The sequence below is a fragment of the Capsicum annuum genome, chromosome 6 (assembly GCF_002878395.1).
Source record: "Capsicum annuum cultivar UCD-10X-F1 chromosome 6, UCD10Xv1.1, whole genome shotgun sequence".
Classification (NCBI taxonomy): domain Eukaryota; kingdom Viridiplantae; phylum Streptophyta; class Magnoliopsida; order Solanales; family Solanaceae; genus Capsicum; species Capsicum annuum.
Window position 1 is genome coordinate 117,923,414 of NC_061116.1, and position 72,089 is coordinate 117,995,502.

At 35.5% G+C, this 72,089-nt stretch overlaps 1 protein-coding gene across 1 annotated transcript; it reads left to right on the forward strand.

Moving 5' to 3' along the window:
- Positions 1-25,741: 25,741 nt before the first annotated feature.
- LOC107874306 (high mobility group nucleosome-binding domain-containing protein 5-like) lies at positions 25,742-26,863 on the forward strand. Its single transcript, XM_047414413.1, has 3 exons — positions 25,742-25,940; positions 26,154-26,599; positions 26,831-26,863. Exons 1-3 carry the CDS (start codon positions 25,742-25,744, stop codon positions 26,861-26,863), a joined length of 678 nt encoding a protein of 225 aa, XP_047270369.1.
- The last annotated feature ends 45,226 nt before the right edge of the window (positions 26,864-72,089 follow it).

A 72,089-nucleotide genomic window follows, 5' to 3' on the forward strand; every position in this document is an offset into this window, starting at 1 on the left:
TCATTTAACCAATATGCCCCTAATAAGCTATTATAGCTGAGTTGGAGTCCAATCTGTAACCCCAATTAGAAGGGTGTCAATACCGTGCCACTGATAAGGACAAGCTGTGAGTGACCCTCATCTAATAGGTACTTTAATGAGAACGGCGGGACCCTCATCTAACAGGTTAAGCCACCTTATCTACCCTCATCTAGCAAATTTGATGTCTCAACCTACGCTGGCTACATAGTTTTGGAGCACAAGGATTGCTTCTAAGAATCACATCCTCTAATAACAGGTGAGTTCCCATCCTTGGGCTCACTCGGTGCTGAATCCTACTCCCATCTGAATAGACACTGAATATGATTAACTGAATTGAACTGGACTACGTTCATTGAGTTTCGTTAACTGATGGAATATTACTGAGATCTAACAACTGATTGAGATTACTGAAATTACTGAGTTTTCCTGAGTTGTGTGACTGACTGAATTCTACTGATCATGGCATGATTAAGATTATCATGAAACTGACACAGCTCGAAGCACACAACTAAATTATCGGGTACAAGTATCCTCAAGACTCGATATCATGAAACTGACAAGACATGATATTTCTTGACGCATGACCATAATCAACAATTCATAGTACAATCATTGGGGATTTTCATGAAGTATTCGCATGCTATAAGCTTACACATGAATAGGAATGCATGTAAACATATCGTAATTTCATAAGCCTAATCTCATGAGCATTATGTTAATCCATTACAAAGCATAACATTAACGTGGGAGTCATATCGAACATAAGGGAGAAACATGAATTCATCAATTTTGGTCACAAATGAGTCATAAGGCATAATTCCTATTCTCTTAGGCATTTTATCAAACACCTTGCATATCTTTAGGCTTAGGCATGAATATTAAAATAATACATCATGACAACATTTTACACTTTCAATGCAAGAACTTCAATCACATGCTAACATATTTTCATGATAGTCCTTAAAGACTTCAACTTGGAAATCAAACAGCAACATAAGCATGGATATAATTCAATTCATACCATGGAATACAAAGTTTATATTTCAAATAGGATTTCTTGAGCTTCATGGGTGAAAGGAACACATGAACCAATACTTGACCTACCTGGGTAGATGATTTCTTGAAGATTGGTGGAGAAAAGCTTGAATTCTTGACTTGGGATTAGACACCTAGGGTTTTTTGTTCTTAGGGATTGATATTTGAGAGAAACCCTGATTTGGTGTTATAGATGAATAAAGAAGTTATGAGCTCTGGTATGGTATAATTAGGGATCAAAGCAGGTGAAAAAAGACCCAAATACCCTTTCAAAAATGGCTTAAAATCGCTGATCGAAAGTGGCGACGGTTTGGACGACGGTCCGTCGCTGGCTCGATGGTCCGTCGGTCCATCCCGTCATACTTGGCCAGAACCTGAACTTTCTGCCTTGTCTGCAACGGTTTGGGTGACGGTCCGTCGCTAGCTCGATGATCTATCGATCCTGACTGTCGCACTTGGCTAGAAGATGGGTTCACTGCCTTAGTCACAACGGCTTGGGCGACGGTCCGTCGCTAGCTCGATGGCCCGTCACTTCTGGGCAGTTCCGACAATTCTTTGTAAAACGCCCATAACTTTTTACTCCAATATCGGATTTGGACAAAATTGGTATCGTTGGAAAGCTAATTCAATTTCCCACATGATAAAAAGTCAAAATTGGAGAAATTCTATCTAATTTAAACATTAATAATTTAGAAAATCATCACTAACTCTTCTGGAGACTAGATATAACTTAAAGAAAGTTCGGGTAATTACATTAAATTCTTTTTTTTTTTTGGTTAATCAACCAAGTTTCTTTTTAGTTATGCTAATTGAATATTTTTATTATAATATCGATAATGCTCGTATTATTATAATAATTTACTACTCAAAGATTCATATTTATGAAAAAAAATTACTGTCGTCATGATTTTGGCTTTGCCAATTTTTCTTATAACTAATTTTTTTTGGATGATTGAAGAGAAAAAATGATAAAAGTTAAGAAATTCAGAAAAGGGAGAAATAGTAAATTTTTTAAAATGATAGGGTGTATCTATTACTTCCTCCGTTTTAAAAAGAATGACCTAGTTTGATTTGGCATGAAGTTTAAGGAAATAAGATGACTTTTGAATCTTGTGCTCTTAAATTAAAGATATGTGAAATGTACCAAAATGTCCTTCAATCTTGTGGTCTTAAACATGTCACATGAAAAGTTAAAATTTAAAAGTTGCTAAAAAGGAAAAGGGGTCATTCTTTTTAAAACGGACTAAAAAGGAAAGTAGGTCATTCTTTTTTAAATGGAGGGAGTAATTTTTTTAACCATAGAGTATTTTTTTCTAGTTACATCATGGTTAGGGAAAAAAGTAAGAAGAGAGAGAATTTTTTAAAATATATATTTATGGATAAAATAATTTTGTAGTTATAATTATGAGATTGTTAGAATTATTTATTTAATCTGGACTTAACTTTAACTTTTTATTACATTAAAGTAAAACGGGCTGATGTTATTAGTTGGTGGACAAGACACAGGCTGTGTATTCATGCGGATTCCATATGGGCCTGTATCCATTTCAGTTTATTGGTGTGGGCTGGCAATAGTATAAGTATGTAGTAGACCTATAAGCCCATAATGGGGGTGCACTAGGTTAAGACTTTTAAGCCTATAAATATAAGGTTAGGTCCCCTCTCCTGACTTTAATATAAGACATATTCCCATAAGCTATCAGCCATCATAAGCAGAGGAGAGGAAGACTCAACCTTGTTCATCTTCGGTTACGTGATACAAAGGCGAACAAAGGTATGCACTTTTCCTCTCGCATATTCCGCTACTTTATAGGTGTTCTTGATTTATGTGAACCTGTGGTATATTTCTCTATTGATTTAACACTTGGTATCAGAGCTTTTCACATAGATCTTGAACCCTATTACTCAGTTCATGAGAAAAATAATTAAAAATAATTATCATGATGCACTCCATCTTAAACCTAAATTTGAAATGATTTTCCTTTTTTCTTTTCGCTGCTGACTTCGTTCTGATTTTTGCACACTACTTTATTCCATATTAAAAAGGTGGTACATATGATTAAGAGTCATCTGATGGCCAAATCAATTGGATTTAGGAAAGCGGATGAAACCAAATCAATTGAATTTGTTATTTACAAATTGTGACGTGTTTTTGGGTCCTAGGGGTTATTGTTGTAGGTAATGGAACAGTTGTTTTCGTTCAATGTGAAAATTAATCAACGAAGTGCTGTTAGTTTAAAATAAAATTATCTAGAGCTGTAATTACAAAAAATTGATGGTCTTCATTGACAAAGTTTTTCGCTGCTTTATACCTTGTCAAAAGTAAATAAATATGTTTTAAAGTATATTGGTAGTATTTGTAAATTAAATTATTTCAGAATCTTTTCACTATCTTAAAAGGAAAAACCGTACTTTAAAAGACATGATGAGAAGTATTAAAAGACATGATGAGAAGTATAATGAGTTGATCTAATTTACCTGAGATCCTCTGGGGTGAAGCTATTAAAATATCCATGTGCATTCTTAATTATTTCCCTTTCAAATCAGTCCATAAAACCCATTTTGAGTTGTGGGCCAATAAAAAATTCAGTTTCAATTATTTTCGAGTTTGGGAATATCCTGCGGAGGTGAAGATATATAATTAAACCTAGAACCTCGCGTTATGTTTTCATTGGTTATCCAACTCATTCTAAAGGATGCAGGTTCTACTATCCTACAGGGAGAACCCGAATAGTTAAATCTTAAAATACAAAATTTCTTGTATGTGTGACTATCCTAAACTCTGTGGACATAAATTTATCGATTAAACATGCATTTAAGGTATTTAATTTCATACGTCAGATAAGTTTTGAAATTGTTGAAGAGCATGCATTGTAAGCCCCGTTTTATGATGAAATCTTATATAAACTATGAGGTTGTTTTTCCTAAACTTGAATTATTTTTATGTGTATATGTGTTATTAGTTTGAAAAGTTATATTAGTGCATTATTTGTGTAATTACCTCTCTTGTTATGAAACCCATTGTCCTAACAATGTTACGGATTGTTATTGTTTTATGAACGAATGAGAGGAGTTTTTCTTGATTTACAAATGCTTATGTTTCCTAATAAAGAATTTGCATGTGATTGATGAAAGAGATGGCCACCCTATGATAAAGTATTGAAAAGGGAGTAGTTTGCATAAGTTTTCATGTGTTTTGAAACAAGAACTCCCTCATGTGATGTTTAAATATTTTGGGTGGTCATTAATATGCTTTTGAATAAAAAGGGCTATGAATATGATGTGGTATGAATTGAATAACTTGCAAGTTTGGGTATGAAATGAATGACTTAAATTTGGGAGTGTTGCATGAAACTAAGCATTTATTAAATAAAGTGTTTGATATGAAAGATCTAGGAGAGGCATTATTTGTTCTGGGCATTTGGGGCTTTCACAAAAGGACTATATTGATCGTATTTTGAAAAGATTTCAGATGAAAAATTGTAAGCCCGGAGATGTCCCTATGGTAAAAGGTGATAAGTTAATCTTAGATTTGTGTCTCAAAAATGAACTTGAAAAAGATTCTATGAAAGATATGCCTTATCCAAGTATTTTTCCACTGCATTTCCTGTTTACAAAGTGTTAGTTGTTTTTTTATATTGGCTGAAGTAAAATCGACTAAACTAAAGCCTTCTTAAGAATGTGTTCTAGCGGCTATGTTATTAAAGATTCATTCATTTATTTAGTTCCATATACTTGATTAAATAATATAAAAAGTTATTTATTTTATGAAATTTAAGCCATTGTTTATAAAAAAAATATCGAATTGTTATTTATTTATTTATTCTATTTGAATTTGATTTCATTTGAATTGTAACTAAATCAGATCTATAATATTTTCAATTAGGTGGTTACTTACCGTGTCACGTGAACAAATTAAGTCATGGCATGTTGAATCTCTAAAATTGAATTTGTTCTGTAAATTAAGGTTAATAGTGTACACCAAAGTGACCTATTTGCATTGTTTTATGAGACTTGTTTAATTCATTTCGAGGGATATCACTAAGTTTGAACATACAATGATCTTCCCAAAGGAGATTTATTGTGTGTTTTAAATTAGTATTGTGATGAGCCCCATTATGTGAAAATATTTTGATTTTAGTAAATTTATCTGCCCAAAGGGGATAGGTTTCTGATATTGAAAATATTTTCTTGCCCTACCCAAGGGGGCTACTTGTTGATGTTGTGGGACTCATCATTGTGATAAGATTATTATTCTTATGCCTTGCTATTTTGATAAATTCATTTATGTTATTTTGTGAAAAGTTATCATTTATTTGAACAATAACAATGTTGAAGCTATGGTTTTGTCGGGCTCTAACTTCAAGCGATGAAAATAAGATCTTGAATTTGCTTTGGGCATGGCTGACATAGATCAAGCCTTGCGTGAGGATGAGCCTCCAGCTCTCACTGATTCTAGTACAGTTGTTGAAAAAGAATTTAATGCTAATTGGGAGAGAGCTAATAGGCTATGCATTCTTGCCTTTAGGAGGTCGATTGGTGAGCACCTCAAAAGTGGTTTACCTGAAATTACCAATGTCAAAAAAGTTTCTTGCCCAAGTGGAAGAAATGTATCTTATATCCAATTAGTTTGAGACTGAAAATCTAATGAATAAATTTACAGAGACGAGGTATGACTTTACTGGGGTGTTATAGATTATATACTTAAGATGGTCCACATTCAATCCAAACTGAAAACTCTTGAAATAACTTTCCCTGATATTTACATTATTCACTCTGCTCTTAACTCTTTGCCTGCTGAGTTTAGCTAAATAAAAACTGTATGTAATACTCAGGATGAATCTTGGTCAATCAATGATCTCATCTCCAAATGTGTTGTTAAAGAGAGAAAAATTAAAAGAGAGAAGGGTGAGGTTGCCATGTTAGCTTCTCATGATTCCAAAGCAAGCTCCTGCAAGGGACCTAGGAAGTTTGAAGGATCTAATAATCATACTTTTAAGAAGGAGTCAAAAGAAGGTAATCATCTAGCTACTATTTATTTTGAGTCACACTTTGTAGATGTCCCCATTAATTCTTGGTGGTTTGATGGTGAGCTATTTCTCATGTTGCCATTTCCTTGCAGGGATTCAAAACAAAGGGAACCCAAAGGAAACGGAGTCAAGAATTAGAGTCGCCGTAGATGTCCAAGTTGAAGTAGAGTTCATAGGAACTGTAGTTTTAGACTTAGAAACTGGTTATAAGCTTATTCTTGAAAACACTCTTTATATACCATCTTTTATACAAAATTTGATTTTATTCCAATTTTAGACAAATTTGATTATGGTTTTAATTCTCTTAAAGTTAATTTGCTTTTGAACTCTCAGGTTGTTGGTCATGAAATCCTATCTGATGGTTTGTTTAAAATTTTCTTAACTTCTGATTTTGAATACAACTCTTTTAATTCTAAAATTATTGGGTCTAAACGACCAATTTTAAACTAAAAATAGACATGTTGTGGCGTAGGCGTTTAGGTCATATCTCTAAAGATAGAGTTGATAAATTGGCTAAGTCTAATATTTTACCTCCTCTTGATTTTGGGGACATAGAAATATGTATTGATCGCATTAGAAGAAAGTTGACAAAAAAAAGGATGCTACTCATAGTTCTAATTTATTGGAGATCATTCACACAGACATAAGTGGTCTGTATTCTACTAAGTTATTTTATCATCTTCGTTGATGACTTTCCTTGTATGGTTATGTTTTTCTTATTAGAGAAAAATCAGATTCTCTTGAAATGTTCAAAGTGCTTAAAACTGAAGTAGAGAAACAACTGAAAAAGGTCATTAAGATAGTGAGGTCTGATCATGGGGGTGAGTACTTTGGTAAATAAGCTGAGACTGGGCAACGAATGAGAGCCTTTGATCTTGCGCTACATCAGATGGATGTAAATACATGCAACAACCCTAAGGTTTTGTTGGTAAAGGCAGTGAGCATCTTATGTGTAAGTTGAAGAAAATCTATCTATGGCTTGAAGCAAACTTCTTAACAATGGTACTTGAAGTTCGAGGAAATTAACACAACTATGAGGTTTGTGGAGAACAACATTGATCATTACATCTATCTCAAGATCAGTGGGAGTAAGTTCATCATTCACTCTTTAATAGTGTTTTATTATATTAAGGCTTTTTGCCTTACGTGTTGGCTATGTCTCATATTGATAAGATCATATTATTGTTTTATTGGATCTTTCTTTTGGAGACATATATGGTATATCATTCTACCTTGTGAATTGGTTGTTGCACCATGTAATATGTTGCACATGTTGAACCATGAAAATCAAGATTTTCTGGTGTAACACATGTTGTTTTAGTGCTCACACATGTTGTAATAGAAAATCGCGGTGACGATTTTTTTTATGGTACGCATGTTGATTTTAAGCGTAATATTGATATGAAAAATCATTTGAAGGATTAACAATGAAATAGTCTCGATTTGAAAAATCATTTGAAGGATTAACAATGAAATAGTCTCGATTTGGAGTTCATGTTGGCTATTTCTTGCTACACTACCATATCATTTGGTTTATGTCTACAAAACTTTAATGTTTGTAATTGTGGGGTAGTCTTGTGTCGTTGGTTGATGCAAGTACTGTTGCAGTTTAACAGTGATGTTTTGCTTGACTGAACTATGTTGGAGATGGCGTTCCACCATTAAAATGTTTATAGCCACTATCTATTCAGCCTAAGAGTCATTTTTATAAAAATAAGTTTTTCAAAACTTTTCTTTAAAAGTTAACGTTGTCCAAGTGGGAGAATGTTAGAATTATTTATTTTATGTGGACTTAACATTAACTTTTTTATTACGTTAAAGTAAAACGGGATGATGTTATTCGTTGGTGGACAAGACACAGAGAGTCTATTCATGTGGATTCCATATGGGCCTGCATCCATTTCATGTTATTGGTGTGGGCTAACAATAGTATAGACCTGTAGTAGACCTGTGAGTCCATAATGGGGGTGCACTAGGTTAAGGCTTTTAAGCCTATAAATATAAGGCTAGGTTCCCTTTCCTGGCTTTAACATAAGACGTATTCCCATAAGTTGCTAGCCGTCATAAGCAAAGGAGAGGAAGACTCAGCCTTGTTCGTCTTCGATTACGTGATACAATGACGGACAAAGGTACGCATCTTTCGTCTCGCGTATTCCGCTATTTATAGGCGTTCTTGGTTTATGTGAATCTGTGGTATGTTTCTCTGTTGATTTAACAGGAATTACTAAAAATTTTGGAAGCAAATATATAAAATATTTATTAGTCAAATCTTAACCAATATTTATTAGTCAAATCTTAACCATTCATTTTAACTCATGTCATGTGTCTCTCATCCAAGTAGGAAATTGGAAAAAATGGAGAGAATGAAAATGGAGTGTAGCTCAATCCTAATTTTCAATGTAATAAATTGAAGTGTATTTGTTTCTGATAAAGAGATTTGTATGGGTTTGTTTGTCTTAAATCAACTCATATATAAGAATGACACGAAAAACACATAGGCGAATAGTGTTTTCTTTGTTGTACAAATAAATCCTTTTTTTAGCAGTCAAAATGTCAAATGTGCAGCTAGATATTGACGGGGATCAAGGAGCTTTGTCTTACTAAACCCATCTTGATCCAAAAAGAGCTTTTTCTTACTGTACAACTTATCTTGATCTGAACAAACTTTGTGTGGATATTGGGTCATAACCATCATTGAATAATTCCATTCAAATCCATTCACATTACCACTAAATTGAAATCTCTATATCTGTCGCACTCTAAGTAACCTTTTTCTTAGTTATCATTATTGCTTTTATGTGGATGCTTGAACAAAATAATATAGCAAAATTATAACATCAAAGTCCAATGTTGAAAACTCTTTGTTGGATCAAATGCGAAACGAAAACAAACTTCCATTAGATTGCGACTTTTTAATTTGATCACGAGGAGGGACATAAATTGCTGTCTAAGTTAAGCATCAGAAGGTGGAATAGTTTAGAATAAAGAGATACCCCTATTAGATAAGTGCTAGCCACGTTTTCATTAGAGTCTCAAATAATTAATTAAATTAAATACAGTATAAAAGTCCACATGGTGGAAAGCTGAACAACATATCACTTTCCTATAATGTTCAATGATGGGTTACAAAATAAATTAAATGCAGTCTAAAAGTCCATATGGTGGAAAGCTGAACAACATATCACTTTCCTATAATGTTCAATGATGGGTTACAAAATATCGTTTCCGATATAATATAATATTTAAATAGATATGTAACTACTGAATCTGGTGGCTCATAACATAATACTGATATGAAATCTCAATATAGTGTTTGATTGTAAATTTATGTTTGATACAACTGATAAATATATTTGTTACACATCTTATTTAATATTATGTTCAAATGTCAATAAAAGCAAATTTCAAATCAAAACTACAAATTTACGGTTCAAAATGCATGATTAAACAAGCCCTTAGCTTAATTTTGACAAGCAAAGTTACCATGTTGTTGTACGGGTAGATACTCAATTAAATATTCAAATGGTATACCAACATAGATTGTGAACTGTTGTAGCGGGATTGTGGACTGTTGTAGTGGTGAAACTGCTTCATTTTTAATCAGAGATCTTAGATTTAAGCTCTGAATATAGAGAAAATTTTATTGAAAACGTCACCCCTTAATGGGCACTAAGCGAGGAACCAGAAAGAAAGAAAAAAATATTCTAGCGGTATGCCAGTTTCCAAGACACCGCCTCTAAGAAGTATTAGGTAGATTTGGAATTAGGAACACAATCATCTCAGTAAAGCTCCTGCATTACCTTACTAAATTTTGTTTGTTTGTATTTGTAACAAGTGCATCAATCGATTTACCAAGGGAAAAGGTATGAATATATTCTGAATTTTGATAAATGGTATAAATATATTTTCTGTCATACTTTAGGTATAAATATATTTTTGTCGTTAAAGAAAAGGTACGTATATATTCCTGAACTTTTATAAATATCATAGATATATCCTCTGTCATACTTTAGGTATAAATATACCTTTGTCGTTAATGAAAAAGTACATATATATCCCTGAACTTTGATAAATGGTATAAGTATACCCTCCATCATACTTTAGATACAAGTATATTCTTGTCGTTAATGAAAAGGCATAAATATACACTTCTTACTAACAGCAGGACACGTGTCACAATCTTATTCATTTGCTCTTTTTAATTTAATTTATCCTTGCCCTACCTGAAAATAGTTCTAATTTAACCCACAAACCGATTCAAGTAATAGCCCAAACCCGACCCCATCTAATAGAACCTCTAAGACGCATCTCTATTCATGCATATTCATTTTCTCTTTCTCTTTCTCTTTCTTTTTTCTCTTTCTCTTTCTATTAGATCGGATTGGGTTTGAGTTATTATTTGAATCGGGTTATGAGTTAAATTAGAATTATTTTGAGGTGGGGTTGTAATAAATTAAATTTAAAAAGGTTAATAAACAGGATTGTGACATGTGTCCTGTCATTAGTCAGAAGGGTATATATGTACCTTTTCATTAATACAAAGGTATATTTATACCTAAAGTATGTCAAAGAGTATATTTATACCATTTATCAAAGTTCAGGGTATATATATACCTTTTCATTAACGACAAGGATATATTTATACGTAAAGTATGAACAACAATGATATATTTATATATAAAGTATGACGGAGGATATATTAATACTATTTATCAAAATTTAGAAGTATATTCATACCTTTTCCGATTTACTATATCTTAAACTCGTGATTTACATCGCTAACATACACGTCTTCAAAAAATTATAGAATAACGGTGTTAGCTTGCGACGAAAAGGTAAATTCCTTGGATGGAATAACAAATTAATTATAGTATTAAGTTGCTGTAAAGGGATGTTCCAATGTATAACACCTACTCCCTAATCTAATAATGGACACAAAAGAAAAATGCAGTTTCATTATAAATCCTCATTTTGATAAACAAACAAGCAGAAAAAGGCATTGGTGCTTGAAAACTACTTCTTCCGTTTTAGAATAAGTGAATTGTCAGGGATATATATTGGTATTTTAAAATAAGTGAATCATTTTTCTTTTTTTTTTTGATAAAAATGAAAAGTTAGATTAAATTTATGTCTTTAATGTTTTTTCCTTAATATGTGTATCAAAGTTCAACAATTCATTTATTATAAAACGGAGAAAATACAATAATACTTTGAAATAAAAAAAAGTACGATTGCTAATAATATATACAGTGAAAGTGGAATCCTGAAGGTTCCTTTTCCACTTATGTAGCCAATATTGAACCTTTCATTAACTTCAGAAGCCAGTCGGTGAAGTTCTTGTCTTTGAAAGGTGCAACAAAGAAACAATGAACATGCCATGAGCCAGAATTACTGCAAAGGGACGGAGACGGGCGGCTCAAACATTTTAGTAACTTAAAGCCTAAAATTATTTGAAGGCCTTAAGGTTTAAAAAATAATTTTTTTTTTCTCAATTTTTTTTAATTTTTTTAACATGCAAAATTAGTAGTAATTGTTATCTTGTTTTCTATTTCTTTTAATAATTTTTTTTTTTGAATGATATTACTATAACAAATTCATTTAATCTTTCTTTAGAATTATTGATCTTAGGTAAAAAAAAAAAAAAATTATACTTTTAAAAATATATTTTTGTTGAGCATGCTATAGGAACGGTTAACATTATTTTATAAGAATAATAAAAGAGAAATGAACTAATTATAGAAATATCTCAATATCTCTCTATTTCTAAAGTTCACTAAATAGAAAGAGCATCAAGTCTTTTTATTAGCCTGAATATGTTAATTAGAGAATTATTTTTTCATTGTACTATTTTTCCTTAATACTTGTAATTTTGAAAATAAATCTAAATAGTCAATATCAGAGATATTATTATATTTTAAGAAAAATTCAAAGTTAATACAATATTATTTCAAATTCTCTTCATCTATCAATCTTTAATAAGTATTGAACATAAAACTGCTACAATGTTTCATGAATTTAAAAAAACTTCAAAAAATAATTTTCACTTTAAATTATTCACAAAATTTAAAAACAAATTCAATTTGTATACATATCCAAACAAACTCTAATTTTCAAATATTATTTTCAACTTGAAAATAAATATTTTTTTTTTTTAAATTTCATATTTTTTTTTTGTTCAAACATATCTCTCTCTGCTATTTCTAAAGGAGGCCTAAAGCAAATGTCTTACTTGCTTCATCATGGAGCCGGTACTGGAAGGAGAATGGTGCAGGGCAGGTGGTGTAATAGGCCACAGAACGCATTATGATATCTTATAAGCGCTCAATACAAAGCGATGTCACCATACAACAAAAGGTGTGACGGGTTGGTAAAAGTTCCTCCACCTTTAATAAGAGATTTGAGTTATAGCTCTAAGAATGAAAAACCTTTTGCCGGAGAAAACGTTGCTCCTTATTAGGTCCCGGAATTCCGATTGATCAATCCAGTAGACTTCAGGCACCCATGCATAAACCATTGCAGTGCATTTTGCAGAAATTCTGATTGAAATGCATTTTGCAGAAATTCCGTTTGTTTTATAAGTTTAACAAAATGTACTGCTTCACACGTGCATCAATCAATAAGATAAATAAATATTGGAATACGAATATAAGCACCGAAAACAAATCCCAGTTGTATCGCAATCTCACCTTCCCCTGTGTAAATCGAATTTGAGGCAGATCCAGGATTTGAAATCTCGGGGTGCATCAGTATTGTCAAAGGCGCGCATAAGTTCTGAATAAAGACTCAAATTTATGTTGATTGCTCGCCTTGTTTAATATGCAATTTAGGTTCTAATTTATAAGATATACTTTCAATAAGGTTTTTCTGAAAATACGAACACTAAACAATTGATATTTCACTTAATTAAAAAAAAAACAATTTCTGTGTTCATATATTTGTCATTCATGCTTATATTATTAGTCTTGAACTAGGCATATGTTTATATTTTTTCTACTTTATGCTTATTTTTGTTAAATCTCACGCTTTATTTGTAATTTGTGCTTAAATATAATGGACCTTGAAACTTTTTTGCCCTTTTTTGCTTTTGCTAAGGCGATAAGAATTGTCATTAATACCAGAACTTGATTGAGTAGAATAATATCTATCCATTTCAAATTTTCAATTCACAAAAATCAATAACAAATTCCTACAAATAAAAAATTCATCGAAAATATAAATAAAATTAATTATTTATTTTTAATTAAAGTCCATAAACTTAAATAGAAGCAAGAAAAAAAATATAAATAAATTTTACACACTAACTTTCAAGCAATAAATAAATATTAAACGTATTTATGATTTAATATCATCCAAAGTTAAATAAAAAAAAAAAAAAAGGAAGAGATGTATACCTTAGGGTCAAATGGAGAATTGAAATTGTAATTCTAGTTTCCACTTTTCAGGGAGTTTGGCCTTTGGGGATAGGGCTTGAAATTTAGGGGAGTCAAATAGAGAATTGAAATTGCTCCTTGTAATTTTAGTTTTCACTTTCGGTGCTGTGGGGGGCAGCTGAGCTGGTGACAATTAAATGTAACTCACTCCATCTCATTTTACTCGTCTCAAATTTCCTAATTTTTTGTCTCATTTTACTTATCCTATTTTACTTATTAAGACAAGAGAACTTTTTTTTTTCATTATACCCCTAATGTAATTGATTACTCCTTATTTTTAGCATTCTTGAAAAATGTTGCAAAGAAGAGTACATTAAAAATACACTATTAAAAATATAAATGGTACTTTGGTATTAGTCATCCATCAATATTAGAACTAACAACAAGACACAATTAAGAGGGACAAAATGATAAAGTTACATCACTAATCATTGTTTTCTTAATAGTTGTGTCATCCCAATTTAGGACAGGTAAAATGAGACGGAGTGAGTACTATATAGGTAAATGAAAAAAAAGGGGCATTCATCAAGAATCGAACCCGCAACGCCGGCGCCCAAAGGATGCTAGCATATGAGTTCAGAATCAGTGTATTCAGACATTTTTTGTTATTGAGGGTGCACAATTATATATATTAACTCTTTAGTAGGATATTTATACATATATATATACGACTTTTTTTAAAAAGTTACCGGGTGCACGTGCACCCTCGGTTAACTACGTGGGTCCGCCTCTGAACCGAATAATATCAAAATTTGTGAAATTATGTGAACATATATCTATGAAAAAATGTAGATGGAATAAGACCATCAAGATAAACCCAGATTTTAGAGCCATAAAATGACGAGTTTCCTATTATGGAATTAATTCGAATACCTAAATTATAAATTATATTATTATAAATTATAATTTTTTTTTTTTAAAAAGGACAATTTACTATACAAAAATTCTCGCTATGCGTCGGATTCGGGGAAGGATCGAACCACAAGGGTCTACACAACATCACCTTACATTTTTATAAAGGGTGGCTTCCACTGCTTGAAGCCGTGACCTCTGGATTACTCCCTTCATTTAATATTAGTTGACCTCTATGAATTTGTTACACCCATTAGAAAAAATTTATTATAGAAATTTATTTTACCAAATTAGCTTTATTAATTATGTTTTGAAAATATAAATGTAAATTTATACCTTTATTTAGCCATTAATGATAGAAATAGTATCGGAAGAACATACTAATATTCTTCTAATTTATAGAAGAGACAACTAAATTGAAATAAATATTTTTAAAAAGAAAATCAACTAATATGAAACGAAGGATTAATCCTTCCACTTAAAATTTGTAGTTGCACTCAATTCAATTTCAAAAGTTTTCCATTACAACTTATTTAGTTCTCCAGATTAAGATTCAGATGCTAATCAATTAAATAAAACTATTATTACTGATTTTCCTTTAGACTTTTGCTTTACTTATTTTATGTATAGGATGTAAAACCACCTGCAAGTTTATACATGAAAAAGGGTGAATCTAAAAAATAGACTTAAATTAAGGTGACTTTCAAATTTTAGCCCCAAATAATTTTTTTTTTTAAAAATAGTCTTTACCTATTAACTAATATTTTTTTGAATAAAATTAACCCTGATCAATGGAGTAATTACATAAATGATCCTTATAATAGATAACAACTTTATATTTATATCTTTCAACTTTTATTTTTTTCTTTTTAATTTATCTTTTTTCTTTTTTCTTTTTATTTTAAATTTTCTCAACCCTTACCTTTTCCCCCTTTTTCTCTCAACTTTTTTTTTATATTTTTTATTTTTTTTATTTTTATTTTTTTATTATTTTTTTTTTAGTTTTTCTCAACCCTTACTTTTTTTCTTTACACCTTTCAACATCTACTTTTATAAAAAAAATAACTTTTTTTATTTTTCTTTGATTTTTATATTTTCTTTTCTTTTTAAATTTTTTTCGACCTTTACTTTTATTTAATCTTTCTTTTTTTAAATCAACCTTTATTTTTTCCTATTCTTTCTCAACTTTACATTTTCTTTGATTTTTATTTTTTTAATATTTTTCTTCATTTTCTTCTTTTTCCTCAATTTTTATTATTTTTGTTCCTTTCTTCGATTTCTTTCATTCAAATTACATCTCATGAGCAAGAGTTGACACTATCACATTATAAAGGCAAGATTTACGACTTTCGAATAATAAGCTACGTTTCATGGGTAAGAGTTGACACCACTACATTGTAGAGGCAAGACTTATGACTTTCAAACAACCAGTTATGTTTCATGGACAAGAGTTGACACTACCACATTGTATTTTGATTTACGAGATATTTTATAACTCCTACCTTAGAGGCAAGACTTAACTTAGGGACTTTCACGGGTAAGAGTTGACCCTACCACATTGTATTTTGATTTATGAGATGTTTTATAACTTTTACCTCAGAGGCAAGACTTATTAGTTCAGGGACTTTCAAGCAACAAATTATATCCCACGGACAAGAGTTGACTCTACCACGTTATATTTTCATTTATGAGATATTCTACAGTTATTGCCTTAGAGGCAAGACTTAGCTCAAGGACTTTCAAACTACAAATTATGCCCCATGGGCAAGAGTTGATACTACCACATTGTATTTTGATTTATGAGATGTTTTATAACTCTTACTTTAGAGGCAAGACTTAACTCAGGAATTTTCAGATAACAAATTATACCCCACAGGCAAGAGTTGACTCTACCACATTATGTTTTCATTTATGAGATGTTCTACAACTATTGCCTTAGAGGCAAGACTTAGACCAAGGACTTTCAAACTACAAATTATTCCCCACGGGCAAGAGTTGACTCTACCACGTTATATTTTCATTTATGAGATGTTCTACAACTATTGCCTTAGAGGCAAGACTTAGCTTAAGGACTTTCAAACAACAAATTATGCCCCACGGGAAGAGTTGACTCTACCATATTATGTTTTCATTTATGAGATGTTCTACAACTATTGTCTTAGAGGCAAGACTTGACTCAAGGACTTTTAGACTACAAATTATGCTCCACGGGCAAGAGTTAACTCTACCACGTTATATTTTTATTTATGAGATGTTCTACAACTATTGCCTTAAAGGCAAGACTTGACTCAAGGACATTCAAAACAAATTATGCCCCACGGGCAAGAGTTGACTTTACCACGTTATGTTTTCATTTATGAGATGTTCTACAACTATTGCCTTAGAGGAAAGACTTAGTTAGCTCAAGGACTTTCAAACAACAAATTATGCCCCACGGACAAGAGTTGACTCTACCACGTCAAGTTTTCATTTATGAGATGTTCTACAATTATTGCCTTAGAGGCAAGACTTAGTTCAAGGACTTCCGAACTATAAATTGTGCCCTACAAGCAAGAGTTGACACTATCACGTTATGTCTTCATTTATGAGATGTTCTACAACTCTTGCCTTAGAGGCAAAATTTAGCTCAAGGAGTCTTTATTATGATATATTCTACAACTCTCGCCTTAGAGACACGATTTATCTCAAGAATTTTCATAGAACTTCGTAACAACAATTCATGCCCTTAAATTTGTTTTGATATAAAAAAAAGAAGATCCCTTTGCGGATTATTCAATTTTTTATTTATTTGCAAAATATAATAGAAGTTGAGAAAAAAAAATGATCAAACAAATTAGAGAAATAAAAAAAATATTGAGAAAAAAAAAAAGGAAAGAAAAAAATCAAGATCAAGAAAAAAGCGAAGAATTAAAAAAATTGAGAGAAATAAAAATGAGAGAAAAATAAAAATAAAGTTTGAGAAAAATGAGGAAAAAAAAGAGAACTGAAAAAAGAAAAAACGAACAAACAAAATAGAGAAATAAAAAAAAGAGAGAGAAAAAAAAGGCAAGAAAAAAATAAAGATTAAAAAAAATTTAAGAATTAAAAAATTGAGAAAATAAAAAATGAGAGGAAAAAATAAAAATAAAGTTTGAGAAAAATGAGGAAAAAAAATAAAATTAAAAAAAACAAAAAAGAGAAAAAAAATAAAGGTTGAGACAAATGAATTAAAATATGAAAAATAAAATTAAATAAAAAATAAAATTTAAAAATAATAAAAAATAGAATAATAAAAGTAAAGGAAACAAAATAAAAAAGTAAAAATAATAAAAAAAAAATACACAGTTATAAATAATAATATCAAGATTAAGTATATAAGTACATTATTGAAGAATTTATTTTATGAAGTCAGTATAAAGTATTTATCTCCACTTGGTTCCTTTAAGACATACAAATTGTACCAGCAGAAGAAGTCGACTTATACAATTTTCTCAAAATTATGATAAATTATTTTTGATCTAGTGCTACAATTATTTGGATGGCTTGTTCAATTTCATATAGATTATGAACTAATTTTTATAATTTCTAAGAATCAATGATTCAATCTTCTTAATACAAGCTAAACTATATACACTCAATCATCTATTATTTAAGTAAATGACACACAAACGAATAAACGATCTAGTTAAGACTATTAAATTGAACAAACAATTTTTTTTTATAATAAATACTATCATGGTTAATAGTATATATCCCAACAATCTTCATTTAACATTTATCATGACAATGGTTAGAATATTCCATATTTAAACACATAGTTGACAGTATATACCCCTAAAATATACACACCATCTTGTATTAGGACTGATAGAACAGTATACTTTTACTTTTTATTTTATTTCATTTTTCCTAAGGTCAAGCAGTGGAGCAGTTGAAGCTTTTTCCAAATTAAGTGCAACATACATGCAAGTCTTATTGAGGTCAAATTTCTTGCTGGCCTCTAAGATTACGATGAGGCATCTGAAACTTGATCTAGGGACAGAGTTGGGTATACTTTATCTACATAGAGACAAAATATCCTCAAGATAAACCAATTTGGAGATCACTTGACGTTACCTAATTAATTGTAGAAGCAACAGCTTTGCTTTGACAATTTCAGTAGTAGTGATATCAAGTAGAGCCACCATTTTTTTCTCCATCCTTGCTCCATGTCCAATCTACCTCCCTGGATTTGTTTCATCCTTTTCTTTTACAATACCATGGTATTATCTAGGAGTAAAACTATAAAAGTGCATGTTTTCTTGTAGACAAGAAATAGTCACTGCAAGCACCAAAATATATTTGAAACTTAAGAATGTTGGCATTTACCATAAACAGACTAAAGAAGGTGCTCTTGATTCCCAACATTTGCCCCCCCCCACACTAAAAGATTTTTCTAGAGAAACCTGCCAGTTGTTTTCTTTTTCGTGTTTCTACAGATCTATTGATGACCACCATAAATCTTCACCAAAGAAATACTCTCCGTCCCATTTTATATGTCGTCATTTGACTGGACACGGAGTTTAAGAAATAAATGATGAGTGTGTAAAGTTTACAAAATTATTCCTCTTAAAGTCACTTTAATGTTTATTTTAAGTTGTCTTTTCTTATTAAGTGAGATCTGGTAAGAATAAAATGAAGATGATATCATTAAATAGTTGCCAAATAAGTAAAGATGACATTCTTTTTGGAACGAATCTAAAACGAAATGACGACACTAAAATACGGAGGAGTATAATATGTCTTAACAGTTAACTCCTCTATCAATGGAGGGTTCAGTTTCCGCTTTTCTTAACACTATTCTGGTCAACAGATTTCAGGAGGAAAAAGAAACGTTATTCCTGCAAAACACTAGATTCAAACAAACTGCTTAGTAGCACTAACTTTTAAGGCAAGGAAGAAATTTAACCCACATTACACAAGTAGTTTTTGTACCAACTATATGACATTTTGACCGTATAGTAAAACAACTATTTGGCATAGAGCATCAGCAAATACCCTGTAGCAGAGTTAAATATGGATGTCCGCAAGTAATATACATGGGCTAGCCATGTTCTTTATTGCCAAATGCAGCCCCATTAGTAACATGATCTACTAATCCTATACCAACATGAGGAGTGATGTTGAAAGTCGAGAGAAGCATTAGTGATGTTGAAAGTCAAGAGAATCATTAATAAAATTGCACAGAATATGTTATAAATTGATTAAGTTACGCTATCAAGTAAAATTTTTGCTATGGCATTAAACATCTACAATCATAAAAGAGACTTGCATCATTTTCATCCAGCAGCAGGCGACCTTATGCTTCTTGTCTGACCACAGTGTTCCATTCTTTTCACAAGTCACAATTAACTATTTTTATTTCTGTGGGGTCGCCGTTCAAAGCAGCACCGATCTTATTTTGGTGAGTGTTTTGATGGCATCTCACATCTTTTTTAGTGATTATTCCTCGTCACCGTCTCTTTCAACTACTATTCTGACTATTTGCCAATGACTTCTCAAGAAAGCATTCCTAAAACTTCTTAATCTATTCTTTTTCATCATGGTATCAGGGTCTATGTATGTGGAGTGTTTCCTCTGAACATTGTATTCTAACTAAGCAACTTTTTAGTTGATTGTCATTCTATGTGGATGATGTTAACATTTGTTTTTATTTTTTTATTTGGTATCCGACTGACGTTCGATATCCGCTTTGGGGCCCCATTAATCTAAATTTGTCCCAAGAAGTCTCACATTTGGGGGGTAAAAAGCTCCCTACCAAAAGAAACTCCAGGCTCGGGGCTCAAACCCAAGACCTTTGGTTAAGGATGGAGGAGTACTTACAACTCCACCACAACTTTGGTCGGTGTTAACATTTGCTTCATCATGTTAGAATATGCGTAGGAGAAGGAATAGTATACAGAATTTACTTACATTCTAACACGGAAACCTATTTGGAGACATTACATTCTAATTCTTTTCCAAGTAGTATTTTATATTACAATTCTTTTCCAAATAGGATTCTATATACTATTCCTTCTCCTACTTTTATTCTAACACATCATACCATTTCAGCTGATGAGAATAGATTCTTGCTACTAAAAGCAGCACTTTCTTATGTTGTGCAATTACCAGCGACCTTCCAGAGAAGGGCTTTTGGCATTGCTTTTCTTTTCAGTGATAGTTCACTATTCTGGTGACACAATTCAAACAATTGTTTGCCCTTCCCATTGTCTTTTAGTATTTCTTCTTTTGATGAAATAAGAAGGATATCATTAACAAAAAGCATCAAGAAGACGCAAGCATTAAAACGAAAGAAACTATCAGCTCCTAGGAAGGAAAAAAAAGCTATCACAGCCATAGACACAGATCTATGGAGCTGATAAATTCTAGGAAAGAATCAACAGTAATTACATAGGAGTGGTTGAGCCAACTAAAAGGACTAATCAAACATCTAGCCATTTGAGAACGGATGGCAGTTGGGATGCCATCAAAACACCTTTTGTTCCTCTTTACCATAAGCACCACAAAATACAAGTAGAACCCGAAGACCAAATTTTTTTAATGGACTTCCAATTTTCCAGGAGCTCCAACACACAAAAGCCTCTCTCAAAGAGCTTGGCATGGCCCAAGTCAGTCCAACAAGAGAAGAGAACATGTTCCAAAGGTCTGTGGCAACAGTGCGATGAAGAAACAAATGATTGATAGATTCTGAGTTGTACAAGCACATGTAGCATCTGTAGGCTAAATGGAACTTCCTCCTTGTAAGATTGTCCCAAGTTAAGCAAGAACCTTTAAGAGTGACCCAGCTGAAACAGATGATTTTTGGAGGCATCTTAGATCTCCAGATAAGTTTTCAGGGCCACAGATGAATAAGTATCTTCCTTGAGCTTAGATGCAAGTAGCCTTCTTTGACCGAAATAGGAGCCATCCCGGTTACTTCCCCTGAGTCTATCCCTGCCTTTACTGTGAACTGGGCTGATCTGAATGGTGGCCATGAGAGCCATAAATTCCTCTAACTCCCAGTCATTAACATTTCTCTTCAAAGTCACATTCTAAACATTATCTTCCCTACACTGAGAGATGGTTGACTCTGGATTGGAGGCAACCTAAAAGATGCTTAGAAATACATTCACAAGAGAAATGTTTCCCAACTACGTTTTTTTCACTAACAGGATGTCCCCACTTCCCACCTTGAGAGAAGCATTTCTAGAGAAGACCTCCCACAACTTCGTTGTAGCTTTCCAGACCCCAGTGCATAAGAGGTTGTGACGTCATCAGAGCACCAGTGACTAGTCTACCTAGTTTTGCTTGGATCACTTCCTTCCATAGACCATTTGTCTCCTGATTTTACCTCCAATGCCGTTTCATTAGCATACACTTGTTATGTAATGCCAAGTCTTTAATCCTTAAGCCTCCGAACTGCTTTGGCATGGTGACTTTGGCCCATTTCACAAGGTGGAATTTGTGGTCCTTGCTATTGCCTTTTGCCTTCCCCGAAGGAAGTCAATTTTTTGTTTCCAAAATACATAGAAAAGCTATTTCACATCTTGAATTACTAAGGAGTAATGGGTAAAATATTCTTAATGTATATAATTAAGTTAAATATTGTAAAAACCTCCTCTTTCTTTCAAATAAAATATTTTTATCATGATGAATAAGAAAAAAATTCCTTACAAGGAACGATCAATCATTCAACCATGCAATCAACCAACAATACCTCAATCCTAAACTAGTTGAGATCAGTTATATGAAAAAATTGTATCCATTCTGATCTATTCAGGTCCATCTTGTTCCAAACTTACATAAAAGGAATATCCTAGATAATTATATTTCCAAAAAGAAGTTGAGAAAAGATACTAATGAGCAAAAATTGGTTGCAGATTGGGTAATGTAATTTTCCATCTATTGATGGAATCCCCGCAAATTTTGATCCCGATGAATTTTTTCTCAATCATAAAAGATACAAATCATAAGGAAATGCATTGACCGACGAACGGTGGAAAATGTTCAATAGCAGATGGTGAGTTAGCAGAGGATCAGTGTCTGATCTACTTGTAGCAGGTTCTGATCTACTTGAAGCAAGAGATTTCCCCTGGTTATTCAGATACCTATTTCTGATTACATATAACTTTTTTTATCATATATTTTAACATTCGTTTGAATAGAGCATTTTACAAATTCTACTCAAAGTTCATCTCCTCAAAATTAGATCAAGTTTGATCTGTTCAGATAACTCAGTTGAAATCTCGAGATCAAGCAGGGTTCTAATGTAAAAAAGATCCAGCCGGACTAAATAACAGATTTAAATCTAAAAGAAATCAGTATGCTACTTTGGATAAGACATCAAAAGCTTGAAACTTGGACAATTTTCAAATGAAGAAAAGTCTAGGAAAACTCATTACCGCCAAATAAGTTGCTGAAGAAGTCACTTGTGCATCCTTATCAAAAAAAAAGAAGTACAGCCACATAAGTCGCTAAAGAAGCTAGTCGTACTTCCTTATCAAAAAAAAAAAGTAGAGTAACTAATACTCAATATATACAAATACAGCAAATTCAAGTGATACGTTAAAAGCCATTGCAAATATTGGCCCTTGGCTCATCACCGGTAAGAACGTCAGAGTAGAAGAACAGAAACTGGAAAATCAGCAACATTATGCTTATCAGAGAACTAACATATAAGATGGGGAAATACGACAACTAAAATTTAATTGAGATGTTGTAGTCCCTTTGTCCTAAATTAGTTGTCATCCCTTGCTTTTTTTGTACGTCCATATTACTCGACCATTCCTATAAACACCAAGTTTCTCCGAAAAAATTGGCAAGATTACCCACTTTCAAAATTATTTTGTCATTTACCCATTAAAATTATTTTTGATTTAATTTTTAGAATTAGGTTATAAAAACTTGGAAAAAATAAAAAAAAGTGGAGCCCACAGATAGATCAAGGGATAATTTCATCATTTTTAGAACTTTGCAAATTTAATATACTACACTAACACCCTACATTTATTCTAATATAAAAAAAAATCCTCTCTCTCTCCTCTTCAATTCTCTCAACTCCCGCTTAAGAAACCCTCATCCCAAAATTGACATTTTCGTTTCTTCTTCTTCTTCTTCTCCAACAGCTAAGGGGTCGTTTTTGCATCGTAAGTTTAGTTAAAATCAAGTTGCGATCATTTCTAGATCCATTTAACCGGGTTTCTTTGCTAATCGATTCATAGTGATATAGGAAATTTAATTTTTTTTCCAAATTTGGTTGATTAAGGATTTTTGGTTTAGTTTCGATTTTGTTTAGCAAAAAAGTATTGAATAGTGGGATAATCGTTATTTGAAGAGTTATTTTGGCATTTTGATTCGAACAACGATCTGTTTCTGTTCGTAGACCCGTGGTCTATGAAATCGACCCGTGGTCTATGAAATCAGAATGCCCTAGATTGAAATCAATTTTTAGGCGTATGAAATTCTTTTAAAATCTGGTTGCTGAAATAGTGGAAATTGAAAGATTAATAACTAATTAGTTTGATTAGGTGCACTAGTATGATTTTTAGAAATTGTTGTGTTTTGATACTGCATGATGGATTTTGGTTCAGTTATTAAAGTGTGTAGTGAACTGTTTGATTTGATGGTGGAAGAGTTATTTTGGTATTTTGATTCGAACAGTGACCTATTTCTGTCCGTAGACCCGTGGTCTATGAAATAAGAATGCCCTAGATTGAAATCAATTTTTAGACGTATGAAATTCATTTAAAATATGATGACTGAAATAGTGAAAATTAAAAGATTAATAGCTAATTAGTTTGATTAGGTGCACTAATTTGATTTTGGTACTGCATATTAAATTTTGGTGGAGTATTTTTTATTTTTTTTGGGGGAGGCGGGGTTCATTTGAGCATTGAGTTATTTCTATTGATAGACTTGTAGTCTATGAACTGAAATATGATATTTGTTCTGCAGGTGTAGATTGTGTTGAAAATGGGTAAAAAATACATCCTTTCTAAATGCAAAGCCAGTACCGTTTCTGATACTGCTGGTAGCAATAGAAAAAGAAAAGCTGAGACAGTTGGAAATGTCCCAAAAAGGAAGAAAAATAAAGAGTCAGTGTTCGAATCAGATTCGGAGTTAAAGGAGATAAGCGACTAAATCAATTCCAGTAAAGATGTTGCCAATCACAGTGCTAGTGGTGACAGTGAAGAGAGAGAAGATAGTGGAAGAAACAGTGCTGATGGGGATAATAATCCCTTGTCCGTGCCATCTCTTTCAAAATTCATTTCCGTTGAGCGGCATGACCTTCAAACGACAATGGACGAGGTCGGATCTTTTCCGGCAAAGATATCGATCAGATCAAGAATGACTGCTTATCGAGATTTCCAGCAAGTTCTTGTCGACCAAGAGTTGAAGAAAAGATTCAAGCGGTCCTATTTTGGACACCTGAAAAACCTGCTGGAACATCTCAAGTTCAATGGGCAGTTGGTCCATTATTTGCTGTTGCGATGCGTCAAGAACGATAAGATGCGTCACGAGATATGGTTCTGCGTTAACAACAAGTCTGCATGTTTTGGCTTGAAAGAGTTTTGTTTGATCACAGGGCTGAACTGCTCATCATACTCCAGTGAATAAAAAATAAAGAGGGCGTTAGCAAAGGGGGAGATTTTTTGCTTTAAGGTGACGAAAAATAAAAATATTACGGTGGCCAACTTGCTACACCTGATCAGAGGGAAAAAGCTGAACGAGGACCAGAAGTTTAAATGTTATTTACTGTGGTTCTTGCACACCATGCTGCTTGCAAAAGATTCAACGAAGGTTGTGGACACAAAACTGATTCGAATGGTTGATTCTTCGAGTTTCTTCGAGAATTATCCGTGGGGGAAAGAGACATTTCAACTGACCCTGGACTATCTAAAGAAGAAAAGTGACCTGAAGAAGCAGAGGGAAGTATTTGATGCGAAGCAAAAGGCATCCTATGCTCTATTCTGATTTTCCTGGGCATTCATGGTATCTACCATAAACCCTTTAGTGAGTTTATCGTAGATTCTTGTTTTATTTATACTATGTCATAGACTCTGAGTTCTTTTTTCACTGATGTATTGCTTTCAGGTTTGGATCTACGAGGCCTTTCCTCATCTTGAAAAATTTGCTAAAAAATCAACGGATAAGCCCTTTCCCATTCCCCGCATCCTCAGATGACACACTACAAAAAGTGACCAGATAATAGAAGGTGACCCATTCAAGTACAAAGGAAAAATTATCGAGGTATGAACTCATTTTTTATTATGCAATAATAATACTACTGGTGTATCAAATGTTATGTAATTGTTAATTGATATATTGTAGAACGTGCACCCGTACATCATCCCTACTCTTCGTGAGACGAAGATGGATTACATGATTTTTTTTGAGCCATATACGGACGAGGTGAAGAATAATGTCCTCGATGGCTTAAAGAAAGAGGTAGAAGGGGTGATTGTACTTATTTCAAATAAGGATAGTGATGATGATGGGGATTTGGGCGGTAACCCCGTTGAAGTACACATTGGTGATGATGATACTCTGAGCACCTCCAAAGATGCAGCAGGTACCTCATCCCCCGGGGATCTTCATAAGCGTATTGCTGCACTTGAGAAAGTGGTGTTGGATATTGCTGCCTATATTAGAGAGAAAAGATTGAAGAAAAAGGAACAAGATGAGCGACAATATGAGTAAGGTAACTTCATTCAATCAATTATTGATATTGTTAATGAATTTTCAACTTTAAATGTCAACAACACTTTGTAATATGATAATACAGTGAATGTGGACCTTTGTGAATCAGGGAGGAATGAAGAAGGAGAAAAAATAAGCAAAATGGATGAGTTGGCTTCTGTTGTGGCGGGAGAGGAAAAAGAAGAAAAGAAGGATGAAGAAGAAGATATGTGCCAAGAAGAAAGTTCAAAAGAAGCAGCTGCATCAGAAGCAGAAGAAGAAGCTGAAAAAGAATCAGCAGTAGATGTCCAGAAAAAAGGAGAAGAAGGTGAAGAAGCACCAGCTAAAGAAAGTCCAAAAGAAGCAGCTACAGAAGCAGAAGAAGAACCTGAAAAAGAAACATCAATAGATGTTAAGAAAAAAGGAGAAGAAGCACCAGCTGAAGAAGTACCAACTGCTACAGATGCTGAAATAGAAGGAGAAGAAGGCGAGCATGAAGAAGCAGCCGAAGCTGCTGAGACAAAAGGAGCTGAAGCTGACCAAAAAGATTTGGTCATGCATATCATAGGTGAAATCAATAGTAACATTTGTGTTGATGAGAAAGACAGGAAAAAAGACATTTGAATGCTAATATTGTTAATGTGTTGTTGAATGATCGGTAGTTAGGATCGGACAAATATTTGTTTATTAGAAACATTATTTTATTTTATGGTAGTGGTTATGATTCTGCATTGAATCTGTCTCTATCAAACTGATTAGTCGCATTGCCATTTGAATATGCAGGGTGTTGTCATAGTTGGTGCAGTGTATGGTTGATGTCATAGAATGCATACATAATCTTTTGTATACTACTTGCATGGTCTATCATTACCATGTTGGTTAATTTTAAGTCGACGTGTTGTTTGATCGACCATGAGTCTATAAAAAATAGTAATAACATTATAGAAAAATAGAAGTATTATTATTTATTCAATATCACTACATCCATGTTACACCTTTCCAAAGAACGAATACTAGCATTATAGCACATAACATCATTTTTAGGCCATTCTTCCTTTCTTCGGCCAAAATCAATTTTTGTTTTAGTTGATCCCTCTCTATTTTGGTGTCATGTAGCAACACTTTAAAGTGATCCCCCTGTTCTTCGGATTCTTTGAACAAAGTCATGAGAAAATCTTTATTTTCTTCACATTGTTGGAGCCTTTGTAGTAGATTAAATTTTGTCAAGCCTTGAAAATTTAATGTCTCGGGTCCCGGACTCAACGTTGATGGGCTGGTTGGAGGTGATAGCTCATCAAGACATTTAAAAAACGAGCATGCGCCATTATCCTAGAAAAAATAATAATTACATAACGACTAACTTAACTTCATAAAAAAGACACACCATTTACCTTCGCAATTGCACAATTATAAAATTTGCGACCTGGATTTGAGTTCGTGCGTGATGTCCTCAGAGCAGCCGCATTCCCACAATGACCAATTAGAGTATTTTTAGAATTGGATATTTGAGAGGCTTGAGTCATTGCAGAATTTTTAAAAACTAAACAAAGTGAATGAAATAAAATAATGAGGGATGACCGACCTTATATATGAAGTAAAAATGAAGTGTTGATATTGATGGATTATAAAAGTAGCCGTTTATTACCGTTGGAGCAGTAATTTTATTTTTTGAACTGGTGGTGACACTTAATAGATCATCGTAGATCATGGCTTATGTCAGCCATTGATTAGACTGGTTAACCGTAGACTTATATCTTTAGATATGCATCGATTAATATTCTAAGTATGCGTAGACCACGTTGATCGATGTGCACTACCATAGACCGTCACTTGAATGTAGTTAAAAAAAAAAAAAAAATTAAAAATAAATGTAGTGTTGATTTCTGCACATGTGAGTGAGTGTAAACAAGACACACAATCATATTAGAGCTTGTACAATGTGAATTAAGAAGTGCGTAGATTGATAGTGGTTGAATGTTCAATATGCTAAGAGTAGTGTTTGTTAAAGCACAAGTATGTATTAAGGATATATATTGTATTGAGGATGATGATTGTTCAACCACTATCCATTCCACACACTATTTTGATTTAGGGGTGGTGATGGAAGGAGTATGTGGAATGTGTAGTCATCAAATACAATATATATCCTTAATACATACTTGTGCTTTGAGAAATATTACTCTTAGCACATTGAACATTCAACCACTATCCATCCACACACTCCTTAATTCACTTTGTACAAGCTCTAATATGATTGTGTGTCTTGTTTACACTCACTCACATGCGTAGAAATCAACACTACATTTATTTTTAATTTATTTATTTATTTTTTTAACTACATCCAAGTAACGGTCTATGACAGTGCACATCGATCAATATGGTCTACACATACTTAGGATATCAATCGATGCACATATAAAGGTGTAAGTCTATGGTCGACCAGTCTAATTGATGGCTGACATAAGCCATGATCTGCTATGGTCTATTAAGTGTCACCACCAGTCTATAGACCAGATTAATTGATGAACCCTCAAGATTATCTATTTATTTTAATTATTTTGTTCCACCGGCACTAAAATATGTTATTATCTATTTAAATCATTTTTAATTTAATTATTTTATTCCACCAGCCCCAAAATTTGTAATTGTCTGTTTTAATCATTTTTATTTTAATTATTTTTTTCCATCTGTCCCAAAATATGTTATTGTCTTTTTAAATCGTTTTTAATTTAATTATTTTGTTCCACCAGTCCCAAAATATGTTATTGTCTGTTTAAATTATTTTTAATTTAATTATTTGGTTCCACCAGTCCTAAAATATGTTATTGTCCATTTTAATTTAACCAGTGACGCATCGACTCACATTATCTATGATTGACTACCATACAAGGTCGATGAATGATGGAGTATATGATTCATGATAGACTATATATCACTTTTTTCAGAAACTTGAAATTAATAAAGTCAAACTACAGTATTGTCAATTGAACGAGACATACATATTTGAAATTCGTGTTTGTACAGAAGAATAACCGCCACAATAAAGAAAAATGAATCATAACAAATGTGGTAAATATAATGTTCAAACTGAAATTGTTCATTAAAGTGAAACTGAAACTTACATTAAACTTGTTCATTGCATTACTTGATAAAATTTACAGCAAAAGGGGGAAAATGGAAGAAGCTTTCTTCTAACAAAGTCCTACTGAGAAATCTTCTTCAACAATGAACAAACCAACAAAAACTTAACAACATAAACAAAAAAATAGTAAACTAAATTATGGAGATGATGGGGGGAGGGGTGATGTAGTCGTTGTTGTCCATTCCAAGATGCTCTAGAATTGCTCGGAGGAAATGAGTAATTAGTCGAAGCTCATGCTCCAAGTAATGATGGTCTTCTCCTAGGCCTTAGAATAATCGGTCAAAATAATTTCGAAGTAGAAGCAAATCGTAGTGACGAGGGGGAACACGTCTGATTGGACGAAGGGCAATTCTGTGACCAGTCATAATTTTTGATGTTTTGGGGAAGAAAAAAAGGGTTTCTGATGTTTTTGATTTAGGGACAATTGAAGGGTTACATAGAAATAGGGCCTGTAATTATAGACCTATAGATGGTCTCCTTTTATATATCCAACCAATGGTCAGTCGACGCGTGTAGGAATAGAAAATGTTTGGTTTGCGTATACCAGTGGTTTTTCTTGAGAACAGACGTGTTTGCAGCTTTTAATTAATTGGGAATAGGAAATAATGATTCAGTGTATCTGTTAGAAAGATATGGCGGCATAAATACCTACATAGCATGTTTGATGATTAATCATATATATTATTTAATAGACCGAGTTAAAGATACACCATAGAATATATGTAGTCTATCATAGAAAAAGCTTTAAGTCGATAACAACTGAACATTAAATTCTACTGAAATGCATATTTATACCCCAAAACAACATCTTTACAACTGAAGAAAAATAAAGCCTATCTATGATTTATTGGCCATGCTACACGTGGTTCTTTTGTGCCCAGATTTCTTGCATATTGAACACCTATTCCTCCTTTTGGACTTGAACGTCTTACCGACGCCCTTAGTGCTTTTGACTTTCTTCCTTCTGAGTTTGGGATCGTAGGGGGGTGGAGAAATTTTAGTGTCAATCAATTCTTGTGGCACATTTCATTCGGCCTCTGGAGGGACATCATTAATTGCTTCTGAGTATGCAAGGAGGTAACTTGAAGCTTTATAAATAGGCGAAGAGTACTCGTAGATGGGGTTTCCATAACCTACACCATCACTATACATTGCTCGCAAATCTTCTATCGCATGTTCGTATGACATTTTCACCAAGTCAAATTTCTGACAAGAATAACTCCTCTCCAAGAGATTGACCTTGGCAGTAACACCATTGTCGAAGACCTTGTACTGGTTGAGAACCCCATTTGGATTAGTCACATACAAGGAATCGGTCGCACTCTTATTATCCATTAGGATCTTTTCCGCTCAAGTAACAAATATCTTCTCTTTACTATGACATAGGCATACCACTCCCTAAAATTTTTACAAAATATTTTAGCGATTGAATTGAATATGTACGACATGGGGTACTCCCATTCATCCATCAAAACTGAGTGAGCGACTCGGCGATGTTTGTGGTCATCACATCGTACCTATTGCACAGGAAGTGTGTTCTATTCCATTTTTCAAAACCAAGCACATTTTCAAGGACATGTGCTGTCTCAGGGCAATTATACTTCAATTCCTCAAAATTCTTGCTAAACTCATCAAAGAAATATGCCTTTGCCGCGGCGTACAATAGATAAAGATGATCTCTATAGTGTTGATTTACACGGAGATTTTCAGTGAGGTGCCTCATACAAAGTCCGTGATGTGCATGACTATATACTCGAGAGAAGGCATTGGCGATGTTAATGTGCCTGTCGGAGATGACACAAAGATATGGTTCATATTTTATAATAGACTTCAAATTCTAGAAGAAGAAGGTCCAAGAAGCATCGTTCTCTTTATTGACAACACAAAAGGAAATTGGAAAGATGTTATTTTTGGTGTCCTGTGCAACTGCACTCAGCAACACACCTCCGTACTTTCCATACAAATATGTGCCATCAATGGCAATTACCTTTCTCATGTGGGCATATCCCCGTATGCAAGCTCCAAATGCTAAGAAGTAGTAAACGAACGATCCATCCATATAGTTTGCCATGATAGAATAGGAAGACCCTGGATTCAACAACTCCACCATGTGGGAAAAAATCGGTAAGAAAGCATATCCTTGTTCCGGTGTCTCGCGAATGATGTTCTTCGCAATTACACTTCCTTTCCAACACATCCAGTAGCTTGCATGGCAATGCAACTCCTTGAACACAATCCTTTGAATTTCACTTATGCTTGGACCCTTACCAACCCGAAAATGATTTATGTATAGTAAAACAATCAATTTGGATGACATTTTCTTGTGCTTGCGGGTGGCGTGTTTAACACCGCACGTGTGCTCTCCGACATACTTGTATATGTGAAATCCGTCCGAGGTTTCATACTTCCTTTCCCGCAACAACCATCCACAACCAAGAGATACACATTTTCTCTTTAATAATTTGGTGCAGCTCTTCTCTATATGATAATCAAAAGACTGCCTCACTGCTGCCCTGTCTAGTAGTATTTTGAGCTATTTCTTGTCGGCAAATGTTTAATCATGATAGAAATTAGTTCCATCTGAGAAGGAATGTACTGGTTGGGATCCCATTCCATAGTCTTCTTCCGCATCTTGTGATTTTGATGAAACATCTTCCATATGCACGCAGTCATCTTCCATATTCATAGGATGATCGCCATCGCTCTCATAATCATTCAAATTGTCATCGACTGTCGGGCACCGAGGTGGGGACAGTGATGAATTCATCGGTCCTTCGAAGGACCTGTCGACTATATTTATCCTTAAAACAAGTCTAAAGCCATCTGCATCAATATCCATTATGTAGAGGGACACACTGCATCATTATTTATGATCATAAGATTCACCCTTTCCCTCGAATGAATTATATAACTAATCACCACGTTGCTCAACGCGCAATCTAGATCCCCGCTCTGCTTTACGCTTGCAACCAATTCATCATATGAACTGTTGCGACGAACAACAATAGGTAGTTCACCTTGGTAAAAGATCTCCATTTTATCTGGGAGTATTCACCCATTTTACCATGAAATCACCTACAACCAGAACAAATTCTGCAATAGACATCCTAGAATTAACATTTGGTCGACGGTAGATTAAGCTTAGGGTCTATGTCGAGATGTATGCACGATCGATGAATAACGATGATGGGTCGATGACTGCACAGATATTCATACAGAAACTTAAAAATACAAATATTGCTTCTAATCAATGGTCGTTGGGTTTATGAAATAGAGAAATGAACTTGGAGTCACCTCAGTTATTGTAATTACTTCTAAAGAGTTTTTAACTGATGTGACTAATTTAAAGATTTTTAACAATGGTGGAAAGTGTGTTTGAGAAGATAACAAACTAATGGGGTAAAATGGATGTAATGGACGAGCTTATGAGGTTTGTGGACTGATTTAGAGCTGATCATTGAAAAATAACGTTGGAAAGTACACCAGAATTAGAGCTTTTTTTGGAGGGAAAGAACCACCTTCTATTTTTAGCTTTTGGATTTATTTTTTTATATTTTTGGAAACCTAGATATTTTATAATGGTGGATGATGGAGTGGGTTGAAGTGTACTATTAAAAACTTGGGGATGAATTTATTAAGTTGGAAATATTGGGTTAAAGTGTAGTATTAAAAACATTGTGGGTAAATTTGTTGAGTTGGATCAATTTGTGGTGATGTGTATTAAAAAGGGTATTTGGCAATTTTTTCACAACTTTTTAATAAACCACAAAATAGTTTTCAAAAGAGCCTTTTTGGCCAACTTGCCAAAGTTTCTCATTCTCTAACAACTCCCTCCGATATATATGACGTTCTTTCTATTAATATTGTGATACAAAAGTGAGTGTGTATCAAGAGAGTCAAGCCAACACAAGAATAACAAGATGAAAAACAACAATGCTAGTGAATCGAAATAGGCCATACACGGCGTCACTAGACTTCAAGGTTTACAAAAAATGACAAGATGATAGAGATTACAAGATTACAATAACAACAGCAAGAGCAACAAAGTGGCAGCAACTATAGTGAATCAGAAATAGCCCCAAACGACTTCACTATGTTACCACACAAACAACAAGATTACAAAATTAAAGATAGTAACTTGACATACAATATTCAAGAATCTTAGAACCCTAACAACATGAAAGGACCCTAAGAATAAACAATATTATCACCAAGATCTTACTTGGACCAATAGGAACTCAATAACCTCAAGATCCTAGTTTTTAGCCAAGATTCAACCCAAGTGTCACTCTAATTGGGAATTTTGGTTTCGAGATTCTCCAATGGAATAGAGAAGTTCATATTACAAGTCTGGTATTCTTAAAATATCATGAATGAAATAACTCCAAAATAACCCTAACACTATCTATTTATATTAGTACATAAAGTGAGATAACAAATAACCATCCTACCCTTGCCAAGGGGTGGCCTTAGAGTGTAAGTTTATTACACTTCAAGGCTCCTCTTCACACTTAAAAATATTTAATCCATTGGAAGGGTCAAGTACCAACTCACACACGGCCATTTGCATGAACATAGCTTAGATTTTATGTAACTCCCGAGCTTGGCTACGTGTGAATGGTCATGAACTTGTTGACAGCTTGGTACGCTCGTATCATCCTCTCCATCTTGAGAAGAATTTGACCTCAAATTCATTATTTGGTCATCCTCAACCGCATCCACCAGAGAAACATCACACACGTTGAAAGTGTTGTGCACTTGGTATTCCGGGGGAAGGTCAATCTTGTAGGCATTATTATTGATTCTTTCAAGTACTTGGAATGGACCATTACCCCTTGGCATCAATTTGGTCTTCCTTTGAGATGGAAACCAATCCTTTATAAGGTGCGCCCACACCTAATCTCCCGGTTCAAGAATGAGTTTCTTTCTTCCTTTATTTGCCCGCTTTTCAATCTCTTAATTTTTCTTCCCAAGTCGAAGCAGTACCTTCTCATGCAACTTTTTCATAAAATCTGCCCGCTTTCTTCCATCTATGCTAATCATAAGGTCACTTGGAAAAGGATTTAAATCCAAAGGGGTAAGGGGGTTGAATCCATATACACACTCAAAGGGAGTTATTTCCATCCTTGAGTGTATGACACGATTATAGGCATACTCAATCAATTGTAGGTGTTCCTCTCAAGAAGTCAATTTTCCCTTAATCATGGAACGTAGTATAGCACCCAAAGTCCTATTTACTACTTCTGTTTGTCCATCGGTTTGTGGGTGGCAAGAAGTGGAGAATAATAACTTGGTACCAATCCTACCCCCACATGGACTTCCAAAAGTGACTTCGGAACTTAAGAGTCCCTATCACTCACAATGGTCCTTGGAACACCATGCAACTTGACAACATTATCAACAAACAAAGAGGCCACACTAGGTGCATTATCACATTTATAACATGGAATAAAGTGTGCCATCTTAGAAAATCGATCAACCACAACAAAGATACTATCCCGACCTCGTCTTGTCCTTGGCAACCCTAATACAAAATCCATAGATATATAAATCCAAGAACGTAAAGGGGTGGGTATCGGGGTGTACAACCCATGAGGTTGGAGCTGAGATTTGGCTCCTTTGCAATCTACACATTGGCCATAAATCCTAGGTACATCCTTGTGTATTTTTGGCCAATAGAATTGCTCCTCTAATATTCCGAGGGTCTTTTTGAACCCTAAGTGACCCATTAGATCTCAATTGTGTGCTTCCCTCACAAATAACTCTATCTAAAAGCTAGAGGGTACACACAATTGCCTACCTTTAAACAAGTAACCATCAAACTTGGCGTAGGGATTTGAACCCCTAGCCGAATCCCACTTATCCCTACCCTATTCTTCGCATTCCCTATAGATGGAGCAAAGTGAGGGTCCTCGGGATACAATTCCTTTAAGATTTCAAAACCCATCAATGTTGAAGACAAAGTAGACACAAGAACATGTTTTTGAGACAAAGTATCTGTAACCACATTGTCCTTACCCTTTTTGTAATGAATAACATAAGGGAAAGTTTCAAGAAACTCAGTCCACTTGGCATGCCATTTGTTAAGCTTATCTTGTGCCCGAAGATGTTTCAAGGACTCATGGTCCATTAGGATCACGAATTCTTTTGGACATAAATAATGTTTCCAAGTACCCAAGGCTCTAATCAAGGCATACAACTCTTAATCGTACGTAGAGTAGTTTAGAGTTGCTCCTTTGAGCTTTTCGTTAAAGTAGGCAATAGGGTTCAATTCTTGCATTAAAACCGTGCCTATTCCAACTTTGCTAGCATCACATTCAACCTCAAATGTCTTGTCAAAATTCAACAATTGTAACAAAGGGGCCGAGATGAGCATAGTTTTCAAGTCCTTGAAGTCCCTAGATTTTCATCTCCCCACTTGAAAGGCCGATCCTTTTTAATCACTTTGGTCAAGGGGGAGACAATGGTGCTAAATTCTTTGACAAAACGTCTATAAAAACTAGCCAACCTGTGGAAGCTACTCACTTCACCTACGGTTTTGGGAGTTGGCCAATTTTTGATAGCGTCAATCTTAGATTCATCCACTTCAACCCCTCTTGAGCTCACCACAAAACTGAGAAATACAACTTTTTGGACACCAAAATAACACTTTTCTAAATTAGCATATAACTTCTTCTTTCGTAGGACATCAAACATACATTGTAAATGTTTTACATGCTCATCTAAGGACCTACTATACACCAATACATTATCAAAGTAGACAACAACAAACTTTCTGATAAAAGGCTTCATCACATGATTCATTAGCCTCATGAAAGTACTTGGAGAATTTGTTAGGCCGAATAGCATAACCATCCATTCATAGAGACCGAATATGGTCTTGAAGGCGGTCTTCCATTCATCACCCCATTGCATACAGATTTGGTGATAGCCACTCCTCAAATCAATTTTAGAAAACAAACACGAACCACTCAATTTATCAAGCATATCATCTAGCCTAGGAATAGGGTGATGATATTTTACTGTTATCTTATTAATGGCTCGACAATGAACGCACATTTGCCAAGTCCTATCTTTCTTGGGAAATAGTAGCACCAAGACCGCGCAAGGTCTCATACTCTCCTTGATATACCCTTTGTTGAGGAGTTCCTTAAATTGGCATTGGAATTCCTTAGTATTTGTCGAGTTGCTCCTATAAGCTGGTTTGTTGGGTAATTGTGAACCCAACACAAAATCTATTTGGTGCCCAATTCCCCGAAACGGGGGTATCCCTTGTGGAATTTCTTTGGGAAAAACATCTTCATAATCCTGCAACACATAAGAAATCAAAGAAGAAATAGAAAAATTAGTGGGGTTAGTGTTAAAACAATGTGCCAAAAGAAGCATGGGTGTGTCCTTATCATGATCCATGAAGAGATCCTTCTTTCTAACCAACATCACCATATTTTATTTTCCATTTGATGTTGAGGCATACCTGGATATCCACACTACCCTACCTATAGGTTCCCCCTCTTTTTCTTTATTTTTGGATTTCTTCCCCCTTTTTTTCAATTCTCTCATCCTTTGATGCAGCTCGTTCAATTGTGAAGGTAAAAGTAGATGAAGTGTGACCTTTTGACCATCCTTCTCAAGTGTATATCGATTAGACCTCCCATCATGTTTGGTAGACTATCATATTCCCAAGGTCTACCTAACAACAAGTAACACACTTGAATTGATATTACGTCACAAAGCACTTCGTCGTGGTAGTTTCCTACCTTAAACCGTATCATGCATTTCCTCGTGACTTTTAATTCATAATATTCATTTAATTATTGCAACTTGTAAGGGCTATTATGAATTGTAGCTGGCAATTTCAATAAGTTCACCATAGCAACACTAACAACATTTGCACAACTACCACAATCTATCACCAAAGTGAATACACTTTCCTTCACAAGACATTTAGTATGGAATAGATTCTCCCATTGGCTTGGATCATCTATCACCTTAATAATCATGGAATGCCTCACTACAAAGTTTAGAACCATGCACTCCCCTTCTTGTGGATAAGCATCCTCACAATCATCATCATCATCATATGGCTCATTTTTGGGTTTCTTTCCATCTTGAGGCTTGGCCTCATTCTCTTCTTTTTGAAAACCCACTTCCTCACCAAGGTAATACAATCTCCCTTTACTTGGGATCACATTGTGTTAGTTTAAACATTCATTGGCTTTATGTCCCCAACCTTGGCACTTGAAACATTGGAACCCTTTAGGATTAGGATACTTGTGAGCTTCTTGTCGAGGAGGAAATTTGTGGACTATTTTTGGCTCAGGCAGCCTCGTAGTGGCGGGTTGGTCCTTGTTTCTGGGCTAAACCAAAGATGGTTGAACCATATATTTGCTCCTTGGCCAAACCGAGGTTGATGGTCCCTTTGCCTTGAATGACGACCTCTCTTTAAGCTCTCTTTCCATCTTAAAAGCTGCTTGGAAAATTCCTTCAATGGTATCAAACTTGTCAAGCATCAAATGAGTGGAGATCTCTTTGTTCAACCTACACTTGAACTGAATGATGTCATGGCCAATTTGATCTCCACAATGATCAAGCTTCAACATGAGTTATTGAAACTCATCATAATATGCCATTACACTTTGATTCCCTTGTCACAAATTGTACAACCTAGCAAGTAACTCATGATGACAACTTTCGGGAAGATACCATTGCCTTATTAGATACCTCAACCAAAACCATAGTGGTGGTTGTCCATCAATCAACTCATTACTAAACCATTTGACATATTCCCACCATGTGTTAGCATAGCCTTTAAAGTGATCTATGGCATAACAACTCTTCTTCTCCTTCGATATATCATTCACTTAAAACACTTTATCACACGCCGAATCCCAAGAAAGATACACCTCGGGGTCACTTTTATCCTTAAATATAGGTAGGCTTAATTTGATGGTATTGATGCCTAAGTCTCTCTCTTGATGTCGGTTTCTCCTTTCTCCATACCCTCGGTATCTTTTTGGATCCACATGTCCTTCCCTCATCTCCTCTTTCCTCATGTAAGCATCATCAAAGACTCCATACCCTTCATAATAATCTCTACCATATTTCTCAAAGTGGACTGGACGGTTTTGGACATTTAGGACTTGATTTGGAGGAAGTGGATTTTGTGGAGGTGGTGGTCTTTGGTTTAGTGGAGCTTGGAAGGGAGGGTTCGGATTTTGTTGAGGTATTTAACGTCCGACTCCTTTTTACGGAACTTGAGGAGTTTGGAAATAGGTTGGTCTATTGGAGTCTTGGTTTCGGGGGTTGTGAGTGGTTTGGCTTGCGGCATTTAGTTGAGATAGTGATAAATTTGGCAATTGTGGCCATGTTTCAGGAGTAACGGTGGCGGATGAATTTCTATCATGTCCACTTGACGAAAAATGTCGAGGAGTAAAAGGACGAGAGTTCCTTTGACTCTCCACTTGTTCTAACCTCCCACTAATAGTCGTCACTTCTCCTCTTATGGCTCCCACTTTCGTACTCAACCTTTTGAAGAGCTCGGGTCATAGCCTCAAGAGTGACCCTCATATTCTCCATTTCATTAGAATCCACGATTCGAGACATGGTTCCCTTTATTATCAAGGTATCACCTACACAAGCAACAAATAAGTTAGTTTAAAACCTCTCTTCACTCACACACTCTCGGATCACTCATATTTGAGCTCTACAAGTGTTGTAGATTGGATAGTAACCCAAGAATCCTTAAGGTTTGAGTATTCTCTTGTTTGGAGTGGATTCTTGTTTGAAACTCAAAGAATTCCTATCAGAATAGAGTCAAGGAGTTACAACGTGTTCAAACAACAAAAGCATACAAACAAACGATGACACGAATACAAGGCTTCAAAGGACTAATTGACAACCTAGCAGGAATGTACTAACTTGCTAATTAGTTTTTGAGTTAATTAGAAGAAACTAAGAATCAATAATTAGAAACTAAAATATCCAAATTGAGCTTAATTAATGATGTGAACAGTGATTAAGGTGATGTGGCAGCATGGTATTGGTCACGGGTCCATACATTTTGTTTAACAACTTAAAGCCTTAATCTTCACAATTTTGTAATGGATGACTTTGGTTTTGGAGGGCAAGGAAAGTCTTGTAACTTTTCAACTTTTTCCAACTCAAAAAGATGAGGCTTGACTTTACTAGTTCCACAAGACAAGGCTCCTAGTATTAAGGAAAAGTGGTTGTTAAGTCAAGGAAGTGATGTTGGCAAGTCTTCTCACAAACAACTTTACAACCTTGTCTTGCAACCTTTTTAGATCATTTTTAGACTTTATAGTGGTTAAGATAAGAGATGAGGATAAGATCAAGATGAGCACCACAACAATACTTAAATAACACAACCATAATTCACCAACAACAACCCACTTTAAATTCAAGCAACAACATACAAACTATAACAAGATACAAGATAGATAGTTAGACAATTTATAGGTATTAAAAACCTAAGATCCTATTCCACTCTCGGACCCTTAACACCATACACTATGAACACCTAACTCCAACATTGACACAAGAGGTACTTTACCTCCTCTAAAAACCAACGTCTTAAGCCAATAATGCAAACACAAGTGAATCTTCACTTGCCTATCCCTAGTTTTAGTTGGAGTCACTCTTAAGACTTAGAGAGAACTTTGGAGTATCACAATATTACAAGTCTTAACAATAATGAACTACGTGAATGAAAATCCTAAGTTGTTCTATTTATATTACATCACAAAATAAAAGGTGAAAAGATAAAACTGCCTTTTGATGACCCAATGACATTAGGCGCCTATGTAGTGCATATCATAGGCAGCCTTGGAGCTTCTTTTACACTTAGACGTGTGCATTTATTTGGTTGCATTCAACATGCTCAAAAAATATCCATCTATGAGTTCATACTTGTATCATCCTCTCCATCTTGAGAGGAGTTTGACCTCAAACTCATGGCTTAATCAACCCTACGGCTTTTCCATAAAATCATCTCCTCATTCTTAGTCTCGAAGCTTAGATTCTTAGTCATGGGCTCCTTGAGATCATCAAATGCCTTTTGGTGAGTAATCTACCCGGTATTCCCTTTAGGAAGTTCATGATCATGTACCTGCACTCAAGAAAAGGCGGTGCTAGGTAAAATACTAGTACCTACATTAATGAGAAGTAAAGGCTCCCCTAGGGTAAGTACCAAAAGTGAGGAGCCCTTGTCCCTATTATCCTTGGTTCCCTTTCCTTCTCCTCTACTCCCACTCTCGATCTTCCCCTTTATCTCCTTTTTTTTTTCTCCAACTCTCTCACTTGTTGATTAGCTTCGGCCACTTGCATCGGTGAGAGAGGATAGAATGTATACCATTGGCCATGGTGCTCCAAAGTGTAGCTATTAGTTCATCCATTATGCTAGCTATATCGTATTGACATGGTTTTCCCAACAATAGGTGGCACACTTGCATAGAAATAACATCACACAACACTTCGTCAAAGTAGTTGCCTACCTTGAACCATATCACCATTTGTCGGTTTACCTTTAGCTCCCCATATTCATTCAACCATTGAAGGTTGTATGGGCTGGAATGACGGGTAGTGTATATCCTGAATACATCATCTAAGGTACTACTAGCAATACTGGTACAACTACCTCTATCAGCAATCATAGAGCACACAACTCCCTTAATAAGGAATTTGGTTTTATAAAGGTTTTCCTTTATTAGAAGGAACTAAAACCTTATTAATCATTGCCTTCCTCACTACAAAATATAACACTTCAAGTTCACCATCACATGGCTAAGTATCTTTCTTCTCACCCTCCTTAGGCCCCTCGAGTTCTACCCTCTCTCCATCTGAGATTGTTCATCAATCTCCTTCAGTTTAAGTCTAACATCCTCCCCAAGAAAGTACAATTTCTCCTCCCTTAGAATCACATTCCTCCTATTCGGACACTCACTATCCTTGTGTCCCCAACCTTGGCATTTAAAATATTAATATCCCTTAGAATTAGGAAAGAAAAGTAGTTTACCTTTATTTCTCGAAGGGTGCCTTTGGTGAGCCTTGTTCTTGGCTTGGGCAGCCTTGATCTTTGGTTGTTCCACATTGGATGAGTTATTTTTGTCCTTTTACCAACCCAAGGGTGATTGCCCTTTAAACTTGTGCCCCGGTTTCTCCCATAACTCCCTTTTAACCTACAAGGCGGCTTGGAAGATGGTATCGAGGGTGTCAAACTTATGAAGCATCAACCATGAGGAAATATCCCTATTCAATCCCACTTTGAATCGAATGATATCATGACTCACTTTCTCCCTTCTATGATCAAGTTTCATGATGAGTTGTTGGAACTCATCGTAGTAAGCCACGACGCTCTTATTCCCTTGCCTCAAGTTATACAATTTGGCAAGTAGTTCTTGATAGTATCTTTCGGGTAGGTACCTTTGTCTCATGAGGTACTGTAACTAAAACCAAGGATAGGGTTGCCCCTTGACCAAATCATTGCCAAAATGCTTAACATATTCCCACCATATAGTCGCATAACCCTCAAAGTGAGCAATTGAGTAACAACTCTTCTCCTCGATACGATCATTCACTTGGAAGACCCTATCACATGCGGATTCCAATGTAAGAAACTCTTCAGGATCACTCTCTCCCTTAAATATTGGAAGCCCCATTTTGATGGTATTTATCCTTACTTTATAATTTTGGTGCCGTTTGGTGGTTCTAATGACCAACTCTTTCTTCCTGGCCATGAATTTCCCTTGGATCGATATGCCTACCCCTTATCTCTTTCCCTATCATGTAAGTATCATCATACAAATTGTACCCCTCATATTGTTCCCTCCTTCCATATCCCTCTACATGGACGGGTCTATTTAGGTTAAATGGAGCTTATAGTGGCAGGATTAGATTTGGTGGATACTGAGGTCTTTGGTTAAGTGGAGTTTGGGTTGGAGGGCTCAGGTTTTCAGGTGGAATTTGGGCTCCAAGTTCTTCTTGTTGGACTTGGTATAGTATAGGGTGGATTAGCCTCTTATGGTCTCGGCTTTGGGAATAAAGTGTGGGCTGGTTTGTGACATTGGATGGCTATCTCGGGGGATGGAATATTTGGTGCAAGGGCTCAGGGTTAATGGTAGGTGAAATGTTTTGAGGGGTAGAAGGTCGGCTTCTTTGGATTTCCACACGTTCTAATCTACCACCCATTGTCGATGTCTTACCCTTTATAGATGCCATGTCCGAGTTTAAATTTTCAATACCCGTATTCACTCTAGCAATGTCATGGGACATGGCCTCAAGATGAGCCAATATAGTATTAATGGCATTATTGTCCATTGTTTGAGCATTTGAAGCCTTGGGTTCCATTGAGGTTGTACCAAAGAATAATCCTTTAAGTTATGGTACAACAAGACACCAGACCAATTCACAACATCACACACAACAATACAACACCAAACCTATAAAACAAAAGACACGTTAGTTCAAACAACCTCACTAGCCTCTCATACACGTTGTGGACTCTCACTTGATGTCATAAATATTTGCACGTCGGCTTGTAACTCCTGGTGAGTTTAAGAGTAATTCTACTCCTTAGTCAGAATGGATTCTTTGTTTGATGACTCAAGGAAGTAATGTACGAACTTAAACCAAAAATTACTACGAGTTAAAACGACAAAAAAGCACAAAAGAAATGTAGACGCGAACAATGGATTTGAAGGACTAATTGACAACCTAGTAGGAATTTACTAGCTTATAATTAGCTATAGGATAAACTAATGAACCCAAGAATCAACAATTAGAAACTAGAAAATTCAAATTTGAGCTTAATATTGATGGTGAACAGTAACTATAATGATGTGGCAGCATGCTATTGGTCACAGTCCCACACACAAAATTTAGTGATCAACTTGAAGTTTTGTCTTTACACAATCTTAGAATGGATGACAATCAATATTGGAGGGAAACATAAGTCTTGCACTCTTTTTTTCAAATTCAACTCAAAATAGTGAGATTTGACTTGTACTAGTCCCACAAAATAAGTTCCTTGAAAGATGGAAAAGTTGTTGGAAAGTTGATGTCAAGTCTATATGAGTGATGTGATCAAGTCTTTTACCAACAAACTTTACAACTTTATCTTACAACCTTTTGGATCTATTTCACACTTTATATTTGTTAAGATATGAGAAGAGGTGAAGAAAAATATGAACACAACAACTTTCAAGAACACTTCAACAACATGCCAACAACGTCCACTCCAATGTTCACAACAAGGGACACACACGGCCAACTCCAATGTTCACAACAACGTCAATATTACAAGCTCAACTTTAGATCTAGACACCCTTTGTGTTAGTGAGAAAGAAACCAATGCAAGAAACACACTAGAAAAAAAAATATTACTACATCTAGACACACAAAACAAGTCTCAGCTAAGACAACAACAATACACTTTTCTCGGCCAAGAACTAAAAAACTTAAGAACACCCTTTTTTTTTTTGAATTATCTAACAAGCAAGCCCAAGATTGATCTTGTAGGAACAATATCAAGCCCTGATTTGATAACAAATGATACAAGATTTATAAATAACACACAAAACACACATCAAAATCAGTCCACAAGCCAAGGAAGCTGAGGACCTCAAATGATGACCCCTCTCGGATTCAAGAACAACAATAAGATTACAATGTAATGAAGTGTTTTAACACTTGATTTACGGAAAAAACCCAAAATATATTAGAAATAAGAGATTAATAACAAAAATATTACAACAACAAAGGTTCACGGGTTACACTAACAAGACAAGGAAATCGAAACTACAACAAGATACAAGATAGATAGTGAGACAATTTGTGGGTATATTCTTAAAAACCCAAGAGCTTATTCCGCTCTTGGACCCTTAACACCACACACTACGAACACCTAACTCCTGCGTTGACACAAGAGGGACTTTACCTCCTTTAAACACCAATATCTCAAGCCAACAATGCAAACACAAGTGAATCTTCACTTGCCAAGCCCTAGTTTCGGTTGGAGCCACTCTCAAGACTTAGAGAGAACTTTAGAGTGTTACAATATTACAAGTCTTAACAATAATGAACTATGTGAATGAAATCCTAAGTCGTTCTATTTATATTACATCACAAAATTAAAGGTGAAAAGACAAAAGTGCCCTTTAATGACCCAATGACATTAGGCACCTATGTAGTGCACATCATGGGCGGCCTTAGAGCTTTTTTTACACTTAGACGTATGCACTTTCTTGGTTGTGTTCAACATGCTCAAAAAATGTCCATCTACGAGGTCGTACTTGTATCACAAGTGGCTACTGCCATTGCTAGATATTCTAGTTTTGCACTAGATTGAGCAACCACACTTTATTTCTTACTCTTCCAGGACACCAAATTAGCTCCTAGTAAAACACAATATCCAGATGTAGAACGTCTATCACAAGGTGATCTTGCCCAATCAGTGTTTGTATATCCAATGATCTATGCATGACCTCGATCTTCAAAAAGTAGTTCTTTACCTATAGTTGACTTAATATATCGCAAAATGCGAACAACTGCATCCCAATGACAATCACAAGGAGAATTCATAAATTGACTTACAATACTCACAGTATGGGAAATATCAGGTCTGGTCATTATGAGATAATTTAACTTACCAACTAGACATCTATATCTTACGGGATCATTAAGTGGCTCCCTCTGTCCTGGTAGGGGTTTAGTATTCGTATCCATAGGAGTGGCAATAGGTTTACATCCCATCATTCTTGTCTCCTTGAGAGTGTCTACGGTATACTTGCATTGTAAAATAACAATACATGATCTGGATTGAGTAACGTCAATACCTAAAAAATACTTTAATTTGTCGAGGTCTTCAGTCTGGAAATACTGAAAAAGGTGTTACTTCAAACTAATGTTACCATTTTGATCATTTCAGGTAATAACAATATCATCAACGTAAACCACCAAATAAATATATAGATTTGGGGTAGAATGTCGATAAAACACGATGTGATCTGCTTCACCACAAATCATGCCAAAATTCTGAATTACTGTGCTAAACTTTTAGAACCAGGGCTAAGGAGATTATTCAAGACCATATAGCAACTGACACACCAAATTAGATTCCCCCGAGCAAAAACCAGGTGGTTTCTCCATACTTTCTCCTCAAGGTCACCATGGAGAAAAGCATTCTTAATATTCAACTGAAAAAGAGGCCAGTTCCAAACAACAACCATGGATAGGAAAAGACGAACAAATGCTATTTTAGCCAAAGTAGAGAAAGTATCTTTATAATAATTCCCAAATATCTGAGTGTATCCCTGGTCAACAAGGCAAGCTTTAAGTCGATCAATTTGTTCGTCCTAACCAACTTTCACTGCATAATCCCAAAGGCAGCCAAGGGTTGATTTGCCTGAAGGAGGAGGAACTAGATCCCCAATTACTAAATATTGTTACCAAAAATGAGAAGAGGAAAAGAAAGAGGTTAGACTCCTAATCTCACATATAAAGTGCTACAACACCCGGCTTTCTACTAACTTTCTATCTTAATTCTCAAACTCCAAACCTTACTATTTAGAGTCGTATCCTCAGTAAACTGGAGCTAAGTCAAATCTCATCTAATCACCTTTACTAATTCTTACTCCCCCTACCTCTATCTATCTTAACTCTTAGCTACAACTAACTTCTCATACCTTCTAACTTGCGCATCCCCCTATCTTCTCTTCACATACCTGAACCACCATAACTTCACTTCTCTTATCTTGTTCATCATGGAGGCCTTTCCTACGTTGTCCTGAATAACTTGAATTCTTATCATATCTCTCCTAGTGTACCTACAAATCCAGCTAAGCCCTTATATCTGCTACCTTCATTTTTTAGATGTGGGCTTTCTTAACTGGCCCTGCACTCTACCTAGTACAACAAAGTTGGTATAACCACTACTCTATAGGATTTACCTTTAAGCCTTGATGATACATTCTTATCGCAGAGTACCCTAGAGACGAGCATCCATTTCTAGTACCAAAATGAAATCTGTCCTCCGCAGAGACCTGGCTAGTTACAAACCAAGGAAAAAGGTCTACAAAACTAAACTACATAATACCCCTACAAAAAATGTGATATTAAAAGCTAAATAAATTTTCTTAAAGCTCACTCAAGGCACACCATACCTTTATTAAACTAAACTAAAAAAAGAAAACATGAGAAAATGTGTATGAATCAGGGAATATGACCACAATTTTGTTATTACTCTTGTATCCCAGTTTATGTGGCATAGTTCAAATTTCAAAAGTCAAACAATTTAATTATGACCATGAATTCTGTTAGGTTCGAAATTGGGAGGACATCATGTGTAAGCTAACATTTTGTAAACTATAGAGATGATAGTTCAGATGACACATGAAAAATTAAACTAAAAATATACTATTGAATATGGTTTGGCCAATTGTCCTACATATGAAAAACTAATATTGAAAAAACATAAACCTATTGGGAGAAATCTCCCCCTAAACATGACTCTTAAACGACTACATTGTGGATGCTAATGTATTGTGGCTTGAGAAAAGATACTATTGTGTTTTTATATGAGAAGAGGGGGTTTCTATTTATAGAGATCCAAAATCATTCTTCCAAGAAAAAGGCAAGCCAAATATGAAAACGTTTTATATTTTCCTTTCAAAAAAAGTAAAAGTAATTATGGTATTATTTTTATTTTCCTTATAAGAAAAGTAAAATTTAAATTTGGTTAGAAAATCAGGACAAAAACCTAATAAAACTTCGCCTTTTGGTTTGATATTCTGGCAAAATATTCTTGATCCTCCTTCTTCATTTGATCTTTATATATCATTGCTGCTTACCATGATTAAAAGTTAATATGGGTTAAAAATTAGAGCTCTATGCGTTAAAAATAAAAGCAAGGGCTGATATTATTGGAGTCCTGTGTTATAAGTAAACATGATTGAAAGTGAAACCTTATGCATTGAAAGTGAGCATAGGTTAAAAGTAGAGCACATGCGTTAAAAGTATATGCACGAGTTGAAAGGAGTCCAAGAATTAAAAATAAGCAGGGGTTGAAAGTTGGAGCCCATAAACTTGGGTTGAAAAGTGATTTTGATTTTAAAGATGGATTAATAACAGGATTGTTGAAAATTTGTTTGTAACTTTTCTCCAAGTGTAGCTAGACAAAGATCTTCATTATCATCAAATTAGTTGAAACTTTGATCTCAATATGTCCTCGATCTGAACTATCGGGCCATTGAACCATAGGCTCTGATACCACTTGTTAGATTCAAAATCGCGAAGATGTCATGAGAAAGATAATATTTTGCAAACCATAGAGATGATAATTCAGATGACACATGAAAAATTAAACTAAAAATATATTATTGGATATGGTTTGGCCAATTGGCCTATATATGAAAGACTAATATTAAAAAAAATATAAGCCTATTGGGAGAAATCTCCCCCTAAACAATACTCTTAAACGACTACGTTGTGGATGCTAATGTGTTGCGGCTTGAGAAGAGATACTATTGTGTTTTTATATGAGAAGAGGACTTCTATTTATAGAGGTCCAAAATCATTCCTCCAATAAAGATACTAGCCAAATATGGAAAAGTTTTATATTTTCCTTCAAAAAAAATGAAAAGTAATTAAGGTATTACTTTTATTTTCCTTCTAAGAAAAGAAAAAAATTTAATTTAGTAAGAAAATCATGGCAAAAACCCTAACAAACGTAAAATCCCTACAAAAATGTGACATTATAAGCTAAATGAATTTCCTTAGATCTCACTCAAGGCACACCATATGTTTATTGAACTAAAATAACACAAGAAAATATAAGCAAATGAGTATGAATCAAGGAATATAGCCACAATTTTGTTATTACTCTTCCTTCCCAATTTATGTGGCATAGTTTGAATTTCAAAAGTCAAACAATTCAATTGTGATCGTGAATTTAGACATGGAGTCTTTAAATTTTTTGAGGTCAAAAAATGACTTGTTTGAATCTTCAAATTTGAAAGGTGCCAAATTAATTGGGACGGAGGGAGTAACAATTTCATTTCATGAAATAGTAAGAGTTGGAAATAACAGCGGAAAGTTCAAGGTAACCTTTTCTTAAGACATTTAAAGAACAATAAGTACAAAGAAGGCATATTACCAGGACTTATAAAAACAAGATTCTAATTCATGAAACAACAGGTAGACAAGAAGCAGACAAATAAGCAAATAAGAGCAAGAAGTCGACATACCATCAATACATCATCCATATGAGAGTAACTGAATCAGAAAATGAAGTTGTCATTTACTGGGTTGTGCTCCATTAACCTTGTTTCAATTCAAAAAAGAAGTAATTTTTAGAATAATTTTAAGTTTTCTGGGTTTACTTCATATGTAGGAATAAGGTTGCCTAAAGCGACCAAAAGGGGAGATAAACAATACAAAATTAGAAAAATCAAAAGTAGTTCAGCCACTTACCAATCAGAAAAGGAAAAGAAAAAAATGCCTACCTTGTACATGTGTCTCTCTCTTAAATATGACACAAAGCATTCATACATCTTTATATTCCACTACTCCTATAATATAACATCTTTTTATAAAAAATATTAATATAAGTAACCACAAAAATTTGAAGAAAAGGTGTTTTTAAGTTTTGAATGAAAGATTGGTGATATGACCAACTTAAGGGGTCAAAAATAATTAGAAAACTTTGATTAAGCTAATTGTGGACTTGATTAATATTTGTAAAACTTTCTAGTCTTTTTAAAAATACAAATAAACCCACACCCCTCTCCTCCAAATCAATCGTCTCTCTCCTTTCTCTCTCGACAGTCTCTCTCAACTCTCTCTCAACCAACAGTTTTGCAAAATTTCTCCCTTCAATCCCCGATGACTTCAAGCTTTGGTGAAAAATTACTGGGCGAGTTTCTTTTGGACTTTCGACCATCAATCGATGTGAAGAAACCTAGAAAATTAAGAAACAGAGGAACTTGAGCAATCTTCTTCTGCAATAACAACTTTAAGTTCTTAGTCGTCCTATTTCTTCTTTCACTGGTAAAAAATTATGTCTTTTTATTTATGAAGAAATAGAGGAACTTGAGCCAACTTCTCTTTTAGTATTGGTTAACAATTTTAATATTTCTTGCTTAAATTTGAAATGTGGACTAAATAAAATCTATTGTTAATTCCTTAATTAATGTAGCAATGATTACAACTCTAGTGATCTCTAAGCGATCATCACCTCCTATTGGCATCAACCTCAATCTCACAATTGCCTACCAGAACTTGGCCCTAAAGCTCAGGGATGACTTAGATATCCGTTCGCGTGGGTTGTGCAACCACGCAGGCTCTCTTTCATCTATCAGTACTCTAGCTAGACACGACTTTTGTGTCTTTGCTATGAATAGTCGATGTTCTAATTCTGGTATTGCACCTGGTATCTGGTATTTATGCTCGAACAAGAATCTATTCAATATGCGCTCTGAGATATCTATATCAACTACGCGAATAGGAACTGTATCCAGCTTGTTCATGTTAGCTGCTGATGTGTCTGGGGGACAGTTATTCTCCAACAACGCCAACTAATTAGTGAAAAACTCACTTACCAAGTTCGGTTGATAGGATCCAAGTGGCCTGCTCATCCATGCCAACTCATATTCATTGAATCGGCGCTTAAGTTATGGGTACTCATGCTATGTTGTTGTCACAATTTGATACTCCTAGAAAATAGGTCTCTTTGCATCCAACCTGTCTGTTGGTGTGAGCCCTTTGTAGAAATGCCCCCGAGCTTCTTTGACTTGCCATATCATACGCTTCCATAGTTGCGGGTCCTTACGTTGAACCATTTGGGGTCGTGTTTAGGAATCTTCTCTTGGATGGGGTTAGATATTTCAAACCCTTCCTCAACTAAAATAGAACTTGAGCTGCTGCTGCTACTGCTTTTACTCTCTTCTTTAGACTGGGAGGATGAAGAAATCACCTGACAATTTCCCGACTGTTGCGTGCTTGTGCGTCCGAACTTTATGATGGTCTTTGCCTGGCTTGTTGGCTTCTACCCCTGCCTATGGTTGGTGGTAATTTGTTAGCCATAGTACCTGAAAGTGCAGCATTTATCAGTCCACAAACTCAAACCATACACCAGTAAAATGTTTTGACCAACGACGGTTAGTCGACCCAAATTGTTGGGGACATTCCAATAACTCTATTTTTGAGAAAGTGGCAACGGTTTTAGGTGAGGGATCTTTGAGTATTCGACGGTCGGTGTACCATTTTCAACTTCAAGCCTCATTTTGGCATTTTATCAAACACTTTGCACGCTCTTAATGTAAACATGATTCTCAGGGCTTTTTCATCAATAATACATTACTAATTTTGCTTTTCTTGATCCATGGGTTACTCAGACTTCACTTGTAACGCCCTGAAATCTTGTCCTGGAGCGTCACACGGTGCTTAAGGCTACAAGTAGCCCCAAGCTAACCCTTTGAGCCTGCTACTTAGTATAAAGCTTAGTTAAAAATAATGAGAGCAAAATAAGGAATCATGTCATATCATATCTAAATGAAATCCGAATAAGTACTGTAAAAGTTACCAAATACTGTAAGTCTAAATATACTGACCATTTAGTCTGACAAAGCCTCTACTACTCAACAAACTAGAGAGCTATTGGGACAGATCCCCAACTGACTCGAACTGAACTAAAAGTAGTAGAATAACTACTAAAAATACTGAAGTGTCTAGATATAGGTCCTCAAAACATGAGGACTCACCACAGTGGAGATGCAGATAAAGGTACTCGGGATCACTGACGCTGTTGGGACTGAGCATCTGAACCTACATTATAAGACAATGTAGCACATAGATATATATGTGGATTAGCACTTGGGAATATACTGAGTATATGGGGGCGTATGCAGCTAAATATGACTACAATAAATATTTATATAAAACATACATGGTATTGTAGATGACTCACATAGCTTGAATAAATCTCTCATAAATCATGAGTAATGAAATATGTAGTATAAATCACGTGAGCCATTACACTTTGTTCTAAATCTGTATTCTTTATTTGATCTCAAGCTTGTAAACTAGTTGAACTCTTAAAAAAACAAATTTTAGAACATACACTTTAGTCTTTTGAAAACAAGTAACTTCTTTGAAACTCAAGGACTTAAAACCTTAAGAACTTTAAGACTTGATATTCTAGGAAACTTGGGAGTTTCTTCTAACCAATATAAACCATGTGAGCTACATGGAGTCCAAGGTCTTTCCCACATCAGGGAGAGCTGTTATATCCTTGCCATTGGAGTAGAACCTTTACTTTCAGTGATCACTAGCTTAACCCACTAGGGGTAAATCAAATCCTACGGTGGCTCATAGTTCTGGGGTATGAGACCTCAGAATCAAGCCCAACTCGATGCTATGTACCACTCCCATACTAGGCTCAAAACTTTTAGGAAAAATCCACCTTATACAATTCAACATTATGAAATGGGAGCCAATATGCTTCCCTTTAACTTAAATAACAAAATGTGGATTCATTTCTTAACTTAGGATCAAAATCAACTCTTTTCTTTAAACTTTGGTAGACTATCTTTAACAAGCTTTGAAACTTATGGAGATATCAATACCATTCTTGAAATATTATAGAATATATCAAAATTCATTCTTGGACCTTAAAACATGTATACATATTCAAGAAATCTCAATTCAAAGTAGAGGGTAAATCATGACTTCAACCTTAAGAGTATTCCAAACATCAATTATGGAAGGAATATGCAATTCATAACATTAATTCTCAATTCAAATTATAAAATAGGTGTATTATCATATAATTCAAGACTTGAACAAATTCATAATCTCATATACTTTAAATATAGCAATTTGGGCATAATTCATCTTGAAAAATTAAAATCTTTTAAGAAAAACCAAGATTTTGGCACAAGAATGGAAGAAGTGTTCTTGTTCAAACCCCACATACCTCGAATTATGAAATTTGATGAATAAGCTGGCTTGAGACTCTTTCTCGTACTTTTAGATGAGGGTTCTTGAAGCCCTTGAATTGGGAACCTTGAATCCCAACTCAATTTGTGAAAGCTACCGTGGATTCATGAGATTCTTGGAAGAGGTTCTGGGTACTTAGGGATTTTGTTGAGAGAAAACTTGAGAAAAACTTAATAGAATGCTTATAAATGACTTAAATTTGGTATTTGTACAATTTAAGAGGCTTGAAGTCCAAAGTTACCTTTTTAACTCCTGAATGAAGTTGGAAAAAATTAAACTGGAAAATCCAATTTTATGGGTCACCACAATGCGCCACTATCGCGATGGCTCACTGGAAATTAACAAGTGGGATTCTTGAGGTCACCGTGATGCGGAGCCATCACGTTGTTCCACTGGTTGGGACCTGGAACTTTATCTTGATGCGCCACAATGGCGCTAGGCTACTGGAATTTGAGAATTGTCAAATAGACCCTCTCCGTGATGCACCAAGCACTAAAATGATGCTGTTTTATGACTAAGACTTTAATTTGCCATAACTTTTTGCTCGGTTATCGAATTTGGGAGGATCTTATATCATGGGAAAGCTATTTAAATTTCCTATATGATAAAAAGTTGAAATTATGAAAATTCTATATGGTTTAAATGTTACACACTTAGGAAGTCATTCTTTGGCCTTCTAGAGACAAAAGTAAACTTAAGAAAAAGTTTGGGGGTATTGCATCACCCATGATAAAGTTTGGCAGATTTTAACTCAGATCTGACCACCACAGAATGACTTAAAATTAAAGAGTATTGTTTCAACATTGTAGCCTTCACATGCTTTCATGGTTATTAGTGTAGAATATCATAGAGTGTAATGGAGAGATCATACCTTACGTTGCAGCACTTGATCACTATCCTGACTTGCACTCTAAACACAGGACACAATATGACACCTTACTTTTGTGAGGACTTTTGTTGCTAGTGATTAAAAAACAAAGAGGTGAAAAAGTTTAAATAGATGGGGTAAAGTAATATGAGAATTTTAATATGGTAATAGAAAGTCTCAGATACGTTGAACGTAGGGACATTAAATAGTCTCAGGAACTTGAAACGTTGGGGTGTTATTTAACCACTTTAAATTATCTATTTAAACCCGTTTGAATTGGATAAGAATGAAAAATCCAGCTATATAAATGAATTCGATCCAACCCACTGAAATATGGTTTTATGTGATGGTTCCATTGATGGTCCATCGCATGTGCGATGATCCATTGGTCAACACGTCATCCCTTTCCAGTGAAGTTACCTGGAGACATACTGGCGATAGTTGGGCCAACGATTCATCAATCTTGTGATGGTCCATCGGTCAACCCGTCACTAATTTTCCAGTATCTTGGTTTCTAGAATTTGTTACGGTGGTTCCTATGATGGCCCATCGAGTCTGCGATGGTCTGTTGGGTAATCTGTCGGTCTTCCTAAATTCTTTCAGTTTTTATTTTGCTGCACTGTAATACCTTCACACTTACACAAACCCTTCAACTTGCACAAAACAATGAAATAACTTAAACTAATGCTTTACAACACACAATGTGGGTTGCCTCCCACTAGCTCCTAATTTATTATCGCGGCACAACTCAGTTATCTTGATTACTCAGACTTCATCGAGAAAGATTGTCACAATTCTCTTCATCGAGTCTGTTAGATCGATATATAGTTTTACTCGCTGCCCATTAACTTCAAAGACACTTCCGTATTTATTTTCGAGTTCCACTACTTCTGATGAGCAGATTTGGTTAACTCTAAATGGGCCAAACCATTTAGATTTGAGCTTACCTGGAAAAAACTTGAGTCGAGAGTTGAAGAGGAGCCCCAAGTCACATTTCTAAAAATCTCACTTTTCAATTCTGCGGTCATGGTACTTCTTCATTCTGTCTTTGTACAAGTCAGCCCTTTCATAAAATCTAAGATAGAACTCATCCATCTTATTCAGCTGCCCCAGTCTCATGTCCGCTGCCTTATTCCTGCTCAGATTAAGCCGTTTCAGTGTCCACAGTGCTATATGCTTTAGTTCAATAGGCAAATGACACGTCTTACCATAAACCAATTGGTATGGTGACATGACAATTGGTGTGTTAAAAGCTATTCTATATTCCTATAAGGCATCATCCAGTTTTCTAGACCAATCTTTCCTGCTAGCATTTACAGTCTTGGCAAGGATAGCTTTGATTTCCCGATTAGAGATTTTTACCTTCCCACTGGTCTGTGGGTGGTATGGGGTAGCTACCTTATGCTGTTTGACTCTATATTTTGCCAAGGAAGCTCTGAATATCTTGTTGCAAAATTGTAATCCTCCATCGCTTATGATGATACATGGTACCCCAAAGTGAGAGAAGATATTTCTCTTTCAGAATGGAACAAACCTCTTTCCTTCATTATCTACCAAAGCAACAGCCTTGACCCATTTTGACACGTAGTCAACAACAACTAATATGTACTTCATCCTAAATGAGCTCACGAAGGGCCCCATGAAATCAATGCCGAAAACATCAAATAATTCTACCTCTAGAATTTTAGACATTGGCATCTCATGGTGCCTTGAGATGGACCCTTGCCTTTGACATTGGTCTTATCTCTTCATGAATTCGTAAGTATCCTTCAATAAATAGGGCCGATAGTACGCACTTTGAAGCACTTTCCTTTTATTCCGATCACCTGCATGGTGACCTCTAACTGGGGAAACATGATTTGCTTCTAGTATACTCAACACATCTAATTCTGGGATGCACCATCTAATAATACCATCCGTACATTGCCAAAAAAGATACAGCTCATCCCATAAATAATTGGTCACATCATGGAGAAACTTTTTCCTTTGATGAAAGGAAAGATTCTCTGGTATTACCTCACTCACCATATAATCTGCAAATTCATCATACCAAGGTATTTTCTCCGCAACAGCAACCAAGATTTCCTCATTTGGAAATGCATCATCGATCTCAAATTTATCTCTAACTACTTGTTCACTTTCCAACCTTGACAGATGATCCAGAACTTAGTTTTTGCACCCCTTTCTATCTTTGACTTCAAAGTCAAACTCTTGAAGCAAAATCACCTATCTAATCAAACTTGGCTTCACATTTTTTTTTCCATCAAATATCTTAAGGCTGCATGTTCAGTGTGGACCACCACCTTGGTTCCAAGTAAATAAGCCCGAAACTTCTCAAAGACATAGACAACTGTAAGAAGTTCCTGTTCTATGATAGTGTAATTCTTTTGAGCTTCATTCAGTGCTTTGCTGGTATAATAGATTGGATGAAATAATTTGTCCTTCTTTTATCCCAGCACAGCTCCAAGGGAAACAACGCTTGCATCACATATGATCTCAAACATTTTTGACCAATTTGGTGCAACAATGATAGGAGCATGAACCAGCTTCTCTTTAAGGAGTTCAAATGCCTTCAAATAATCATCATCAAAGGAGAATTTGATTTTTTTCTCGAAGAGTTTGCAAAGGGGGTTTGCAGTCTTTGAGAAGTCCTTTATAAACCTCCTACTAAAGCAAGCATGACCAAGGAAACTATGCACCCCCTTCACTGAAGTAGGAGGTGGAAGCTTCTCTATAACCTCAACTTTGGCTCGATCAACTTCAATCCCCTTTTCTAAAATTGTGTTCGAGAACGATGCCCTCCTTCATCATGAAGTGGCATTTCTCCCCATTAAGTACAAAATTAAACTCCCCACATCTCTACAAGGCCCTACTCAGATTTACCAAACATAGCTCAAATGAATCTCCTACCATAGAAAAATTATCCATAAACACCTCCAAGGTGTCTTCAACCATATCTAAGAATATTGACATCATGCACCGCTGAAAAGTGGCAGGTGCATTACACAACCAGAAAGGCATCCTGTTAAAAGCAAATGTTCCATATGGGCATGTGAATATTGTCTTATCCTGATCTTTAGGAGCAATAAAAATCCTGTTGTAACTAGAAAACCCATCTAAGAAATAGTACTAACCTCTTTCCGCTAGCCGATCAAGTATCTGATTCATGAAAGGCATTGGGAAGTGGTTTTTTAATAATAAGTAGTGTACTCCCGCTGCCCAGGAACACATACCTCAAATAACCAGGCAACTCTTTCAGCTCTAAAGTTGGTGGCTCATTAATAGATGGCTTGGCTGGTGGACTGGGATGATTTTTTAAGTCCAAATCCATCTTTTTGGGTGCATAAGAATATGACCCCATGCCCTCCAAGGCACACACAGTCCCCTTATAATCTTCAATACCGTCTTGATCAAAATTTATTAACACAACAACTAAAGTCTCCACAATAAATTTTTCTTCTATAGGTACTTCCTGCTTCCCCTCATAATAAATATCCACAATAGAAAGTATGTTTATATCTTTATGCTGTTTCATGGACTGGCATACATCAAATCAAACTACTTCATCATTCAACACGAATAGTAGCTCATTTGCCTTTAGATCAATAAGTACACTGTCGGTTGCGAGGAAAGCTCTACTCAAGATTATGGGCACCTCAAAGTCAACCTTGTAATCGAGAATGACAAAATCAACTGGAAATATGAAACTAGCCACCTTCACTAATACGTCATATAAAATCCCCACGGTACATTTCATAGACCTGTCTGCCATATCTAATCTCATGTTTGCGGGAGTAGGATCCCCCAAACCCAGTTTTTTATACACAATAAGTGGCATTAAATTTATACTAGCTCCCAAATCACATAGAGCTTTTGCGAACTTAAGAGGCCCAATAGTGTACTGGATAGTAAATGTTCCTGGGTCTGCCTTCTTCTGCACCAACGACCTTGTGGAAATAGCACCACAATGATGGATATTGTCCACCATCTCATAACTAACTGTCCGATTCTTTTTAACAAGGTGTTTTATGAACTTTGTGTATTCAAGCATTTTCTCCAATGGCTATACCAATGGCAAGTTGATTGTCAACTACTTAAGCATTGCCATAAACTTGCCAATCTTTATGTTATTGGCCTTTTTTTCAACTAATGGGGAAATAGAGGTGGTGGTTTTGGGAGCATAGGAACTACCACTTCAGTCTCCTTTCTCTTGCTCTACTCCAACTCATCAACCTGCTGATGGTTGGGTGGTGTATTATCAATAACTTTATCCAGTTTCTTATACTCCACTAGGTATGTTTTTTCATGCTTAATATACTCTGCAATCACAGCTTTGCCCATCGATGAGCCTGGTACAACCTTACCACTTCATATGGTAATTGCCATGTAGGAGCCATTATTTTGAGGATTCTGAATTGTATCACTTGGAAAAGTTCAGCTCTTTCTCTGATTCAATGCTACTGAGAGTTGGATCATTTATTACCTTGACTGTTTGATTGAAGTAGAGTGTGAGTTTACCAACTGACTGATGAAAGACAAATCACACTTCATAGTAATCACCCCGGAGTTGGTATTCTCAACTCTCTTTAATAATTTTTCCATCATGTCTTCTATGGATATCTTGCCAGAGATAGTTGCAGCATTATCTCTGCTTCCAGGAGGTACATATAGTCCACTCCTATCAGTTTTGCTCTTCTAGTTCCCTTGATATCTATCTTTGTAACCAGCTTTATCATAATAGTTACGACCTTGATTTCCTTGGCTATTTCCTCAGAAACTCCCCTGAGTATTCAAAATTAGCTCTTCCTTGGGATGCAACTGTGTAATACCCTAAATTTTTCCTAAGCTTAATTTCTCCCCGAGAAGCTTAAAAAGTGACTTCCTAAGCAAGTATCATGTTAACCATATAGAATTTCCCAAATTTTATCTTTTCATCACACAGGAAATTTGATAAGCTTTCTGTCGATATAAGATTCACCCAAATTCGACACCCGGGCAAGAAGTTATGGCTAATTTAAGTCCTAGTCGTAAAACAACATCATTTTAGTTCTTGGCCCATCGCGGAGAGAGTCTATTTGACAATTGTCAATTTTTAGTGAAACTCCATGATAGTGGCATATCACGGAGGACTCTAATTTCCCATTTGTAAATTTCCAGTGAGCCACCACGATAGTGGCGCATCGTGGAGGTTCATAAAATATGGTTCCCAGTTCAATTTTGTTAACTTCGTACAGAAGTTAAAAAGGATACTTTAGACTTTTTCAAAGCCTCTTAAATGTAAAAAAAAACCAAATTAAAGTCATTTACAATCATTCTATAAAGTTTTTCTCAAGTTTTCTCTCAACAAAAATCCTAAGTATCCAAAACCTCTTCCAAGAATCTCAAGTATCCATCATAGATTTTCTAAATTCAGTCAAGATTCAAGGTTCCCAAGTCAAGGGCTTCAAGAACCCTCATTACAAAGTACGAATAGAGTCCCAAATGCCAGAGTTCATCTAAAGCTTCTAATTCAAGGTATGTGGGGTTTTGAACAAGGGTAATCCTTTCACCCTTGTGCCCAAAGGCTTATTTAAACTACAATTATTTGCAATTTATGATATTTTACATGAAATTGAATTGGGGTTTTTCACCCATTGTTATTGGTTGCAAGCTTTTGATGTTACCTATGAATTGAGAGTCTAATGACATGATTTTTACATATTTTCTTGAGAAATTAAAGCTAAGTTTATACCCCATGATTTTAATCCTTGAGAAGTTAATAGTTGCAATGTTTGAAATACTGTAGTATATGAGTATGTTGATATTTTGAGACAAATTTCTGCAACTTCCAGATTTCTACATGAATTATGAATCTATATGCTATATATTATGCATTATGATGAGTTTTAACTTGAGATTAAGCCCTACTTGATACTTGTAATTTTATGAACTATTGTGCTATAAGCATCCACGATTTGAGTATTTTGAGATTATTGAGAAATATTTTGACCTAATGATCATAGAGTTTTGAAATTCACTCTACCATATGAGATTACAGATTTGATTGTTGGGTTCTTATGAACCATGAGATTATTTTGAAACTTGATTTTTATGAAATGAGCGAGATAAACTAAAGGGAGTAGTTAGATTCCTGTGAGAAGAGTTTTCAGGAGTTGAAGGCTCAACTTACTTCAGCCCCTGTGTTGACTTTGCATGATAGTACAGATGGTTTTGTGGTGTATTGTGATGCCTCTAAAATTGGTTTGGGTTATGTGTTGATGCAAATAGGTAAGGTTATAGCCTATGTCTCTAGACAGTTAAAGCCATATGAGAAGAATTACCCAACCCATGATCTTGAGTTAGTTGCTGTGGTCTTTGCTTTGAAAATCTGGAGACACTATCTTTATAGTGTTCATGTTGATTTATTTACTGATCATAAGAGCCTGCAGTATGTATTTACTCAGAGGGAGTTGAATCTTAGTCGAAGGAGGTGGTTAGAGTTGTTAAAAGACTATGATATGAGTGTGTTGTATCACCTGGACAAGGCCAATGTAGTTACGGATGCCCTTAAAAGTGGATTTTCATGAGATGAGCGAGACAGACTAAAAGGAGTAGTATTTAGCATCGAGTTGGGTAAGTTAGTATGGTTTCTTACCCCAAAACTACGTGCCACTGTAGGTTTGAGATTTTGGGCCTAAATCCGAGATGATTAGGCTCGAGGCTGAGATAAGTAATCACTGATTGTAGGTTATACTCCTTAGAAAGAGTATGGTGCCTCTTTCCAATGTGAGGTTTCTTCCTTAGGAGGACAAGGCGTTGGACTCCATGTAGCTCGCATGGTTTATGTCCGTTAAGAGAACCTCCCTAAACTAAAGTATTTTTCCATTGAGATAGAATATTTTCCCTAAAGCTTTGGGATGAGATATTTTCTAAAATTAGTGAACTGCTTTGAGTATTTTCCAAAGAAAGAAGTAGTTTTCTCTACTAATACGAGTTGATCACCAGTTTTCAAACCAAAGTTATATGATTCTAAGTTCCAAGTGTTTGAGTTTAAAAAAGTTATAAGTTCTTGAGCATTAAAGAAGTTTCACTCCCCATGAGATATGTGCATGAGTGAAAAGTATTGTTTAAAGTTTCCTTCAGCCTATGAGTAATGAGAATAAGAGAAGAGTACAGATTTTAAAGCCAAAGTATAATGACTCATGAGATTTGTGTTACATGCTTTATTCTACATGATTTATGAGTTTTATATTTTAGACTTATCCAAGCCATGTGAGTCATTCCTATTTGGATGCATAATTTGATTAAAGAGTATTGACATTGTTTTATGTAAATGCAAACACCCCCACATGCCCAGTACATTCCTAAGTGCTGATCTACATATACGTCTATGTGCTACATTGTCTTATAATATAGGTTCAGGTGCTCATTCCTAGTCTCGTCAGTTATTCTCGAGTACCTTTGTCTACATTTCTCCAGTGGTGAGTCCTCATGGTTCAAGCGCCTATCTTTAGATATTTCAGTATTTGAGTGATTATGTTATTACTTTCAGTCCCGTTTGAGTCAGTTGGGGACCTGTCCTAATGGCTCTCTAGTTCATGGAGTAGTAGAGTCTTTGTTAGACTAGTTATCATACTGTAGTTGTGTTGAGATTTCTAGTATTGTGGTCATTTGGACCGAGTATTACCTTCGTATTTCCTTTTATTTGACATGACAGTGCCAGTGTTTGGTATATTTAATCTTGAATGAGTTATTATAAGTAGTGATAGGCTCAAAGGGTTAGCTGGGCCTACTTGTAGCCTTAAGCACCGTGTGACGTCCCGGGGACCATTTTTGGGGCGTTACAAATAGCTTTCACCTTCTCTATTTTTCAAGACAATAGATGTTTAGTCAGGAAATCCATTTGTGTTCTTAAATGTGCCATATCCTGGTCACGTTATTCCTTCTTCTTGCATTGCTCTGCAATCATACTTCCAGATACAGTAGGGCTTGCTACCGCAAAATCCCTGGTATGCCAAGCTCTACTCTGTTTGGTCATCCAGTCAAGCACCTCCAATGCCTCTGGAAAAGTAAGGTCAACAAATGATCCCCTGCAACATTATCCATAACTGGCTTTGTAATAGAGTTCAAAGCCCGATAAAGAGCCTCCATCAAATGAATATCCGTCATGTTATTGATGAAGAGCTTAGGTCTCATGAAGAGCTTCTGTGGGAAGTTGTCGAAAGTTACTAATTTCATCCCTCAATTGTACCCTTCTAGAGGGTGGAAAGAACCTTTCTTGAAAAGCCTCATTCAACTGCCTCCAGTTGGTTATAGAGTCGGGATTCAGTTTATTTAGCCATAGAGTCGCCTCTCTAGATAGAGACAATGGAAATAAACGCAGGCAGATATCATTCTGACCCACTCCTGGATTATCAAGACTTGTAAATGGTGACAAAATTCACCAAATGCAGATTTGGATTATCTCCAGGAAGACCACGAAATAACCCCTTCAGATGAAGGATTTGAATCATCGTACTGGTAATACTGAATTTAGATCATGGTGCTAAAGGTGGAGGAATGATAGCTCCAATTGCACCCACTCCATCCATTCTATATTCGTCGTAGTTCAGATCAAACTGCACGAGTTGACACTCTTGCCTTGCCCTAAAGGGGCAATTTCTATTTACATTCTGATTTACTGGTGTAGCCACATTCTCTGCACGCCTTGGGTTAACAAGATCTAACAAGTCGTCATCCCCTAAATCATCATCATAACGATTAGGATGACGTGCCTGCTGGCCATTATTTTACTAATTTAGTTGAGCTCTAGCTAGAGCGGATAGTCTTTTAGCATCTTGGGGGTCTACCATTCAGCCAATTAACTATGGTTTTGGATGTATTGGTAATAATGGTGCACCCGATCTTTGTTTACTTAGCATACACAATAACTACTCTACACAAAATAAAAATAACAAACAAAAGTAAAATTTAGGAAACTTGACCAAAGGTCAATTAACAAACACAAACTTAAGTGACAACCATATTCCCCGACAATGATCTGAAAATTCGATATGCCTAAATTACAACTTTCTTATGAAAGTGTAAGCGATCGCTTTCAAATATAGAACCCAACTAGGTTGGGTGTCAAATCCCATAGGAAATACTATGTTCACTAAGTATTGTGGCTATTATTAGACTGTTGATCTAAGATTCCTGAGTAAAATAGGGTTTTGATGTGTTAATAATGCTCTTTCATTCTTGTAACATACAACGGTCCAGATAATGATAGTTAATGCAAGTGTAATTTCAATGAATATGAGTTAACTAGAGTTATGCCACCAAGATGTTCAAACAGTTAGGGTTGTGAACTTGTGCTTGAATTCTAACTTATAATTTCAATTGCAAAAAGTATTGAAATCTAAGAATTATCCACTTGTTTCTCAACCTAATTGGTGTTTTACCCTTTTCTTATTTCAAACTTAGAGGATCCATTATCACTCAATAGAACTCTCATTAGGGTTGATCTAGTTAGGGCATCAACCCGTGTCCCAAAGGATAAACTATGGATTTCATGTGAGTCACCTCTTTTCCCAACATCCACTTTCTTATCAGACAAGTGGTGTTCATGGGCTCACTTCTTAAGTTTTAAACCAAGAGATTTCATTATAATGAAGAGAGATTCATGCAATTTAGATAGATGATCGAAATCAAATGGATTCACAACCCCAAGCAGTTTTCTACATCAAGGCTCCCATAACCCTAGTTTTGGGAGTTTAACTACTCATCTCCATATAAGATATCAAAGATATATTAATGTTCATAAATAACTTCAAGAGAGTACTTACAAAAGTTACAATACCGTTCTTCTCAATCTTTAATGAAAACAAATAGAGAATAATAATCAGATTTTAATTTCTAGCTTCCAATCTCAAGGAAAAGTGTTACACAGCTCTCAATAGAGAAGAAAGTATGAAACTACTGTCAAAAGATGCAGAATAAACCCTAATACTTGGTATTTATATATTTCTAGAACTGGGATTTTAAAATTCAAACTCGGAGTTGCCACTTCATGCTCGACAGGTCGAGCGATGATCCATCACTGAGGAGATGGTCCATTGCCTAGACCATCATTGGAGTTCCAGTGAGTCTACGTTCTACTTCTGGGTGATGGGTAGGGCGACGGTTCATCGCAATACCAATGGTACATTGCTTGGTCTATCATATGACTTCCAGTGGTCCTGTATTCTATTTCCTAGCGATGGTTTAGGCTAACGATTCATCACAATACTGACGGTCCATCGCCTAAACCATCGTCAGACTTCCAATGGTTGGCATTCTATTTTCTGGTGACGGTTTAGTCCAACGGTTTATCACAAAGTCGACGGGCCATCTCCTGAGCCATCGCTAGTCTATTTTCCTTTGTTTTGTCCAATTTATCCAAGTTATTCTTCATACTTAGTTCTTATCCTAAAAATACCAAAACACCATGTTAAATATGACAATATTTGCTTGAAAACACACAATTATTTTAAGAAAAAGGCCTAAAATATTATGTCAAAAGCCGTAAAATCATGTTGTGACAGAGATAGACATCTGGATAATGAAACAGATGACCAACCTTCTGCAATAGATAACAATTTGTTTCAATAGATAATTAATCTGTTGTATTGTAAAAAAATCAACTTTCATCAAACATAAAAAATTGTTATGTTGTTTGTTTTTGTACATCTTCTTCTTTATACACAGACTCTAAGCATCTAGTTAGTACCCCATAAGCCCATTCCTCTTGCATGTTTTCCACAACGGTGTTTGTAAGACCCCACAAGTTTTCTATCTTAATTCAGTCCTTTAAGCTTGTTAAGGGGTCCCAGACTTAGAAAATTCTAGCGAAGTATTCAGACTTAGTTTATTTTTAGGCCTTCAAAAGTTGGCAATCTCATTTAGCGACCTTAAAGTACTTTAAATGTCTATATTTTAGTTAATTCATGATCAGGAAGGTCAATAGGTATTTCCAGACAAGTTTTGGATTTTTTAAACTTTATTTGAAGCACCTTTGGAATCCTAAAATAGTATACCAACGCGATCTTGGTGTGCCATGTCACCTATCATGTTGGTTAATATTTTCCAAACTACTTGTGCTAAATTCTAGTGAGTCGGTGCGATCTTGGAGCAATGTGTTGGATATTGCATTGGTGCCACAAATGCGTTGTGTCGACATACTCGTCGGCAATCCAGTTTTCATTTATTAAAAGACTGCATTCTTGGGGATATTTGGGTCTTTCCCCCCCGACTCTTAGCCCTCAAAAAACAAAATTTAATACCCTATGAAGCAAAAAAACACATTCTTTCTCAATTTCTCTCAAGAACAAGCCTTAAGTTTTTTAAATTTCAAATCAAGAACTCAAGATTCCACCATTAATTTCCAGAAATTCTTCAACAAGGTATGTAAAGTGTTCATCCAAAGGTCCCTTCCACCCTTGGAGTTCAAGAAACTTCTTTTAAAAATATGAATTGTGATTTCCAGGTTGTGGGTTTGAAAGTAATCATGTTGATGTTGTGGAATATATTCCAAGTTGAAATCATTATGTGTTTCCTAATATTATGATAGCATGTAAGTTGAATTTTAATTCTCTTATACTGAAATGCTTGAATTATAAATTCATGATGTATTAGCATTGTTGATCATAACCAAGTATAAAGCTACGCCTACCATCTGTTTGATAAAATGTTAAATTGAGACTATGGTGCTTTTGTGATTCTTGGTGGTCTAAATGATGAGCTTATGCTATACCCACATGTTCACAATATCTTCCATGTCAAAGCTATACCTTGTATGTGTTTGATGGAATGCTCATGATATTGGTTTAATGAAATTATGATGTGTTAGTATGCATTCCTATTCATGTACAAGTTCATGACTTTCAAGTGATTGATGAAATGCCTCATAGCTTGTACTGTGAGTTGTTTACTATTGTCAAGTATTCAAGAATTATCATGTCTTATTATTTTCACATTATCGAGTCCTGGGGGTATTTAATACCTAACAATTTAACTGTGTGCCTAGAGCTAGTGTTGGTTATAGAATAATCTCAATTATGTCACGATTAGTAGTACTATAGTTTAGTTACAGAACTCAAGAAAACTCAGTATCAATCCAGTCCTATTCAATTTATAGTTCAGCTAACAGAACTCAGTAGTATTCCATCAGTCAACAGAATTCAGTAAACTCAGTTCAGTTCAGTTAATCAGTATAATCAGTAACAGATCATTCCAACATAGTATAAACTAGGAAATAATTTTAGTGTCTATTTAGTTAGGAGTAGGATTCAACATTGAGTGAACCCAAGGATGGGGACTTACCTGCCAGTAGATGGAGTGATCGTTAGAAGCAGTCCTTGCATTCCAGAACTACATAGCCAGTGTAGGTTGAGGCATCAAAACCTGCTACTTGAGGGTTGATGAGGTGGCTTAACTTAACAGTTGAGGGTCCTACCATTCTTATTTGAGAACCTGCCAGATATGGGTATCTCTTCAGTGTCTTTACCCATGGCATGATACAAACACCCTTCCAACTGGGGTTGCATATTGGACCCCAAATCTATTTAGAAAAGAGGAATGTCGGTTAGATGATTACCTCCCACAATCTCTATCTCAGTCTTTAATAAATAACTCAGATAGTTCTATAAATTTCAAAACTGTCAGATACGGTCATTAAGCTCAGTACAGAACTCAGCTAGTTACATCAGAAACAAAACTATAAGACAAAGTCACTCAACAAATAATATATCAGCTATTAGTTATATTAGTTATTGGTAATTCATGTTATCAGTAAACTCAGTATTCAAAATCCTTATGACTTCAGTTACAGTTATGTATTCATGCATGTATTCTCACACAGTCATGTTCATGTTATTTAGTTAGTTATAGTTCATGCATATGAACCCTTTCATTCAACCTTCACTCACTTTACATACTAGTATATTCACACGTACTGATGTATACTTTTCTTTTGTGCTATGGTATTTTATACCATAGTTTAGACATACGACCCCCAAAGTATTCTTAGCGATTCGGATATTCAGCCAACAACAGTAGACTAGCAGTATGTCCTCATCATTTGAGGATATTTTTTTATTTTGTTATCTTATTAAATTCAACATTTCAGTAGATGGAGTTAGTTAGGAGATTATCCCATTAACTCCTTATTCAGATAGTTCAATTTAGAGGCTATTTAGACTAGATGTTCAAATAGTATTTAGTATTTTAGATTCTGATGTTTTATAAGACATTATCATGTTCTTTTCATCAGTATTATAGTTTTGAACCTTATGGCATTTCAGCCCATTATTCTGCATTATACAATGTTATTACTCTGTTATTTCAGCATATACTAGTCCTGGGTTAGCTTGTGGTCCTTTACGATTATGAGCACCGTGTAGTGTCTGAGGTACTAGAATCGAGGCATTTCAAATTTGGTATCAGAGCCAAAGGTTCAACAGTATCCTAAGAAGTCTAAAAAACTGCATCTAGTAGAGTCTTGTGCATGGGTGTATAGCACGCCACATTCATTTACAAGAGGCTATAAGATGTTTTAGGAATAGTTTTCCTTCTTTCAATATTCATGTCATGCGAGCGAGCATGAGCTCCAGTTAAACTCTCTTTCAAATCCAAGTTTCTCTTTTAGTTATAGAAAATACCCCCTAAGAGGATGCAGGTAAGAGGAATCGGAGATCAGCCAAAACCTCAGCCCGACCAGCCCAATCCTTTGTGAAAACATGTCTCCTATATGGAGTTTAGAGCAGCATTCACCACCCTAGCTTATTCGATAGTAGCCCAGAATGAATGACCAGCTGCTGTTCTGGCCAACTCAGTGTCCAATACTGCTGCTGCCAAGATATGGGACTTCACCCGAATGAACCCTCCATTGTTTTCCAGGTCTAAGTCAGGTGAGAACCCTTAGGAGTATCTTGATCAGGTGTAAAAGATTTTTGATATTATTAGGGTGACAGCTAGTGAGAGTGCTGATCTAGCTACACATCAGTTGCAGGATGTGGCTCACACTTGGTTCAAATAGTGGAAAGCAAAAAGGGCCATAGATGCAGGGCCCATAGAGTGGGAGAAGTTTGCCAACACTTTTCTAGATAGATTCTTTCCCCTAGAGCTGATTAAAGCTAAGGTGTTAGAGTTTATTAATCTAAAGTAGGGAAATATGACAGTGAAATAGTATTCTCTCAAGTTTACTCAATTAGCTAGATATGTTCCTCATGTGGTGGAAGATAATAGATCTCGAATAAGTAATCTTTTTTCTGGGGTGAATGATAGTGTGGTCAAAGAGTACAAAACCACAATGTTGATCAGTGAGACGGACTTAGCTAGGATGATGATCCATGCTCAGCAGATAGAGAAGCAGAATAAGAGAGATAGAATAGCTAGTTTCAACTTTGCTCTGCCTAAGTTAGAGAGTGGGAATCATTCTCAGTTCCACCCAAAATCTTCAGCTCCAGCTCTATTCTCAGCTAGTGCTAAAATTCAGAGAAGGCAATAGAGATAGGGCATTAGGACCTAAACCTCAAGGCAGTGTTAGCAGTGCTCAAACCAATCCTCTTTGTCAGACTTGCAACAAGAGTAGGGCTGGTAGTGATTTGTGTTTTGGATGTGGTAAGCTAGGCCACAGAGTCAGAGATTGTCCTCAGTCAGGTTTCCAGGGTCAGCATAATTGTCCTCCAGCTCAGTTCAGTCGCCCGAATTAGTAGGGTGCCTCATCCAGTGCCACCAGTGGGAAACGTCCAAATAGACTCTACGTTCTTCAGTCCTGACAGGATCAGGAAAGTTCTGTTGACGTGGTCAATGGTATGTTACAAGTTTATCACTTATATGTTTACGCTTTGCTAGATCCAAGAGCTTCCTTGTCTTTTATTACTCCTTATATAGCAGTTGATTTTAGAGTTAGTCCTAAAATTCTAGCAGAGCCTTTCTCAGTCTCTACCCTGTAGGTAAATCCTTCATATCCCAACGGGTATACAAGAACTGTCCAGTTATGGTATCTTAAAAAATAACTTCAGCAGACTTAGTCAAATTAGAGATGACTGATTTTAATATCATTCTCGGCATTAATTGGCTTCATTCCTACTATGCCTCATTTGACTGCAAAAACAGAATTATCCAGTTCCATTCCCAAATAAACCTATCCTAGAGTGGAGGGGTAGTACTACAACATTTAGGGGTTAGCTATTTTCTTACCATTGGGTGAGAAAAATGATATCTAAGGGATGTTCCTATCACCTTGTGTGGGTCAAGGACTTTAGTTCATAAATCTCTACTCTTGAATTAGTATTAGTAGCTTGAGAATTCCTAGATGTATTTACCAAAGATCTTCCTAAAATTCCTTCTAAAAGGAAAATTGATTTTGAAATTGATCTTCTCCCAAATACTCAGCCCATATCTATTCTACCATACAGAAAAGAACCTGCAGAACTCAAAGAATTGAAAGAATAGTTGAAGGATCTCCTAGATAAGGGATTCATCAGGCCTAGTGTGTCCTCGTGGGGCATACCAGTTTTATTTATGCATAAGAAATATGATTCTCTCAGGATGTGCATTGACTATCACCAATTAAATAAAGTCACAGTAAAAACCAAGTATCCCCTTTGCAGAATCGATGACTTGTTTGACCAACTTCAAGGTTCTAATTCTTTTCTAAGATAGACCTCAGATCAAGCTATCATTAGCTTAGATTCAGAGAATATGACATCCCGAAGATAGCTTTTAGAACTCGATATGGTCATTTCAAATTCTTAGTCATGTCCTTTGGTCTTACCAGTACCCCAACAGCTTTTTTGGACTTGATGAACTGTGTGTTCAAGAAGCACTTGGACATGTTCATAATAGTTTTCATAGATGACATCCTGGTTTACTCTTACAGTGAGAATGATCATGCAGACCATCTCAGAATAGTATTGCAGACTTCCAGAAATCATTAGTTATTCACCAAATTTAGTAAGTGAAAATTTTTTCTAAGGTCAGTAGCATTTCTTGGCCATATTATTTCTGGTGATGGCCTTAGAGTAGATCCTCAAAATATCAAATCAGTGAGAAACTTGACCAGACCCATCTCTTTATCAAATATCAAGAGTTTCTTGGGTTTGGCTGGCTATTATAGGTGATCTGTTGAGGGATTTTTATCTATTGCATCCCCTATGTCTAGAGTAACTCAGAAGAAAGTCAAATTTTAGTGCTCAGATTCTTGTGATAAGAGTTTTCAGGAGTTAAAGACTCGATTTAACTCAACCCCAGTTTTGGCTTTACCAGATGGTTCAGTTGGCTTTGTGGTGTACTGTGGTGCATCCAAAGTAGGTTTGGGTTGTTTCCTCATTCAGCATGGTAAGGTCATTGCCTACGCCTCCAGATAGATTAAATCCCATGAGAATAATTATCTGACTCATGATCTCGAGTTAGCAATAGTAGTGTTTGCCTTACAAATTTGGAGGCACTACTTGTATGGGGTTCATATAGATATGTTCATAGATCACAAAAGCCTTCAATATGTGTTTTCTCAGAAATACTTAAACCTCCATCAGAGAAGGTAGTTGGAGTTGATAAAAGACTATGATATGAGTGTTCTGCATCACCTGGGCAAGGACAATGTAGTGGCTGATGCTCTCAGTAGACTGTCTATGGGTAGTGTTTCTCATGTTGAGGACTATAAGAAGAAGTTAGTTCAGGAAGTACATCAGTTAGCCCGACTAGGTGTCTGCTTTGTGACTCAGTAGAACGTAGTGTATGAGTGCAGAGTAGTTCAGAATCATCTCTAGTTTCTGGGGTAAAGGAGAAGGAGGATAAAGATCCAGTTTAGTCAAGTTAAAAAAGTCAATCAAATATTAGAAGGTTAAGGTTTTCTCCCAAGGGGGAGATGGTGTTCTGCGTTGTCAGGGTCATTTGTGTGTGCCAGGTGTTGATGACCTAAGACAATGAATTCTTGTAGACGTGCATGGTATGTGCTACTCTATTCATCCAGGGGCCAATACAATGTACCACAACTTGAGAGAGATCTATTGGTGGAGTGGGATGAAGAAAGATATTGTAGAGTTTGTGGCTAAGTACTTGATATGTCAACAGGTTAAGATTGAGCATTAACAGCCTAGTGGTTTCATGCAAGAGTTCAGTATTCCTACTTAGAAGTGGGAAGAAGTGAACATGGACTTTGTGATGGGTTTGCCTCGTACCTTCATCAGCATGATTCAGTTTGGGTCAGTACCGACAGGATGACCAAATTAGCTTATATCCTTCCAGTCCATACCTCTTATTCAACCGAGGATTATGCCAAACTATACAATAGAGAGTTGATCAGATTACATGGTGTTCCATTGTCCATCATCTCAGATAGACGTACCCAGTTCACCTCTTATTTCTGGAAAGCATTTCAAAAGGGTCTTGGTACCCGAGTTCACCTCTGTATAAATTTTCACCCTCAGAAAGATGGTCGAGCAGAAAGAACCATATAGACTTTAGAAGATATGATGCAATCTTGTTCGATAGATTTTAAAGGTAGTTGGGATGACCACTTGCCTTTGATTGAGTTTGCATACAAAAACAACTATCATTCCAGCATTAAGATGGCTCCGTTTGAAGTGCTTTATGGGAGAAGGTGTAGATCTCTCATTGGTTGGTTTAAAGTGGGTGAGGAGGTAGTGGTAGGTCCTGACTTGGTATTCGATACCTTAGAGAAAGTTTAGTTGATCAGAGAGAGGCTCAAGATAGCTTAGAGCCGACAAAAATCGTATGCTGATGTACACCGAAAGGATTTTGAGTTTGAGATAGGCAATTATGTGTATGTAAAAATCTCTCCCATGAAGGTAGTGAAGAGGTTCGGAAAGAAGGGAAAGCTCAGTCCCCGATATGTTGGTCCCTTTAAAATTCTCAGTCGCTTCGACAAAGTAGCTTACGAGCTCGAATTGCCTTTAGATTTATCTTCAGTCCATGCAGTGTTCCATGTCTCCTTGCTTAAAAAGTGCATAGGTAACCCAGCAGTCGTAGTCCCTATATAGGGCTTAGATATTCAGAACATCCTCTCTTTCGAAGAGATCCCAGTTAAAATCCTTGACTACCAGACTCCCAGACTGGGGAACAAAGAAGTCCCTCTGGTCAAAGTTCTTTGGCGGAATCAGTCCGTTGAGGGAGATACTTGGGAAGCAGAAGCAGACATGTGGACCAAGTATCCTCACCTATTCTACGCTAATCCAGACTCAGCCTAAGGTAATGGCTTTTCTTAAGATTATTCAGTTTCATACTTAGATTTCGATTACAAACTTGGTATCATTTACCTTTGCATATTCAGTTATATGTTCATGAGTCAATTCAGTAATGTATTCAAGTGTTAGGTATGCATGATAATTATGAGAAACTTAGCTTATTAGTATCCCAGTTAGGTGTTCATGAATCAGCTCAGCTATGTACTCATGCATTAGATATGCATGTTCAGTGTGATAATTCAGTAATCAGTAATATCAGTCCTATAGTCTTGTCCCAGATGTTCATGTCCAGTAAGTAGATTCAACTTACAAGTACTCTTAGTTCAGTCAGTTTTATTTGAGGATAAATGTTTCCAAGAGGGAGATATTGTAAGACCCCATAAAATTCCTAGCTTAATTCAATCCTTTAAGCTAGTTAAGGGATCCTAGACTTAGAAAATTCTAGCTAAGTATTCAGACTTTAAAGTTGGAAATTTCATTTTGCGACCTTAAAGTCCTTTAAATGTCTATATTTTAGTTAGTTCATGATCAAGAAAGTCAATAGGTGTTCCCGGACAAGTTTCAGATTTTTCAAACTTTGGTTGAAGCTCCTTTGGAATCCCAAAATAGTGTACCAATGCAATCTTGGTGCGCCATGTCTCTTATCATGTTGGTTAATATTTTATCCAACTACCATCACCAAATTCTAGTGAGTCGGAGTGATCTTCGCGCGACGCATTGGATATCACGTTGGGGCCATAGACGCGCCGCGTCGATCGGTGCATTGGTAATCCAGTTTTCACTCATCAAAACACTGCATTCTTCGGGTTATTTAGG

Excerpts from the sequence above, each read along its gene's own strand:
- LOC107874306 (XM_047414413.1), top strand. The coding sequence starts at position 25,742 with ATGGATTACATGATTTTTTTTGAGCCATATACGGACGAGGTGAAGAAT. Across the intron at positions 25,941-26,153 it reads CACCTCCAAAGATGCAGCAG|TGAATGTGGACCTTTGTGAA; the intron begins GTACCTCATCCC and ends ATGATAATACAG. Across the intron at positions 26,600-26,830 it reads AAGCTGACCAAAAAGATTTG|GGTGTTGTCATAGTTGGTGC; the intron begins GTCATGCATATC and ends TTGAATATGCAG.